The sequence below is a fragment of the Acromyrmex echinatior genome, chromosome 13 (assembly GCF_024713525.1).
Source record: "Acromyrmex echinatior isolate Ae372 chromosome 13, ASM2471352v2, whole genome shotgun sequence".
Taxonomy (NCBI): domain Eukaryota; kingdom Metazoa; phylum Arthropoda; class Insecta; order Hymenoptera; family Formicidae; genus Acromyrmex; species Acromyrmex echinatior.
Genome location: NC_141864.1, coordinates 12,729,996 through 12,782,305, shown reverse-complemented (window position 1 = coordinate 12,782,305; position 52,310 = coordinate 12,729,996). Strand labels below are relative to the sequence as shown.

The window sequence follows — 52,310 nt, the reverse complement described above, 5'->3', positions numbered from 1 at the left end:
GCATATTCTTTAACATTTTGAACAAGACTACGTTAAGCGAGAGAAGAAACGTAAGCGATTTATATGAAAAGAACAATGTGCAAACAGTGCCATTTTCGACAGACTTATGAAAGTAATAAAGTTGCGTTCTGTGCGAGAAGTAAATGTAATCTGTTAATGTTTCTAATTTCTATAGCTAATTCCGCATTCTTAGGCCGATCATAGGAGAAAATCGCAATTTCGCCAAAATTCCGGATCGTCAAACCGCTGTGATAGCACGCAGCAAAATAATTGTATATTACCTTCAACTTTCGGGACTTGAATTTAATTGAGAGTCGATGCTGCCCACGTAATTCTTGATAGTGCGGAATTACTTATAGAAATAACGCCCCTTTAAAAATTTTTTTACTATTTTTGCAATATCACGGTAAACGCCGTCTTCCGATACAGTATAATGTTTAGGCAAAACGTTTGAGGCCACTGAAAGCAGTGGAGGCAGCGTAAATTAATAAACGCGTTTAAACAAATCTTAATATTTTTAAGCTTAAAACTTGTACATATGATATATGTATGTATATATATGTGTGTGTATATATATATATATATATATGTGTATATATATATATATATATATATATATTATATATATATAGGCATTGCTCTCTCTCACAGCTCGACTTCGAATACGCTCGGCGTAGAAAAAAAGCAGAATCAAGATATTTATATATTGTGTAATTCTGATATTTAAAAGCAATGTACTTATACGTTAAGCGGTTAAGGTACTAAGGTATTATATATTACTTTGCGGGCTATTGCGTGAATGAATTTGTGATCTATTCTACGTGTCACACAACGGTATCTGTAACAATCGTTAAGAAACGTCGGAGTATCCGAGTTAAGGAACGAGAGTTATAACACGCGAAAGCAGACAACATACCTTTCGTTCGTGCGGTCGCACTTGTTGCTTTCACAGAATAAATCACTAATGCTGTGTCATGTAATAAATTTTCTCGGTGCACACGATAATACGTGTGCGACGAAGGGCTCTCGCTTGCGATGGAATAAAGGGAAAATGAGAAATTTGTGTGGATCAGAAACAAGAACCGCATTCTCGAAGGGGTCATACAAAGTGCTTGACAGTAAAACGATATCAAGACTGTTGTAATTTACTATTGCGCAAACTTAATTCCATAAAATCAGGCAACAAAATTATTGGTGTAAAGAAGGAAGGAAGAAAGAAAAGAGAAAAAAAGAAAAGATTGTTCATTACTTCTTATTACTGCTGTTTGCTTCTACATATATGTAAAACGTTTTTCTCATCTGGTACTCCGCAGGAATCGAGAATTCTTTTTTAGCGATTATTTTTACGTTCTGTAGTTTCTAAGGCGTTAGATAGCGCTTACGGCAAATAAATTGAAAAATTATGTGTACCATTTTCTTAATATATATAATTTAATATATTTGGATGTTTTTTTTTTTTAATCTATGACAAGGCCGAACTTGGTGCGAGACGCTGCTCGGCTGTATTTTTAGTGAATAAGAAATTTCATGTGATGAAAATAATGAGAATGCGAGCTTTTACAAACTGTCGCAAACACGATCGCTCGTAGGACGCACATGAGCGTTCGCGCGTTTGTGGAAGGAAATAATAGGTACCTACATTTAGTAGTAATCACATAATTAACCGAGCTGGGATATTTAGAGAAAATTATTGTTACAATAACGTACCATGCAAAGGACACTTAAGGACCTTCATGATGGCTGTCGTTTTGCTCGGGCTGCTTCTAATACGTATACGTGTATTTATATACAAGTATAATACCTTTCGTTCCTCTTTTCCCTCCCTGCCGGACACACACACACACACACACACACACACACACACACACACACACACACACACACACACACACAGAGTGGCCTACCTAACTCGACCATCTGAAATATCTTGCTTGATTTTTATGATAGGGAAAAATGTTTCAGATGAATGGTTCAGTGGAATGGTTTCATGGCGGACGTATAATATTTCGGTCAAGTTGTTTTCTATTAGATGGAGGCGTCAAAAAGATATGAAGGTCACCTCCACTTTTCTAAATAGAATTGTATAATTTTTTTTACACGATATGATTCCTTTATTCTGCATAAAATGTTAAATAATTCATAAACTATTAATTTTTTGATAATTGTATTTTAATACTTTTATGGAGAGAATAACGAACTGAATCAAAATTGGTGGAAAAAAAACATAGTTGCTTATTTAAAAAATTATCCATTTTGCATACATATTTTTTTAAAGCAACTGTTTTTTTTCACCAAATGATTCATTTCATTATTCTTTTTATAAAAGTATCGAGTACGATTATCAAAAAATGGTTTACGAGTTATTTAACATTTTATGTCAATATGTGCCACAATAAAATATAAAATATCTCGTAAACTATTAGTTTTTTTAATATTTCTATCTTAATACTTTTATATGCAGAATAATTAGAGGAATTAATATTGTGTAAAAAAAATTATACAATTCCATTTAAAAAAGTAGAGGTGTTCTATCTTTTTGACGCCTAGAAGAAAAACATGACCAAAATATATTTCCCTTGAAACTGTTTCACTTCTTTCATCTAAAACATTTTTTCCTATCATAAAAACTAAATGAAACATTTCAAATGGTCAAATTAGGTAGGACATCCTATATATATATATATATATATATATATATATATATATATCCCACACGACTTTTTGCGTGATGCAGATTTTGTAATTTTGTAACTTCTAAAATCCTGTCTCCCGTGCGTAGCCGACTAAGGACTGTCGACGCTCGCGCTTCTCATCTCCGAGATAGCGATTTCCCTCGAGGAATACAAATCAGCGAACGAATAATGCGGAGAGAGCAATTTCAATCGATCGGCCGAAATGGCATTCGAATTTGACATCAAGATGATGAAATTTTAATGTTATCATCGACGGACGGAAGGTTTCGCAGCTATGTGTACGTGTATGTGTATATATATATATATATATATGTGTATATATATATATATATATATATATATATATATATATATATATGTACACAATCCTTGACGTAACTTCGACTAAATGCTAATTAATTTAAGGGGATCCTAAAATCATTTGTATTACCGATTAAATGCAATAATTTTTGTACAATTACTTTTTTCCTCATTTATAAATTTGAAAATTATTTTTTAGAATTAAAAAGCATATACATTAATATGTGTTTATAAGGTGGAATTTATGTCGAGAATGAAAACAAAATTGTTTAAATTGAGATCTTTACCATTTCTTAGTCCAATATGGCAATATTAGAGCTGTCAATATCGTAACATTTACTTGATAAAAGCTTTACAATCTGTACTTACGAAATTGTGGTCCACAGACGTAGTTCGCATGAATAAACAACGTCGAGTTCTTGGAATTAGACTTGCAAGTAACCTTACCTTTCCGTCATTTGCCGAATTTAATGAAACTTCATATATTTGTAGAGCAGACAAAAATAACAGACATATATTTTTTTATATCAACAATGATGCAAGTTTGAGGGTGAAAATTATCTTTATAGTGATAACGAGCATCCCAACAAATAAGAATGAATTATTAGGTGTTGGAATTAATTCGTAGCGTTTTACAAGTGATGGGAAGTACTTTCATTAATGTATTTTTTAATGCTCATGTGAAATAAATAACATTCTTTCACTAAAAACGCTACGAATTAATTCCAACACCTAATAAAATAGATCGAAATTTTTTTCTATTCGAATGCATATTTTAAATAGAGAATACTTTTTTTTTATTTAATTGGATTCAATTGGATGCAATTGGATTGAAAAGGTCCTATTCAAAATTTTGAATTGAACATTATTCACAATTGCATAGAAAAAGCTAATATTATTTTTAGATTGAAAGCCATAGAGATATGCTCCATGCAATTCCTATAAATGAATAAAAATGCATTCAGGATTGAAAAGCATTCATTTTAACATTCGTGAATCAATATTTTTGAAAATCTGAATTCATTTCAATTCATTTCAATCCATTCTCATTTGTTGGGATATAATTTCTTGCATTTTAGCTTACTCTATTAGAGCTACTGCTAAATTCTAGTTGATAAGAGACTATCATATTTCCTGGAAGTAAATCCAGTGTAAAAAATGTAGAATTCAAAATGGCAGACTCAATATGGCGACCTATTGAAAGAGAAACAATCTTATCTCGCTCTCTGCCGAATCCAGGAATAACCGACGAAGAGATGAAATGAAGAATGTATCTCCATTTCATCTTTTTTTTTTTGCTTTTGTTCTTTATTATTCTTTTTATATTTTTTGTTTCTATATATTTTTTATATTTTTACTTTTTTACAATTTTTATATATAATTTTGTTATGTGATTTTAATTCTACGTATTCTTTACAGAAATGATATTTAAAAGAAAAAAATTCGTATGCAAAGATTTTGTACAAGCATATTTTATGACTACACACATTAAAGCTTTCACAATTTTTTAAACAGTAATCTACAAATTACAAATATTAAAGAAATTGTAAAAATTAAAAAAAATAGAAACAAAAAATATTTAAAAAATAATAAAAAACAAGAGCAAAAAAAAGATAAAATGGGGTAGATTGTCGCCACTTCCTCGTCGGTTATTCCTTTGGCAAAGAGCGAGATAAGATTGTTTCTCTTTCAGCAGATCGCCATATTGAATTTTACATTTTTTACACTGGATTTGCTTTCAGGAAACATGATAGCCTTTTATCACCTCTAAAATTTAGCAGTAGCAGATCTAATAGAGTAAGTTAAAATGCAAGAAATTAGATGCTCGTGCTTATTACTGTAAGGATAATTTCGCCCTCGTACCTGCACCATTACTGATATAAAAAAATACATGTCTATTATTCTTGTCTGCTCTACAAATATAAAAAAAAAAATTCCATTAAATTCGGCGAGTGATGGGAAGATAAATTTATTAGACACTTTATCACGACGAATTTATTATACGAAAATTGAATGTGCGACTGCGTTGTATCATAGTTGCGTGAGATATTGGTGTGGTAATATATAAAAGATATGTTGATGTACTGTAAAACAGTGATGTTAATCTTATTAGAGTTCGGGCTTCACTTTAGGATCCCCTTGATCGATGATCGAGCAACTATTTTGTTAACGTGGATAGAATTGTTTGTCGTTTAATGTGTATGATAAAAAATTAAAAAATTAAATCAAGGATGACGAATTGTACAATTGAAAATTTTGCTTTAAAAAATTATGCTGGTTTGATCAATCGTCAATATTAATTAAATCAATTATTAATTTTTTATATGATGTTTTATTATCTTATTAACGAGGATTAGTTGATTTGCATGCGTTTTTCAAAAATAAATGAATTCTTACCAGGATTCTACAATGAATCGGTAGTCAGAAGTCTTGAGCCCAGTTCCACAATTCATAATTAATTCTTAATCAAGGTTCAACTTATTCTTCATCTCTTTCCAATTCTAGAATTCGCTTGTACATTAATAATAAAAAATCTTTTACATCATAATATAAATATTTTTATACAAAAAATATTTAAATTTTTAATAGCTATATATTGTGCATATTTATATTACGAATTTGCATAAGAAATTTAGAATTTTTTAAAAAGCATATCTTTTCAGTGTAAAAAGTCATACCAGAAATAGTTATTACTTGTTGAGAATCAAAATGTTGATCAAAATATGGTGTTTAGTACTATTTATTGCTTAACATATGAAAAAAAAGAAGATGATATTAGAGACGATGAATTGTACAAAAATCTTGTATCAAACGATTCTGTCAATTCAATTGCTGATTAACTTAGGCTCACTTCTACCAATGTAAATTAACTTTAATCTAATTCTTAGAGCTAGAAAAAGATGAAGAGTAAATTGAACCGAGATTAAAGTTAATCTACATTGGTAGAAACGAGCTTTAGGCTAATTTTTCATTTTCTAATTAACTGTAGTTAAGCTTAACTTGATATTTAATACTCAATGGGTTTTGATCTATGATTATATCATGAGTGAAGCCCATTGGAGCGAAACTTCAGATTCAGCTTAACCACAAGTTAACAAGATAATGAAAAATTGGATCTTAATCAAAATTAAGTTTAGTCGAAGTTACAAAAGAATCAAGAGGCACTTGCAAAATTAAATTCTTATAATTTTTATAGAAACATAAATCGGCTTGTCTTGATTCACTTGTTTCTAGCAAAGGATATCTGACTCTTCCCGTACGTTGATTGAGATCTTCGTCTTGCATCTGAGAACCATGATTTATTTTAATCCTATTGAATGTCTCTCCCCCCCCCCCTCCTCTCCCTTCCTCTCTGTTTTTCTCCCTTTTTTGATGTAGCATATTCTAACAGATATCAGTACAAATCTACAACCTGAATAAGAAAACGAGAGATACACATCTCTCGGATGAACAAAAAGAATTACGATATCGGCGAGACACGTATTTTTGGCAATACACAGATTTAAAGGAATTATCAAGTAGCGCATAGTAATTATAGAGAGAACCAAGGAAGTGAATTTCGTTTAAATGCATTATTTTTGACAACAGAAAGTTTATACGCTAAAAAGGATTAATAATGATAATACGAAAAAAATATAAGAATATAATATATATATATAGTAACGACTGTATACGTAATAATTCGTAGGTCGGTCGTTCGTTATCGCTTCTTATGCTATTTTACCATAAGTTATGTCTTATAAAAATAAACATTGTAAATCAATAAAAATTGAATCCGTTTTATTTTGTGTTGTGCGGTTATTGCGTTCTATTATACGTTGCATGGTGATTCACTGGAACAAAAATGAATAGCATTTGAGTATCTCGATATTCGAATCGCAAGTCTTTCTCTCACGCTGCACGGATGATTGCCAGCAGTGAAGGTAAATACATTAAATAAAATTATCGCATATACCAAAATTTACATAATTTCAAGTAAGCATGACATCATGAAAAGTGGTCGTATTTAAAATTTTTTCTTTTCATTCTTTGAAAAGAATAAAGTTTGTAAAAGATTTTAATAAATTTAAATTCATCTTTACTTTCGCTTAGTATATTTTCTAAAGTAAGGACTAGTCTAGGAAAACTAGAGTTTAAAAGGGAAAAAATTGCTGCAAAGCTGAATCTTTGCATAGATCTTTGCATATCTATAATGTTCTTTTTAACATATTAAAACGTGTGGCCGACTGCGTCACTTCCATCTTGAAAAAAAGGCGCATAAGATCGGTTTTTTGCAACGTCTCAGAAACTATTCGTTGTACGGAAATTAATGTTCAGTTCGAAAATAAAGTTGATAAAATTTCATTTCCGCAATTTCATTTTTTAATAAAGTACGACTTACGAAGCTTGTACGATCAAGTTTTCGAGATAAATTTTTTAAAGGATCTCTTATTTTCAAATATTATGTAAATTTGTTCTGTGTTTGCAAATATTTCAAATTTGGCTATACCTACGTACAAAACACATGATAAAAATCGAAAAAGTATTTAATTATCTACAAAATAATGTTTTATTGAATGTTATATGACCGATAATTCCGAAGATATTTTTTTTAAAGGCCAGCTATACATACACACATCTATCGTAATGCTACGATCATAAGCATGATCGTAAGAGTGAAATCATAAAAGCAACCAATCAGCATTATTCCGAATAGCGCTAATTGGCTGTTTCAATGACGCATTTTCTATTCCGCAGTCGTTTTCCGCACCATGTGATTTCACCCTAAGGGTCATTCCATATAACTTGTATAGCCGCATAAACATATGCATAAAAAAAATCATCCAATTATGGCTGTGGTCAAAGTCTCGCTACAAAAGCTTTGATGGACCAATTAGAAGAAAGAATTTTACAAACTGGCCAATTAAAAAACGCTTCAAAGCATTTGCAGTATCGCATTATACTCTATATTTACATTTGTCTTTATGACAGAAATGTGATTGGATAATTTTCTTTATGCATATGGTTAGTGACTATGCAAGTTGTGTGGAATAGTTCTAATGATCGCAGCACAGACTCTTGCATAACGCATAATGCATAGTGCCTAAGAGAATCAACCAATCGAAATTCTTCTTTTCCATGGAATGGTTGGAATGAAAAGATTCTGATTAGTTGATTCGCTTATATGCACTATGCGTTATGCAAAAGTCTATGCTGCGCCCCTAAGGAAAGAGGCTATCATAAGCTGCGTTACGATCTTATGTAGACATTGACTGCGTTTAATAGAACGTTTATTTTGCAACTGTTGGAAGTTTTCTTCGCGCTGATTGGATTATACTTTTAGATCAAGAGGAATGGTCCAATCTCAGAGAATCATAAAATGATTGCAAAACTGTGTGTTCTGCTGAACGTCCATTGTCTACATAAGATCGTAACGCAGCTATTAGCGAAATAGAATATTAGGACCAAATAACGTAAGTATCTCTTTTTTATTATAGAGATAATAAAAAAAACCGAAGATGATAAATTCAGCAGCTATCAATTGAAATGCTCGCGGATTTCACCTAACCATTCTCAATGAGCGAGTTCAAGACGGCAAAGCGACTAGGCATGCTTAGGCCTTACGCACAATAGAAGGAATAAAAAATTAGGAATAAGGAATAAACAATTTCAACCTATCAGAAATCGGATATATCGAAATACACGATTTCTGATCGATTGAAATCGTTTATTCTTTATTCCTAATTCCTTATTCCTAATTCCTAATTCCTTCTATTGTGCGCAGAGCCTTACCGAGAAATTGAATATGATTGGTTGGATCTATAAGTAACAATCAATTATGCTCATTTGCTCGGTGAGCAGGCTAACCACTTTGTCAACTTGAACACGTTCATTGTCTATCATGTCGCCAAACAAACATCATAATCATTAGGACCCGAATACTACATTGGGTGCTTTCCATTTGATGACACAAGTCGACACAAGTGTCATTCTATCCTTCTTGATATTCAAAGAGTGACAAAGATAGATTGTGTCGCCAAATGGAAAGCTCTCCATAGGTCGCATATCGCATATCAAACGCATGCGCATTGGATTGTCGGCTGTCGAATGAAATTGTCGCGAATCGGTATCGAAATAAAAGATGGTCAACTCCCATCTTTTCGATTCTTACGACGAAACGAATGGAATATTCCTTATTTTATGAATACATCTATATAAAATAGTTTAATTAAATAGTATAATTAAATAAAATAGTTCCATTAAATTGTTGCTCTGACATTCTTGTAAGTTTGAAAAATTCTTTGTAATTATTTATTTGAAAATATGTAAATACTATATGATGAGCACCAAAATTTTGTCTTATATTTGTAATAATATTTTACCCACCATCTTTTTATAATTCTTTTTTTTATGTTTTCTTAAAAGTAATCTCATTCTTATAATTTTCGTACAAATTAATAATAAATTTGAACAACTCAATGTTTCAATATTTATTGTTCCGACTTACGACACAATTGTAGACTGACAAGTCGTATTCATACTCAACATACAACACGCGATAAGCGACATTCAACTCCGACATATTGGCGACCTATTGGCTGCGTTCAGCAGAATATAACAGTTTTACAACCGTTTTATAATTCTCTGAGATAAGATCATTCCTATTGATCTAAAAGCATAGCCCAATCAGTGCGAAGAAAATTTCCAACAGTTGCAAAATAAACGTTCTGCTGAACGCAGCCATTGTAGAACGAATCTAAGGTCTCGTTTATAATCAAATCGGCTGACGCTTGTCGGATGTCGTTAATCATAAAAGATGGGACCTGACCAATTCAAACGACGCCCGGCAGCCAATACGAAAAATAAAGGTTATACGCACGCACACAATATACAACACATCTCCCGACTGATTGTAGACCAGACCTTAAGCCTTGTTTATACAGTCGCACAAGCTGTGTATAATTCCATCATCGTGATCGGACGTGTTATTGTATCATAATTTTTGAAAAGTGAGACCGGCTTCAAACGTGCAACTGAATTTGTATTACTATTTTAGACTTTCGTATTCTTCATATTGTTTTTTGTTACTCACATAAGTGCAGATACTCAATGACTCAGTTCTAACCTGCTGGTTGCGGAGCCAATAAAAAGAAGAAGAAGAGAGGAGATTGGTCACGTGTTTATATTGTTACAGTCGTTGCGTTTGTGTAACGCCATGTAACGCTTTTGAAATATAGAGAGAAAACACGGATATTTTCACGAAAATTACGGTTTATAAGAATTTTTAAAGTTAAGAAAAGTGCCCGCGACGTTACTTAGCGACAATGTCAATCGGAGTTCCTATTAAAGTGCTTCACGAGGCTGAGGGCCATATCATAACCTGTGAGACGAATACCGGCGAGGTGTATCGGGGCAAATTGATAGAAGCCGAGGATAATATGAATTGTCAAATGCAAAATATTACAGTGACGTATCGAGATGGCCAAGTGGGACAGCTGGAGAATGTATATATTCGCGGCTCGAAAATTAGGTTTCTCATATTACCAGATATGTTGAAAAACGCACCGATGTTCAAACGACCTGGTGGCAAAGGATCGGGCACAGCCGGTAGAGGAAAGTCCGCAATATTACGAGCTCAAGGTTTGTATTCCTACAAACATTGTTCGAATTAATAGATGAATTTAAGGTGATGGCCCTACATGATTAAATAATAATGATCAGTAATATTGAATTAGTATTACTGATAGTATGCATCAATATTTTCAGTATTCTTACAATCTTACATGATCAGTATTATTGACAATATATTTCTCTTTAGTTTTGTATACATTATTTATTGCATTCTGACATACTGTGACATGGATTTTAATACAGCAATACTGATGCTCGAGAATCGGAATTTAGATCACTTCTCAGTCTTCTATGTCAATTCATCAATATTATACACATAATCAATAATATTGTTGGTATTTGTTAATGTTGACAGTTTTATTGACCGTGCAGAATATTCACTTTTATACTATATTCTGAAAAACATAGATATTTGTAAAAGAAAGCAGAAGAAGGTTTGTTTCTATCAATGCAGATTAATTTTAATCGATTCGAGTTTCTCTTCATCTTTTTCTAAATTCATCTTCATCTTTTAAAATTACAATAAAGTGAAGAAGTACATTGAATCGAGATTAAAGTTACTTTATATTAGTAGAAACTTGGGTATTCTGATATATGCTGCTAATATTGAAAATCTGTAATATACGTGAAGCCTATTTTACAATTGTGTTAATCCTGTGTCAAAAATTGAGATTGAATTGGAATCAATCAATCAAAAGAAAGAGAACTCAATTTCTAGTCTGATAAATATAATATTTATTAATTTTTTCAATTAGAGCTACTTACAACAACTTACTATGCTTACACAATTGTAGAATGGACTTAACTTTTTTTTAAACAAATCTTATTAGAGTAATATATGCGTAAACAATTTAAATGACTTACCATCATGGTACATGAAGCATTGCACTGAAGCTTTGTTAAACATGTTAAAACTTAAAAAGTACAAATGTTAAAATCAAATATAAAGATCACACATTTTTAAAACACGTCCATGTACAACGACGATATGAACTATTCTCGAAGTAAGAGGTCACACATTACAGTAAACGTTAAGGCAAATTTGCAATTAAACAAAGATGAAATTTTTGAACAAAAGATTGATTTCGGAAATGACATTCATACACATGCAAAAGAATGGCCTTAATTTACTTTCAAATACAGAAGGACTGAATCATACCTATGCAACGATGCTTGAGAATTTCTCTTGACTTACGTAGTAACTTGTTTAAATTTGTAGCTTATTAATTTAATTTGATAAAAGTTTTATTAATTGACGAAAATAATTTTAACAAAATATGTTTTGTATTGAATTTTTTCTTTTTTTTCTTTTTATTATGTAATTCTTTATTTTACAATTCTAATAATTTTGACAGTGTTTAATTATTATATAATAATTTATTGCGGTTTTTATATGCGATTTAACTTAATAACAATATACACGTTTTGTTCTTCATAATTGCAAATTTGCCTTAACGTTTACTGTATGACCTCTTACTTCGAGAATAGTTCATATCTGAGTAACACGTCGTCGTACACGGACGTGTGTTCTAAAAATGATATTTATATTTGATTTTAACATTTCTACTTTTTAAGTTTTAACATGTTCAACAAAACTTCAGTATAATGTTTCATGTTCCGTGATGATAAGTCATTTAAATTGTTTACGCATATATTACTCTAATAAGATTTGTTTTTTCAAAAAAATGTCAGATTAACAACGCTGCATCTTTGTCAATTTGCGAGTGATTTAAACATTATGGACATGTGAGCTAATTATACTTGTATCATTCTTGCTGAAGAGGATTCCAAAGAGAGTCGAAACATTCAAAATAAAGAAGACATCAATCTAACATCTGATTATTGATTGTTCACTAAATAATTGCGCCGTTTATCGTTGCTGACTATCATTAGCCTACTATATTTATCTTTTTATATTGTTTAAAATTCGAGAGTCCTAATATAATTATTGTTATTGAATATTAATGGTTTTATGTACAATATTTAATAATATAAGATATTTAAGCATGTGTATACAAAATAAATATTTCTTGTTAGTTTAAATCCTTTTTAAGATAAAATTCGCGTTTGTTACACTTATACACATTTGACAATTCTATATAATAAAATGTTTCCAGCTCGTGGCAGAGGGAGAGGACAAAATCAAAGAGGCAAAGGTACTGGGTCAGCACCTTGGCTGAATCAACAGAATCAACCAGGTGGATCTCAACCTGGAAGAGGCAGGGGATAAATCTTGTGATAATAAACTTTATTTAGATTAACAAGTGCAAAATTTCATTCCTGTATTTTTACATCATTTCTAACAGTATATTTCTGCATTCAAAATTGTAATCTATATTTTCAATGAGTATGTGAAATTTATTATTAATCACATACACATTCGATAAATATATGAAGCGTTTTGTTAAATGTGTAATCATAAGGTTTATCAAGTTTTTTTATGTGTATTTCTTTCTTCAGCTTCGAGTAAGCGAATGCTCTGTATTAGTTATCCCGTATTAAGCTACCAAATATATTTCACGTGTCGCCGCCGAAAATACTCCAGCCGCGAACGATTTTCTCCTCGGACACGTCAGCGTTGCAGCTGAAAGTTTCCAGAAAATTTTTGACTTAACGACTTAACGATACTTAGAAATTAAGGCAATCGAAAAAGACTATACTTTCGATATAATCATCAATGGATAATTTAGGCACGATTTCTCCGCGATCTTTATGGGACGACTTGTATGCGCCGATTTCACATAGACAATATATATACATACATATAAATACATATATATACACACACACACACACACACACACACACACACACACACACACATATATATTTTATCTTGTATCAAGATATTATTGTTTGTCGATGAATCTGTTCTTTTTCCTTTTTGGCGCATCTTTTTAAGAACGCTGATGAGAGAAATCAGAATCGTGTATAGAAAAAAACCATGTTAATACATAACATATATACATTTACATTTACACGTACACATACATATATTATATACACAGACACCGATTATCAGTAATATCGACGGAATGGTTGTCTTCAGACCTTTATCCTATTTTATAGGCATAGCATATTTTTCTAACGTATTGCAATATCAGAATAATCTTACCTAGTGAGAGCGATAGAATGATCGAGAGGAAGAGAAAGAGGAAGAGAGTGATTGAAGGAATGCGTATGGAAATATAAATGATTTATAGGAGAGGCGAGAGAAAGAGAGAGATTGAGAGAAAAAAAGAGCGAGAGAGAGGAAAAAAAGTTTATCAACGATGATCGCACGGCTGACTATATAAGGACGTAACATGATGCTTGTAATTATGATTGATATTAGTACGTTTAAGTTATTAAAAAAGTAATATCAACTTTAATATATATTATATGATAACAATTATCATTCTCTTTGAAATGCTTTAGACATTTAGATTTCACGTACGTAAAGAAAGTTACGCTTTTTCTCTCTTTTCCTCCTTATTCCTCAATTACGTCTCATCCTCTTTCTTCCCAGGTCTTTACGGACCCTTTTGACAGTTCTTGAAACATTTATAATTATAGCAGACTATTTATGTATATTTAAAAACAAAATATATATATAAATGCATCGCCCCTAAACGAAAGACGAAAATCGTTTTTTGTGTGTTCTCGACTATTTTATATAAGGTTCTTTAATTAGCACCTCATCGAATTATATTGTAGCCGTAATGTACAAAGAAAAAAAAGAGAGAAGAGAACCCCGAACATATTTGAACGAGATGCGACTTTATTTTCTCTGTAATGAAAATTTTTGCTGCCATAAACGGTTTATTTTTTATCATGTTGGATATTCGATGTTATCTTGACCGAAATTTGTACTGTTATGCGTATAATGATGTCTTTAAAAAATTTAATAATAAACGTGAATCGCATTATTTTTTTATGTTTTTTATACATTCTGTATGTAATGCAACATCCTGACTTTAACAATTTTATTAAGATACATTATTAAAAAGTTGCTATTAATGAGTAAGTTTATCGAAAAATATAATACAGTTAAAATAATAATACATAGAATAGAAATATATTTCTAAAATAGATATTTTACAATTATTATAAGAAAAAAGTGCCATGATGAGAAGGAAATAAAACGTGGAAAGAAGCAAACGCGATTTCTACATTAATAAAAATGTGGGAAATTAGATATTCGAAGAAAATGAATATTTTTATTTTTTTTTTTACTTGTTCTACATGTAAAATCGCATAAAATCGACTCTCGTAAACGCCTCTTTGATTGTATTTACAATTATTGTATGAAAATTAACACTCGCAGTGAACGGAAAGAATTTAAAGTAAAGTAAATAATAAGGCATTATGTGATAATGATTGTATATTTCAATGAGCAAAATGTGATGATGAATGGGCTTTTAAGCTTAATAAATGTAAATACATTCGTTTTTTTTTTATTCATAAAATTCGCATGAAGCATTCTCTATCAGAAATCGAGATATTTTAATGAATTTACATAACGATGTAATGTATTGTAACTTAATATTTGTAAGCATTCAGCGTAGATCGCCATTTTATTTTACAAGCTTAGCATCGCGATTGATCGAAGCATCGTGTTTCCATCATGCAAGTCAGTATTTCATAATCTTAAAAGCATATCCAAAAGACACAATCATTGCATGAAAACGCAAATGATATATGAAATGTTTAGCAGTGTTCAGCAAAGCCAATCATATTAAAGAACTTTACAACAATTGCAAAATTGCTTTTCCGCAACCATTCACGTTATATACATAATTGGTATACCATTGGGTCTTTTTTATTCCTGCAATTTAGAACTATTTTCTCACTTTTTTCACAAAAACAGATTTATTATTCCATTTCTAAGAACTTCTTGAATTTATATTGCATACGAAAATGTAAATAATATACACATATTAAGCTGGTTCTACATTAATTACTTTATTATTAGTTATTATTAATTATTATTAGTTTTATTATTAGTTACAAGTTTGTTGTGACAACATGAAACGTTGATTTCAAAATGCAAGCTTCAGATTGGTTGTCGCAACAATTTGTAAACGACTCGCAACTAAGTAGAACCGGCTTTCCAGTACTACATGTGCGATATTTTTTTCAACAATAAAGATGTGAGGAAATAATCAAGCCAAATAAAAAATAATTATATATTAATATTTATCCAGCAATAAAGATGCTTAAAAGGATGTTTACATACAAAATTAATTTATTTTAAGATTTTAAAAGACAATCAAATAAAAACGTAGAATTTGACATCGATCTTTTTCGATATAGCGATCGATACACTTATTGACTTGTATCTCATAATGTAAGAATATCAAGTGTTCCGTTGCGCATAATGGCGATAGCATATTGGAAACAACCAATCAAATTTTTGCTCAAATTGACTTTCTTGCGTATAAAGTCGGTTCTACAGTAATTGCAAGCTGATCGCAAGTTTATTACGCTGGCATATTGAAATAGCCAATTAAAATTTTGCTTAAATTTACGTTGCTACTACGCAACCACTGAAACGGAACATCTAGTATTCTTACATCATGTATCTCATTACTTCATATAGTTCATATTCAGGGCCACCAAACTGCCATGGTTTTTCCGTTATCACATTTGTGGCATCTGGCCCTCATGACACAGGAAATGAGGAACTAATATATGGCTGTCATCGTTTCCAGCACCTTCCGATCGGAATTTTTAGCGCCATATTTATTACATGTTGCTTGATGTCTGCTAGTGTAGTAGTATCACTATTGAAATACAGTAGTGTCACTGCTGATGTGCTGATATGAGCTAATACTATTCGACCCGTATTCAGAACGCGCTTTTATTAATAAAATCGCGCTTTTATATCTAAAATTCTATAATATACGTAACGTAAATTATATCATGTTATCGCGTTAACATCATTTGTAGTTCAATTCATTTCAATCTATTCTCGTTTGCTGGACAATGCTACTATTCGTTCCAGCAATAACACTTGTACATTGCACTACTACGTTATTGTACTAGTAGTGTCACAACTCATCCTAGTAGTGATACTACTAGTAACACTAAGGGGCTCCGCACAATAAAAGGAACAGAGAATAAAGAACAGAGAATAAGAATTTCAAATCATGCATTGTGGAATACACAGTTTCTGATAGGTTGAAATTCTTATTCTCTATTCTCTGTTCTCTGTTCCTTTTATTGTGCGGAGCCTCTGACGCGAATTTATATTACACTTCTACACTATTAGTCACAAGGGCCCGTATTTATTACAGAATGCACTTTATCTCTAAAATTCTATGGTATGCGTGACGTAAATTATAGCATATTAGCGCGCTGAATACAGGCCAGAATGATAATTACAAGCATTTAAAGCGCGTGAGTGTCCATGAACGCAGTCATATGCTTATATAGTGCCGGAAACGATGATTTCCATATGACAGCCATATTAAATTATATTAGTTCTTCATTTCCTGTGTAGCTATGAAGTCGCCACAAATGCTGATAACGCTCGGAACACGAGAGATTGGAATTCCATCATTATCTACCGACGTGAGCGGACGTGTTATTGAATCATTATTTTTGGAAAGTGAGACCGGCTTCAAACGCGCAACTGAGTTTGTATTACTATTTTAGACTTTCGTATTCTTCATATTGTTTTTTGTTACTCACATAAGTGCCGCGGATACTCAATGGCTCAGTTGCAACCTATCTGGTTGCGGAGCCAATAAAAAGAAGAAGAAGAAGTACAAGCTGCGTCGCATGTTGTATGAAATGTCGCAAAAGTATCGCATATAGGGTATGGTCAACGTGATGTTGCAAATGCTTTGAAGCGTTTTTTAATTGATCAGTTTAAAAACTCGTTTTTTTCGATTTTGCAAAAAATACAAAGGTTGTTTGTTTTATTCGTCTACAGAAATGAAATCATGCGATGAATTCCGCTCAAAATTTGACAGTAATCAGCTGAAAGATGCTACTTGTTAAAAAGTAATATGATATGATACTACGAGTGCCCTCTGACAGATTTTTCTAAGAACTTATTGACTTGCCCTCGTAGCATTCGAGATATACTGTAGGAAAGTAATCATTGACTCGTATATAATGATCGTACATATATTGGGTCATCTAAAAAGTATCCGCAGTTTTTTGTCACTAGATGGTGTTGATGGTCAACCCATTGTGGCTATTGGATCGCGTGCTACGCAATATGGCGCCGGTGGTTACCAACCACGGCGAAGGACGTATGGCGGGAAAAAGTTAGGTTGAGAATGAGAGCTACGCACTGCTTCTGATTTTATGCCATGAGGCGTTTTAATACACACTTAATGCCTAATTAACTAAATACTGAATACAAATGTTGATTAGAAAGTAGAGACGTGATTGCGCGTGTAAGTCGGCTCGGATACCGGCATCGTGTCGCGGAGTTACAATACTAGAACTATGAAAATACACTCTAAGAATGTCGGCGCCCGTGTCCATCAGGAAATTGGTGCCGGTGACACGGTCACGCACCATTAAACGGCGATTCACCGCCGCCGAACTTCCTGCCGTCGGGGATAGTTCGGCTGTTAGTTTTCCTTCTCTGTCGACGCCGTCGGCTTCCAGCTGCACGGTGCGTACATTTGAGTGCTCTGCCGCCGAAGCGTTGGTGATACCAGCACGGCTTGCTCGTGGGCTGAGACTTGGAGCGGCTTCTACGACGCGAATTATGCGAGGGCCGCGACCTGTCGCGCGATAAATGAGCTACTAGTTTAGTTACTTGTTCAGTAAGCGCGGATATTTGTGAGTCTTTAGTGTTACTGTTCGTCGGCGCAACCATTGCGACGGCCATGGCGCTGGAGCTAAGCACGTCCGTGATTCGATCCGCTAATTGCGCTAGTTCCTCCAGCTCGTGCTTGCTGGACGCTAATATCGCCTGTACCTGTTGCGGCAAGCGCTGCAGCCACAACGATTTCAATACTTCTTCCGATGCGCCATTTTGCGCGAGATCCCGCATGCGGCGGAGCAATTGAGACAGGCGACAGTCGCCTAGATCGACTTCGTTTAACAATTTGCGCAATTTTTTATCGGCGCTGTCCGCAAAGCTTCTCAATAACCTGTCTTTTAGCACGGCGTATCTGTCCATCGCGGGCGGATTAAGTATGTTGTCACTAGCTTCGGTCAAGGAATCGTCGTCGAGACATTGTATTACGTAATTATACCGCGTGTCGTCTACCGTTATGCCTGCGGTGAGGAATTGAGCTTCCATTTGCACGAACCAAAGATCTGTTTTTTTTTTCCAGAACGGTATGGACCTAATGCCGACTCGCGAAAGCGCGAGTATCTCGATAATACGCGATGGTGCGCCGCCGTCCGGATTGCGCGCCGGGGAATCGCTAGAGCCACCAGGCATGTCGGCGGTTTATTTAGATGCGCGCGTAAGGTCGAACACACGAAGTCACACACGCGCAAACAACAGCAAAAACACCGCGCGATCACGTCGGGGTCACCAGTTTGTGGCTATTGGATCGCGTGCTACGCAATATGGCGCCGGTGGTTACCAACCACGGCGAAGGACGTATGGCGGGAAAAAGTTAGGTTGAGAATGAGAGCTACGCACTGCTTCTGATTTTATGCCATGAGGCGTTTTAATACACACTTAATGCCTAATTAACTAAATACTGAATACAAATGTTGATTAGAAAGTAGAGACGTGATTGCGCGTGTAAGTCGGCTCGGATACCATCGTGTCGCGGAGTTACAATACTAGAACTATGAAAATACACTCTAAGAATTTATCTGACGACGCTAATAATTATCGCGGACATGAATAATGATCGGTATCGGCCTCGCGGAATACACAAAGTAATTCGGAGCTTTAACGTCCGAGTTCTAACTTACTGACTATCGCAGAGACTTACACGAGGTCTGCACGCGGCACGCCATGACGCCGGAGAGAGAATGGGAAGAGTCATGGAAAGAACGACCGTATCAGCGTCGCGACGGACGCATGCAGCGCCGCCACTGACGCGCGCAGCGCCGCAACTAACGCTCGCAACGCCACACCATTTCTAAGGGATTATGCGACATCGCCAAACATGTGCTCGGAGTAAATTTCATTGAATCTTCGGACATAGTACAATCATTATAGAATTTGACCTCGGAAAAATTACCATCAGTAATAAATCTGTGCACAGATCTTCATTTTTGCATAAGACTAAAGAAGAAAAAAGTTTACCGTTGTACAAGTGATCGTTAAAAAAAACAAACAAATAGAGGCCCAAATTTTGGTTTTTTGCAAATATCTCGATAAATTTTACTAAGAAAATATAACAGAGGAAAATTAAAAAGCGAAAAATTTTACACAGAAAAGATAAGTTTTTGTTGTATGAGCAATAGTTTTCACGTAAGAATTATGCAAGTGTTTTGCGCAGTGAAGTTGCGGAGCGCGCCAACGTCAAGCGAAATGGAGCATCGCACTCGCGCAAAACAAAAAATATCATAACTTTAGAACGAATTATTGTACAGAAATTATCGTACAGTCAAAATGCATTGAAAAGCTGAAATCTTCAATTTTTTAATAAAATTGGTTTCATTATTCTACAACAATTTTTAACAATATGACAATTTAACATTTTAACAATTGAACAATATGTTACATGCAACTTTTGACTTTTTTCATAAAATCAGCTATAAGTCGATATCAAATTGTTTAAAAAAAAAATCTGCAAGATATTACAGTATATACTTTATGATTCCACCGAGAGGACAAAATTTTTTAAAATTTTCTTTTTCAAAATCGAGCTATTGACATTTTCAGTAATTTTCAAAATTCTTGAGTAAATGTAAAACTTGAAATTGTCATAGCTTTGCGAAAAATTACACTAAAATAGTTTTTAAACGAGCTATTGAAAATTTGGAATGTCTATTTTTAGACTTCGTATCGAAATTTTCCGTCATACTTTGAATTTTCATTTATTACATAAATATGTGAGTTATTGCGAAAAATTTGTTTAAACTTGTGCTAATTTTGATCATCATTGATATAATGTTTTTAAAAGCATAAACAAATGAATATAGTGAAGTCGGATATTATATTTAAAAGCATCTTAAGATATCATAAGTCGTATTAGCATCTTAAAATTTTACTTAAAGTGGTCTTGAAATATAAACGGACTATGAATATCGATTTATGAATCCAATCGTAAAACACATACGACAAACGAGTTATCAGTTCTATCATTTTGTCTTTGTTTTATGTTCAACAAACGGTAAGCAAATGGAATACTGATGGTCAGCGTATTGACCATCTTTAACACCTTGGCATATAAAAAAAATAGTAGCATTAAGCAAAACAACATGTTGGATTCGCTACTGCTTATGTTAGTCTAAGATTATATTTTAAAATTTACTGTAAGTACTAAAAATCTGTAGTTTACATCACATGCACTATAGATTCTCAGTACTGTCAGTAAATTTTGAAACACAAAATCTAGCTTTACGAGATCTTCAACCATAAGCTAAAAGAGGTTTAATGACATTTATTTCTGTTTTTAAACTGCACAATCTTTAGTCTTTAATCGTCAAACTTAAGTGAATTGAGCAAAATCCAATTTTTACGGCCTACGATTTACGTTTTACGTCTAATCATATACAATGAATTTGTATACTAAAACAAGGTTGGTTAGATTACATAATAAAGATTAAAATCTAAGTAAGTACCTACATAAGTTGTAGGCCGTTAGTTGTAAGTAATATATCGACCAGAGAGCTTTTAGGTAAGAATAGAGTTTTGATCAATTCACTTAAATCTAACGATTAAAGACTGTGCAGTTTAAAGACAGAAATAAATGTCATTAAACGTCTTCCGGCTTACGGCTGAAGATCTTGTAAAACTAGATTGTGGACTTAGATTGTGTTTCAAAATGTACTATCAGTGCTGAAAATCTATAGTGTATGTATTGTAAACTAATAGACTTTTAGTACTAACAGTAAATTTTGAACATATTTTAGACTAGTGTAAGAAGTAGCGAATCCAACATGTTAATTTCCTTATTACTTAAATTTTTTTATATGCCACTGTGCGAGAGCGCACCGCGCGGAACGATTCGAGTGAGAGAACGGCACAAGGTTGATATGATGCACGACAATAAAGAGAACTCCGTTTCTTTGTAATTTAACAAAAGAATTTTCTTTAACATGCTCAGTTATAAAGTCAAAAAATATAATTAATTAAATATTAGATTAACAGAATATTAAATGCGGTCACCTTTTCCAAATGATATTTTGGAATCGCGGTAATGAAAAATCTCGGCGATTTTCTCGGCACTTCTCGAAAAGATTCGTTTTATAGCGGTTTTCACTAAGCGGTTAGCACGGCGATTTTACGAAGCGATATAGTAGCGAGATTATGACTCTAAGAACTCTAAGAACTTTTAGACTCTAAGAACTTTTACAAGTAAGAAGGAGGACGACGAGATCGAAGCATTTATTGCTTTCGGCCTGAGCTTTCTTTTTTGGGAAAAATCCAATAAAAATTTGCCACAATCGTAATTATTACGTGGCATTAGGTGTACAAAATTGATTGGCGCTTTGAATTCTTTTCTAACGACGTTCAACGTAACAGTCATGCGCGACAGAAAATCCGTGCGTGGGATTGGTGACAGCGCGTGACGTATTCGTCGGAGCGCGTGCGCGAATTGAATCGTTCTAGAACTTTCGATTGTCCGTTGTCGGTAACGACAACTTGTTTGCGTGTAACGAATTGTTTTTAAAAAGAACAAAGAACGACGAATCGATGATTTTAATGAGGATTAAGATCATACTTGAGATGAAATCACGAGCTCAATTTATGCATGCGTTCAATGACAATTAATGTCGGTCGACTGAAAGAATTCTTGCTTTTCTTTCGAATTACCGATCTCAAACATTCCCGCCCGCCTCGTCATCTCCGTGACGATATATGTATAGAAGTTACCTCGAGCACAGTGAGATTACAAAAAACCGTAAACGCGTAAATAAGACAAGCGATACAATACAATGAATTCGTGGAAGAACTTGAACCGTAAACGAGAGTTATATGACAAATAACATTGAAAAAATGATTCACGAAAATACACGCGATCAATTCAAGCTCTCCTTTACATTTGATGCATTAGCGTGCGAGATAAACGCGGTAGCCTCTTCTGGCAATAAAACTAATTTGACCAAAGGACGAGTTAATTCGGATGAGGCGGTTTTGACTGTGACCACTCGCACTACGCCGTCGTCTCCAGGATGTAGCTGCGTGATCCGCGCCAGAGGCCACTTATTTGGTGGTGAGAGCTCGGAGCGAATGATGCATAGCGATCCAAGGTGTGGCGGCAAAGCGTCCTTGGTCCATTTCGGTCTGGTAGCCAGAGTGTGTAAGTACCCGCGTGACCATCTCTGCCAGAAGTGGTCTCGCATTCGCTGAATAAGTTGCCACCTGGAAAGCAAATTCTCCTTTTCTTCCGACAAGGACGGCTCAGGAATGGCCAGCAGTGGTGCCCCGATGAGCAGGTGACCTGGTGTCAGAGCCGTGAGGTCGTCGGAGTCGTCTGAGAGGGCATGCATGGGCCGGGAGTTCAGGCATGCCTCCACTTGTGCGAGCAGGGTGCTCATTTCCTCGAAGGTGAGCCTGGTTTCGCCGATGGTGCGGCGCAGGTGATACTTAGCCGATTTCACGGCCGCCTCCCAGAGTCCACCAAAATGAGGTGCCGAAGGAGGATTGAAATGCCAATGGATCCCCTCCGATGTAGCTACGTGTGCGATCTTTCGTCCTTCTGCCGAGGAGGCTCGAAGCATCTCTCGAAGTTGCCGGTCGGCGCCCAAAAAATTGGTGCCGCAATCAGAGTATATGTCCGAGCACAGTCCTCGGCGAGATGTGAATCGACGGAGAGCAGCCAGGAAGGCGTCGGTGGTGTAAGCTGAAACAGCCTCAAGGTGAACGGCCTTGGAGTTAAAACAAACAAAAACTGCGATGAATGCTTTGTGAGCGCTGTGCCCCCGCCCTTTCCTTGTCCTGATGAAAATAGGCCCGACGTAGTCGATGCCCACGTGAAGAAATGGGCGTGCAGGAGTCACTCTCCCTGGAGGAAGGTTCCCCATTTTCGGTTGCGGAGTGGCAGCCCTCCACCGAGTGCACGTCACGCATTGATGCAGCTATTGCTTGACTACTGCTCGACCTTGTGGAATCCAGAATCGGAGGCGAAGCAATCCCAGGGTCATCTGGACTCCTCCGTGGAGAGTATGGCGATGGTAGGCTTCCACCAGCAGGCGAGTGAGCCATGACCTTGGAGGCACGATGATCGGATGTCGCTCGTCGAACGACAGCGCTGCGTGCTTGAGGCGCCCTCCAACTCGCAGAACTCCGTGTTCGTCCATGTACGGGCTGAGGGTTCGCAGATGACTCGCGATCTGGCAAGATCGCGTTTGTTTTCGAGAGCTGCCCTCTCCTCTTGATAATGCCGTGACTGCACTATGCGTATCAACTGGAGGAGCGCCGCGTCGAGTTCGGCTGGGAGAAGCGCCGACCCGTGGTGCTGAGCGTCCACAGAACCGACTGAGCGACCGCGGTGACGCCAACGCAAGCACCAGGAAGTCACTCTGAGCAACTGGTGAAGCGACGAGAATCTGCGGAGCTCCTCCGGCTCGCGGCTGCTCCCGATGACTGTCGCGAGTGCTGCGGCGCGCCGCTCTGGTACGTCCTTGATGGGCTCCAGGTTGACGCTTGGCCATTGCATCGGATTCCCGCACAACCAGGCGGGACCCGTCCACAAGGGATGGCTGAGGAGCTCGCGTGGTGTTAGCCCCCGGGAGGCACAGTCGGCAGGGTTGTCCTTGCCCGGGACGCGACGCCATTGAACCTCTGGAAGTTGCTGCTGGATTCGTGATACTCTGTTGGCCACGTAAGTTTTCCAGCGAGAGGCGTGACCTCGAATCCAGTGGAGCATGACCTTGGAGTCTGACCACAAGATTACTGGCGTTGTCGCTAGGTTCAGCACAGAGCGCGCGTGCACGAGTACACTTGAAAGCAAGGAGGCGGCGCAGAGTTCGAGTCGCGGGAGAGAAACGAGTTTGATCGGCGCGACCTTGCTTTTGGCTGTCAACAATAGAGTCTTTGTTTGGTTTTTTGCGGTGATGCGGAGGTACACCACGGCGGCGTAACCTCTTTCGGACGCGTCTGCGAAGCCGTGCAGTTCGAGTTGAGAGCTCGTGTCGCCGGTGCCGAGCCAGCGGCCGACTCTGAGCTTCTCAAGCAGTGGAAGTTCTTCCCAGAGCCGCTTCCACTTTCCAGCGATGGTTGACGGCAATGGTGTGTCCCACTCTAGCTGCTGCAGCCAGGCCGACTGTATAAGAATTTTAGCTCGAATGGTTACTGGAGCCAGCCATCCGAGCGGGTCGAAGAGTCGAGCGGTCTCCGACAGCAGACTTCTCTTGGTGAACGCGACGACGGTGCGAGGAGGAACAGAGAAGGCGAATTCGTCCCTGGTTGGATACCAGCGCAATCCCAGCGTTGAGTGGTTCTCTTGTTCCCACGACCGCGAGTCTCTGGTGAGGCAGAACTCAGGCGGAATGTCGCGAAGAAGTTCCTGACAGTTGGCGGCCCACTTTCGTAGAGAGAACCCGCCCGCCATGCAGAGATTGCGGAGCTCGACTTGGAGAGCGATAGCGTCGTCTAGAAAATGCGCTCCGATTATGACATCGTCGACGTAACAGTCGTGTCGTAACGCAGCTGCGCCTCGAAGGAAACGCGATCCGTCGTCATAGGCGAGTTGACCATCGGTGTGATCGGCGGTTGAGCGGTGCACAAGGTCGGCTAGCTCATGATCTGCGGTGCACTGAAGCGAGTGGCGCTGTGCTGAGTTGGTTACTTGGTCGCAACCTCCCGATAAGATCCAGCCGAGCAGTGTCTTTTGAGCGATAGGCGCTTGGAGGCCTCCCTTGCGGAGACCATCCTGGAGAATGATTGAGCATACTTCCGCTCCAAAAGGTAGCTCAATAGAGTCGTTTGCTGCGTAGCCCGGATCAGCCAATTGAAGCCCCTTTAAGTGTGGCCACTTCATTCTGATCCTTGCGTGATAGCCTTGGTCAAGCGAAAGACGTGGCAGAATAAAGGTTCCGACGGTGAAGTCGATCCCTGTGGTTAACGAGGTCACCTTGGGCGTCACCCTTCCCCTGCTGGGCTCGGAGCTTTTGCCGCTGATGCCGATGACTTCGATTGCGGATCGAGAGCGTGGCAGGTGTAGGCGCTGGACCAAATCAGAGAAATTTCCGATCCTTGGTCGATGAGCACGCGTGCGGTATGCCGATTGCCGTGACGATCAGCGATGGAAACTCGCGCAGTTGCGAACAAAATAGCTTGTCGTTGTCGCGGCGCACTGCCGACAGTGAGCTGACCTCTTGAGGTTTCGATAAAGCGTACGCGTCGTGTAACATTGAGTGGTGACGAGACTTGCACGTGGCACACGTCTCCGTCGACTGGCACTTCGCGAATGTATGAGAGCCGAGGCAGTTGAAGCACAGCTTGTGAGTTTCGGCGACGGCCTTGCGGTCGACCGCGCATTTTTTCTTGAATTCTTCACACACCATCATGTGGTGCTTACCCTTGCATAGGACGCATTGAGAAGACTCGGTGTGTTTCTTGACGTGATGCGACTTGGTAGATTGCGACGGGTTGTCGGAGACTTTGAGCGATTTTGGTTTGGCGGCTTTGAGAGTACGTGCCCTTTGGTTTATGAAGTTCATCAGCTCTTTGAGAGTGGGCATGTCGCTCGAGGCGCTTGAGAGTGACTCCCACTCCAGGCGAGTTCTTGGATCGAAGAGCTCGACGACAAGATGATTTAGTAGATCGAAGCCATGAGAGTCGATAGGCCTGTCAATGTTCTCCTGGCCATTGACCTACCCTGGTCACGGCGTTGAAGACGCGGTTGAGCTCCTCCTCAGTTTCGTTCTTCATCTTAGCCACGGCGGTAAACTTGGAGAAGTTGGAGCGTGATAACTCTCTCTTATTTTCGTACTGCTCGCTCAGCAGCTCCCATACGCGTGGATAGTTGTCTTCGGTCATTGCTAACGGTCGAATCAGTTCCTCAGCAGGACCCGCCAGACAAGTTTTCAGGTAATGAAATTTCTCGATTGCTGAGATTGATGAATTGTTTCCGACAATGGATTGGAAGAGGTCTCGGAATGTAGGCCAGTCTTCGAATGCGCCCGAGAAAGAACTAATCTTGAGGCGAGGCAGCGACGGTTTTCCGGAAGACACATTGCCTTCTGTTTTGGAAGCTGAACTCGGTTCCTTCGCCATGAGTTTCGTCCGGTAATCGTTCAGCAGGCCGCGCTGCAGCACGTACGTGTTTTCGGCGGAATCGGCAAATTGAGAAGTGTTGTACTCACTCTGATCGAAGGCGCCCTTGTAATGTACTAGAATAAGATCGTGTTGCTTTTCGAATTTCGTCCACATCTGGTCGAGGAGCGCCAAGCGGGTTTCGACATTGTGGAGGGTGATGTTGACCGTCCCCAATTTCTTCAAATTGACCTGGCCATGCGACCATGGAGTTCACTCTGGGCGCTCAGCAAGACGTCTATTTCGTCACTCATGATTTCACCTGCGAATTCTTCTTTCTCTGATTTTCTTGATAATGCGCGCACTGGACGCGATGCACTCGACACTGCGGATGCCGGCTAGAATCCGGCTCGAAGGACCAAAAAATGTGCGAGAGCGCACCGCGCGGAACGAGTGAGAGAACGGCACAAGGTTGATATGATGCACGACAGTAAAGAGAACTCCGTTTCTTTGTAATTTAACAAAAGAATTTTCTTTAATATGCTCAGTTACAAAGTCAGAAAATATAATTAATTAAATATTAGATTAACAGAATATTAAATGCGGTCACCTTTTCCAAATGATATTTTGGAATCGCGGTAATGGAAAATCTTGGCGATTTTCTCGGCACTTCTCGAAAAGATTCGTTTTATAGCGGTTTTCACTAAGCGGTTAGCATGGCGATTTTACGAAGCGATATAGTAGCGAGATTATGACTCTAAGAACTCTAAGAACTTTTAGACTCTAAGAACTTTTACAAGTAAGAAGGAGGACGACGAGATCGAAGCATTTATTGCTTTCGGCCTGAGCTTTCTTTTTTGGGAAAAATCCAATAAAAATTTGCCACAATCGTAATTATTATGTGGCATTAGGTGTACAAAATTGATTGGCGCTTTGAATTCTTTTCTAACGACGTTCAACGTAACAGTCATGCGCGACAGAAAATCCGTGCGTGGGATTGGTGACAGCGCGTGACGTATTCATCGGAGCGCAGCGCTCGCGTGCGCGAATTGAATCGTTCTAGAACTTTCGATTGTCCGTTGCCGGTAACGACAACTTGTTTGCGTGTAACGAATTGTTTTTAAAAAGAATAAAGAACGACGAATCGATTATTTTAACGAGGATTAAGATCATACTTGAGATGAAATCACGAGCTCAATTTATGCATGCGTTCAATGACAATTAATGTCGGTCGACTGAAAGAATTCTTGCTTTTCTTTCGAATTATCGATCTCAAACAGCCACGGTCTTAATGATGGCTAACATACTGACCATCAGTATTCCGTTTGTTAAACGTAAAACAAAGACAAAATGACATAATAGAACTGATAATTCGTTTGTCGAATGTGTCTTACAACTGGATTCATTAATCGATATTCATAATCCATTTTTATTTCAAGACCACTTTAAGAAAAATTTTAAGACTAATACGACTTATGACATCTTAAGATGCTTTTAAATATAATATCCGACTTCACTACATTCATTTATTTATGTTTTTAAAATATTACGTCAATGATGATCAAAATCAGCACAAGTTATACAAATTTTTCGCAATAATTCACATATTTATATAAACAAATAAAAATTCGAAGTATGACGGAAAATTTTGACACGGGGTCTAAAAATAAATATTCCAAACTTCCAATTACTTTTTTAAAAACTATTCTAGTGTAATTTTTCGCAAAGCTACGTCAATTTTAAGTTCACATATACTCAAGAATTTTGAAAATGTCAATAGCTCGATTTTGAAGAAAATTTTAAAAAATTTTTTCTTCTCATGGAATCAAAGTATGAAGTATATATTGCAATATCCTGCAGGCGATTTTTTTTAAACAATTCGATACCGACTTATAGCTTTTTATAGATTTTATGAAAAAAGTCAAAAATTGCATGTATTGGGAGTATAAATTAATTCGGTCTGTTTTCCAAAAGATGACTCCGGTTTTGTGAATAGTTCATAGATGACAGCTGATTTTGGCGTTTTCAGAGAGGTTAGATGCTAATGATAATTAGATTATCTGCTAATAATATTCAGTTTATATTGCTTTGAGTTTCATATAAAAACCTTGATTTTTACTGTGTTTGAAATGTCGAATTTTGTGTTAACCAAGCAGCATTTGCGGGAGGTTCTAATTTTCTGCTTTAATTGAAAGAAAAGCTGAAGTCCATCGAATGCTTGTCGAAGTTTATGGTGACACTGCTCCAACTGATAAATCATGTAGGGAATTTCAACGTTTCAAGGTAGAAATTTCAGCGTTGAAGACAAGCCTCGCTCTGGACAGCCAAAAATTCGAAGACAAAGAATTAGAGGTATTACTCGAAGAAGATCAGAGTCAAACGCAAGAGGAGCTTGCAGAATCATTGGGAGTAACTCAACAAGCCGTTTCTGCACGATTGAGACCTATGGGAATAATTTAAAAACAAGGAAATTGGGTGTCTTATGAACTGAAACCGAGAGACGTTGAAAGGCGATTTTTCACTTGCGAACAGCTGATTCAAAGACAACAAAGAAAAGATTTTTTGCATCGGATTGTAACTGGAGATGAGAAGTGGATATTATACAACAACTCCAAGAAGAAAAAAATACTACGCTAAGCTCGGTCAATCGCCATCGACCTCAACATCAAAGCCGAACATTCATGGTTCGAAGATCATGCTCTGTATCTGGTGGAATCAAAAGGGTATTGTTTACTATGAGCTGAAACCTGGCGATTCCATTACGGGCGATCAGTATCGGCTACAATTGATTCGTTTGAGCCGTGCATTGCGAGAAAAACGGCCGGAATAGGAGCAAAGACATGATAAAGTTATTTTTCTTCATGACAACGCTCGGCCTCATATCGCAAAAGTCGTAAAAAAATATTTAGAAACGCTCAAATGGGATGTTTTATCGCACCCGCCGTATTCTCCGGACATTGCTCCTTCTGATTACTGGTTGTTCCGAAAGATTTGGCAAGTCACCGGTTCACTTCTTTCGCAGAAATCGAAAATTGGCTCCAAAATTGGATCGCCTCCAAAGACGAATCATTTTTTCAAGATAGAATTCGAAAATTGCCTGAGAGATGGGAAAAAATAGTAGTCAGCGATGGACAATACTTTAATTAATCTGTTCATTCATTTGTTTTGAAATTTTGAACACGGAAAAAAACAGACCGAACTAATTTGTACTCCCAATAACATATTGTTCAATCCATTGTCGAATTATTAAAAATTGTCGTAATAACGAAACCAATTCTGTTAAAAAACTGAAGATTTCAGCGTTTCAACGCGTTTTGGCCGATTTCTATGATAATTCGTTCAAAAGTTGTAATATGTTTTATGCGCGCATTTCGCTTGATGTCTTATCGGGGCGCTCCGCAACTTTCCTGAGCAAAATACATTTTGCATAATTTTTTACGTCAAAACTATTGCTCGTACGACAAAAACATACAGAAACTTTTCTATGTAAAATTTTTCGCTTCTTTAATTTTCCTCTCTTATATTTTCTTGGTAAAATTGATATTTATCAAGATATTTGCAAAAAAACCAAAATCCTAAATTTGGATCCTATTTGTTTAATTATTTTTCTTAGCCATTGCAGAATAGTAAAGTTTGTTTTCTTTTAATATGCAAAAATAAAGGTCTGTGCAAAAAATTACCCTAATGGTAATTTTTTCGAGGTCCTGCTCAATTTTCGTCTAAATTGACTATACTAACAGCGAACTCAATTCACAGTTTAGAAGTTAATGAAAAAAACTTATCATTTATATTTATTATTAATAAATATTTAACTTAAAATATTTATATTTATTAATTAATATTAATATTTAATATTTTTGTAAACAATGAACTTATTTTTGTTCAATTGTCCCTTTCCAAGTTATTTTTTTACCTTTTATATAAAATTGTAAAGAATACACTATTAAATTCACAATGTCAAATTATACCTAATTTGAATTATTTTTAATCATTTCTATAGATTGCAACTGTAATTCTTACTTAATACGTTATTAATTTAACTAAAATCACATGTACACTTCACAAAATATACCTATATACAACAATATAATTATGAATAACAGTAAATATACCAATAAATGGATCTTTTTTCATAATTGTCGTAATGTCCACAAATCAAAATGATTTAAAAAGATATCTCCGAAACTATCAGTTATAAATTAGTTTTATTTAATTAAAAAAAATCATTCTGTAGATAATTTGTTGGTAGTACTGCAAATTACCCACCGTTCGCTAGGGATATCCAGATATGGCAGTGTATCGACTCATCGAGTCGCCCTTCTATACTATCTGAATCGCGCATGTGATATTCTTTTTACTTCTCCTGACAACCATCTTGTCTTCTCCATACTAAGCGCGCCTTTTTATCTCTTACACATACCTTCTTGTGACGCATATGAATAAAGAGCGAGCATTTCCAATTATCCGAATTGTGTTCTTTCCGACGTCTCTATTCTTCTGTGCGACTTAACATAATTAAATAATCGTGCGTAGAAGATGGTCAATTCCCATCTTTTCCGACTACGTCTAGATGAAATATAACTGTCGAACACATTTGTGTATGGATAAACAGATATTTTCATACGAATGTATGGATATATAATATTTATGTTATATTATGGAATCACTGAATGTAGATGAAATAATTATTGATTTTGTTCGCGAAAATCATTGTTTGTATGATAAATGTGATGTGAATTTTAAAAATGTTAGCAAAAAAAGAGATATGTGACAACAAATGTTCACAAATTTGAGAAACTGTTATGATATAAATATGTTAAGTAATTTTTTATTTGTTAAATTATTATTATTTAATATAAAAATATTTTGTAATTTAATTCTTTTACACCAAACTTAAAAAGTGCTTAAAAGAGCTAACACTGGATGAATTTGTGTATATAAATTTATTCAAGTTTAATAACTTGAATAATATATGTTTCGATCACCGTTTTGATCCTTTTTAATATTATAAAACTAATTAAGTCAATGCATAGTAGTTATCAAGCAAATGGAGTCGCATTATTCTGCAATCACATAATTTGCGTCCAAATTAATAACAAATTTGAATATGTATTCAACGTTTCAATTTCATTCTTTACATTTGTTCCGACCTTCCGACATCGGTCAACGACTCAATTGTAGAATAGCAAGTCGTATTCATATGCGACATACAATATACAATAAACGACTAGCGATAGTTGACATCAACATACGATTGATTGTAGAATAGGCCTAAGACATCCTTTAAAATAATTCTATCTTGGGAATTATTAGTCATACGAGGTTCACTAAAAAATAAAATTGTGGGAAATTTTATTAGCTTTATTCTCGAACTGAAATGTAATTTCGAACTGAACGTAAATTTCCGTACAGCGAATAATTCCTGAGATATTTGCAAAAAATCGATTTTGTTCGACATTTTTTTTAAGATGGCGTAGTCGGCCATGCCTGCACACATGGGGAGTTTTGATATGTTAAAAAGAGCACTATACATATTATGCAAAAATTCAGCTTTCCAGCAATTTTTTTTATATCGCCAAAAATTGTCTAGTCTTCCTGTTGCGGGATTCCCTAAACGTTTTATCGGCAATTGTCGCTGTCGTTAACTAGTAATAGTCAATGAGCGCTTTCTTCCAGGATAGTCCTGCCATTGATTGTCACTAGTTAATCATCAATAAAACGTTTAGAAAATCCCGCTACTTGATTAGACTTTATCTTACTTGTCACGTCTCCCAAAAAATTGCAAAAATTTGACGCGCTCTATATAATGAATTTTTTTATAAACATCATGACAATCATCGTATGGACTTTTTCTTGCAAATTGAAGAAAAATAAAGCTTTGTATGATTTTTTGCAGAGATACGGAGTATCAAAGCTACCTGTGCCTTTTTGTTCAGTTACCTTTAATGTAAGCATTCACCGATGTGCATAATTAAGAAGATATTGCTGCTCGAATTTTGCACATCATATCCATACGTGCACATGTTTATGTGTGTGTGCGTGTATATTTACATTTCAAAATCTCATACTTGCGCCTCGTCTTCGAATGCTTTCTTGCAAACGTTCATGTACAGTAAGTCAAATAAGAGCGTGGTCGAACAGCGTGGTGTTGCACCATTTCATGTGATTAGCCTTGAGATAGGTTCGAATAGTTTCGTACGATATATCTAAACCTTTCTGCTTCAATTTTGCTTGTCCTTGACGTGTTAAGCCAGGATTCCGCGAAAACAGATTCACTATTTTATTATCGTCTTTTTTGTCCACTTTGCATATCGAACCACGTTCCGGTAAATCATCGACATTTTTTGCCACATTATATCGTTGCACTCACTTCTGTACGAATGATTTCGACTTTTTCATATATTTAGCAGGCGTTAATTGTGACATTTTTGAGTGAGTGCAGAGGAACACAGCTTCATAGCATGATGCGTATTTGGTACTCATGGCGCTTAATGTGATTCTCTTAAGAAAGTTTAATGACGACTGAATCTTTCTTGATAGTGCATCAAGAAAAAAGGTGCCCTCTATGGATTCATGATAGATTTAGGGCGATATCTTTAATTAGCTTCCAATAAGGCCGACTACGATCTTACTTGACTTACTGTATATTGATGCATGCTGTAATTGTAATCTGAGGAATTTTTTCATATTCGGTATGATTACTTTTACTCCCTAAAAAATTTTGTTGGTAGTCTTTCCAAACTATACAGCCTTTTTTCATTCCACAGCTTTTCTTCTTATCATCTCACACACACGAACGATAATTCGAGTAAATTAATAAAAAAGAACCTGAGAGCCAATTTAATATATCTGTTACAATATTCAAGACAATGTCCTTGTTATATTTTGCTATTAAGTTTTGACAGTATTTTTTCTACTTTTGTTTACAATTTTTATCTTGAATATTGTAACACATATATTATATTGGCTCTTAACCCTTTTCTTATATGTATAGAATTTTAATCATTTGATCAATCATCGTTTTCTTATAGTTTTAATTATAAAACTTGTGTTCTGCTGAACTCAGCCACTGTATGGTTCGACACGATTGGGGCGCCTTTATTACGACATAACAAGACAGCAAAAACATTAGGTCTATTCGACTTGCTTACACTGTCTACACTCAGCATCTCCACTTTCTCTCTTTTCAGCGTCAAATATATATCTATCTCATTTTAAGTGTAAAAAGTGTAAAAAAGTGTAAGCAAGTCGAACAGATCAATTGAGAATTTCTAACGGGTGAACAGTGGATACATTGAACCCTGCAGAGCGGCCGGTGACCATCGATGTTATAATCGCAATTTGAATCTTACCAACTCGGAAATCCCATAGGTATTGCACACGATTTTGTGATTCTCTTCCATACTATTAGATAAGTTATACGACATTCGATTGCTCATCTTTGTTTCATGTCTGAACAGGACCGACAACTTAATTTGTCCGTGGGTGTGGAATATTTGACTGAAAGGGGGGAGTTCAAAATGATGATCTTATTCTTATTTTTTATTTATTTTGTGCTCTTTATTGTCGTTCTTTTTTTAAATTTGCGAATTGCGTCGCTTTGTTTAACAGTCGGTAACGTATCATTTATGTTGGCTGTAATTTGTAATAATTGATCAATCACATTCGAGTACTCCCCTCTCATTCAATTGTAAAACAATAATGCTCGACTGTGATCAGTATGCCAGACAACAGCATACGACACACGAAAGAAGAATAAGGGGGGCTCCGCACAATAAAAGGAATAGGGAACAGAGAATAAGAATTTCGACCTATCAGAAACTGTGTATTCTTCTCAGTTCTCTGTTTCCTGTTCCTTATATTGTACGTAGTTCCTAATGATTTTAACCTTTCAAAAATCGGATACATCAAAATTCACGGTTTCTGATAGGTTGAAATCATTATTCCTTATTCCTAATTCCTTATTTCTGCTATTGTGCGCAGCCTCTTACGGCCAGTGTAAATGATTCCTAAAAGTTAAATTTCTGTTTTGCGGGCAGTTGTACTGCCATTCTAAATATCGATCAATATCCGCGCATAACATTTTAGGAAGTTCACAGTTGATTATTAATCAATTCTTGGATTCCTTTGGGATGGATTTCCATAGTGAGAAAAATTTTGATTGCGGAGTGCTCCATGATTCCACACTATAGCTGCCGGGCCCGTGTCTGAACTATTAGAGTAGAACGGGAAAGAGCCGCGAGACCGATTATCTGCAGGATTTGACTAACTCGCGATTATGACCGCTCTCAGATTACTCTCTGATAAAAAAAAATATTATATTATATAATGTAATTATATAATGTTAAATATTATATAATGATAAAATCAAACTTTTCATAATATCAGTTTTACATTTAAATGAACACCAGTTAATTACAATGCTAGAAAATAATAAAGGAAAAGTCTCTAGAGACACAATTTTCGCTGTGATTGTCATTGGACAATATCAACAATGTATCGCGTGTTACATCAACATATAGGTCAGACTATTGGTTAGATTATTTTATAAATGTATCGATATATTGGGTATAGGAATAAGTTTCCGCCCATTGCAGAAAGATGTCGTTAGTAGCATTGCTTGTGTGTTGATAGAACGGCAAGACATGTTTTTGAAAGATGTGTATCCAAACTTTTGAGCCTAATAGATGGCATTCGTTCGAAGCGTAACAAAGAGTAACTTTTTTTGCGTTGAAGATGTCGGAATTTATTCCAAAAAAGCAACATTTGCGGGAAGTTTTACTCCATTATTTTATTTTAAAGAAAAGTGCTGCGGAAACGCATCGTTTGCTCGTAGATATTTACGGTGAGCATGCTCCATCGAAAACTAGTTGTAAAGAATGGTTTCGGCGATTCAACAGTGGTGATTTTGACGTGCGTAACAAAGAACGCAAAGGTGCACCGAAAAAATTTGAAGATGCAGAATTGCAAGCATTACTCGAAGAAGATTCGTATTTATCGCTCGATAGGTTGGCAAAAGAGTTAAATGTTGATAGATCCACTGTTGGAAAACGTCTACACGCAATGGAAAGAAGAACGAAAATGTGCAAAGAGAAGGAAATTGGGTGCCATAAAAATTGAAAGAGAGAGACATGGAAAAACGTTTGGTCATCTGCGAGATGCTTCATCAATGACAACAAAGGAAAGGTTTTCTACATCGTATCGTAACTGGCGATGAAAAATGGATCTACTACGATAACCCTAAACGCTTGAAGGCATGGGTGATGCCAGGTGAACCAGGTCCATCAACGCCAAAACGAAATATCCATGCTTCGAAGATTATGTTGTGCATCTGATAGGATCAAAAAGGTATTATATATTATGAGCTGTTCAAACCGTCCGAAACCATCACTGGCGATCGTTATCGGCTACAACTGATACGTTTAAACCAAGCTTTAAAAGAAAAACGACCGGAATGGGACAATAGACACAACAAGCTGATTCTGTTACATGACAACGCTAGGCCACACATTGCAAAACCAGTCAAGAAATACTTGGAAGGAGTAAAGTAGGAAATTCTGCCTCACCCGCCGTATTCACCGGACATTGCCCCTTCAGATTTCCATTTGTTCCGATCCATGCAGTCGGCCCTTTCTGGAGAACGATTCAATTCTTATGAAGCTATCAAAAAATGGCTTGATGAATGGATCGCTTCAAAAGAACCAGATTTTTTTATTTGAGGAATCCGTTTATTACCGGAAAGGTGGGAGAAAGTTGTCACTTCCGAAGGAGCATACTTTGAATAAATTCACTTACATAGATTTGTTTAAATAAACACATCTTTTTCATTTAAAAAGAGCGGAAACTTATTCTCACCCAATATTTATCGATTGATTAACCCAGTGAGAAATGATTCAAATGATGGAATCTCGACATCGAATCGACATCGATTCTACATTTTTATTACATTGTTTGTATTATATTTGATACAAAAGACGAATAATATCACACATGTTAACTTTGATGTACAAATACCCGTTCAGTTAAATAAAAAAATATATTTTTTTACTTAAACCGTCCATACTATATATATGTAACGTTCCCTCACATTCTTCCTTTAGTTTTCGCCACGGTCGGTGTTGAGAAGACGCTGCAAGAAGTCACATGAAGAAGGATGGAATTTCAGCGAGAGATCCGTACACGCAATTTCTCACAAACTCGCATTAAATAAAATCGTCTTCCAGGCTTGTGAGTGGATTATTACATCGTATTGAATGTAAATCTCAGGTTAAGAAACGTGTTACTTGTTATATGTTACCATTACTTCGTCGGTTATAAAATTATAATAGCGCTAATTTTGGTATTTTATAATTTTTGTGGTAACGTATTTTTTCAGTATGATAATGAATTCAACAATTACTTTAATCGCTATTTGCATTTGGAATTTATTTGTGACATAATTTATAATGTCTTCGATTTTCATTCTTCGACTAATATTTATAGTTCTGTTGTTATATTTAAGATCATTAATTAATCCATTTAATCCATATTCCAAAACATATTTGTGTGCATTTTCATTTTAAATCCACACGACTCGTAATCAAAATTATTAAACTATAATTGTATTTAAAGTAAAAAAAAGTTGTTCTTTTCAAAATTAAAAAATGAAATATCTGAAGAAAAAGATTAACAATGAAGATAAAATAAAAGAAATAACTGAACCTTACCTTCATAACGACACACACAAATATTTAATACACAATAATAAATTATTTTGTCTATTTATTTAGAAGAATAATGCAATCTCATTATTATTTTAGTGATTTACAAGTATAATAAAAATTATGGATTCAAGAGATCTGATATGTAAAAGGAAACACAAACAATATACATTAGAAACGAGATCGAATATAGGCTTTCTCTCATTTAATTAGAAACATTTGAAAGTAAGAGCATAAAGAATGTATTGTACATATAATAATAAGAAAAAAATATTTCTTGCATATGAACATTCTTATTCTTCATCTGTATCTAAGTTTGAATAAACTGGTTTGCTACAGTCTTTTAATCCTAGTCAAGTATCACAAAACGATTTTGTCATATTATCTGACTTTCCTTGAAACTGACTTGATTTCCCTAACCTGATAAATCATAGTTTTTTACAAAATTTTTAAAATTGTGCGAAGATAAGTAGTGCTGATAATATTAAAATTGTGCAATAGAAATTAGAGTTTTAGCTACCAATATCTGATGAATGTTAATAACATATAAAAATAATTACAATGGAGAACGTAATTGGTAGGTAAAAATTATCTCTAAATTTTTTGGAATGGAATCTAACTCTAAAGAATGAAAATTGAGTCAGTCTTAAAAAAAAGTGGCACAATTTTTAATCTTTAAAAGTGAGATTTCATTCTTCACATTAAGCTTTTACTCTAAACGTTTTATAGAATATGTAAACGGATGAGAAATATACTACGTAATACAATAAAAAATGCAATACATTGAAATGATAAAATATTAATTTTGGTTATGTATAAAACGATTTCATCCAAACTTAATTAAATTTAAAGACATTATATTAAAAATTTTAAAGATAATTGATTATCTGATAAGTTTCTAAACATATAACAATCTATCCAAAAGTAATTTGTTGTTCTACTGTCAATCAAAGATTTTTATTTTATTAGTGGCTGCATCTGTCGTAATATTGCTTAATTAATGGCTGCATTTGTCGTAATATTTCTTATATAAAACTGCATCATATTACATTATTTTTATTTTTTTCTCCAATACTTTAATTCCTTTCAGTACTAAACAGCCATCTTGTCTATTTTGTATATATATCTTAGTGCCTTTATTTTATATTATTCGCAGAAGGTAAATAACATACGTAAAATTTATAGCGATACATATTGGATCATCTAAAAAGTATCCGCGGTACTTTGTCACTAGATATATGTCAACACACATCTAGTGACAAAAAACCGCGGATACTTTTCAGATGATCCAATAAAATGTCATTGTTCAAATTTATTCACGGAATATCTTATTTTTTTCAGTATATTGAAAAAGATAAATTTCTTATCTTAATTAAATAAATGCAAAAGAATTTCTGAAAATTGCTTATTTTGCTAATATGAAAATGAAGATATAATTATATATTAATGATACTGAATGGAAATTAAGTCGAAATCAATCGAAGAAAAAAATTATTCCTTTACCAGAGTAACTGACTGGAAATGACATTTGGCCCCCAAACAAATCATTTACTTAATATCAATACAATTGGCGAAATTGTTTTATATTCAGTGAATAATGTGATCATAAAAAAGTTAACTAAATTAATAAATTTATTTAAGAAACATTATATAAAAGCTCTACTACTTATAGAGTATTCATAGATATTAAATAATGTGTGTGTGTGTGTGTGTGTGTGTGTATATGTGCGTGCGTGCGTGCGTGTGTGTGTAAATATTTATATATATATATATATATATATATATATATATATATATGTCTATAATAATTTACACACAAATACATCTACATGTATATATGTATATTTAAAATGTATGATGTTAGTAGAAAATGATGTAAAATAAATTTTTATGTAACATAAAGTTATATAAAAATTTAGACAAATAATAATTATATACTTAACGTACAACATAATTAATAGAGCTTTAAGTATGTATATATCTGGACATATTTGTCTTATATTTGCATTACAAAGAAGGTTAACAATTTACTTAAATTTAATTATCATTTGGTAATCGATTCAGGCGTAGTGGTTCATTTAACGTATGCGTTTTTAGTTGTGATTTTGATAATTTTTTTCTTAAACTTAAACTTTTATTTTGTTTTTGTTGGATAGACCAAAAATATATTTTATACGTTATACATTCTATGCTTTTTAAACGGATTCTAAAAACGTAGTCGTAGTGTAAGTTGGATTTATACATAAACAATTTACGTATCATCGACGCATCTCTACGTTCAGAATAGTATATGATACATCAATATCTTATGCACATGTAAACATAATTTTCGTATAAGAATAATTTCAATTATACTTATAAATCCAATTTTAAAAACTTCACATTGTATCTTTGCAACAACTGGTAGTCTGCAGATCACTGATTTGTAAGTACAAATGGCATAGCTTTTATATGAAGCAAATGTTGGCACGATGTAGCAATTCTAGAACGCCATACTGAAATAAGAAATTGTAAAGACAATTTTTTCATGTTCTCGACGTAAACTCCACCTCACAGACACATATTAATATGTATAGATTAATTGTGATAAAAAATTCTCGAATCTATAAAAAAGAAAAAAGTAATTGTCATACGAGAATTATATGGTTTAGTCGGTTAGAAGAACAACATCGTTGTTGGAATTAGACTAACATGTTATTAAAACGATATCGTTTTATAAAAATTTATGTATATATGCGTATATATATATGACATCGAATTGCAGTATGTAAGAATGTGTCAACGTGTCACATTTTATCAGTAAAATAGCAATTCCCTTCAGAGTTTTCATTTTTTGAAGTTAGGATCTCATTAAGAAATAGATTTGTATAATGTATAGTATCAATTATTCTTTTTTTTAAAAGATCATAGGTTATTTCGCATTCACGATCAGGAGAGTAGAAATTATGAAAACTATCTGATGATTGACCAGGTATTATGTTCTTTCATTTCGGGAAGTTCTTCTCTATCAGGAAGTTCTTCTCTACCAGGAACTTCTTTTTCTGTATCGCATAACTCTAATTCGGCGGGAAGTTCTTTTCCTATATTTTCTATATCTTCAAGAGGACTATCCATAACATGTTCTGTTGATTCTGAAGTCTTCGTTGCGGATCTGTATTTATATGTATCGTGATAAAAAGATTAAAGTTATAAAATATACTATTTAATGTTATAATTATATTACTTGATAATTATAAGAAAAGTCGCATCTCTTCAATCTAAATATACGGTTAGAATAGAAAGAATCTGTAGTTACTTATGAATTATTAAATTAAATATTCATATTTGCGGTTTTATACATAAAACTATAAAACTGTTTCAAATTTAGTGTTAGGATATATGATATTATCCTATATGCAAAATAAAAGGTACAATGATTCATGAAGAGAATTTTTTTGGAAATTTATCTTAGAGATATATTATAGCCATGGAGCAACTTTATATTTCGAAAAGTTTTATGTTAATGTCTCTCATCACTAATAAAACTACCAATAAAATATAAAATAAATTTCACTGAAGTGCATGGTCTTTGAAACATCAATCTTTGAAACATTGCATTGTATCATAAATATTTAAAACAATGTATTGTACTACAACTACCATATTTTCAGGGTTAATTTTAAGATTAAATTCGTTCTTTGTAGACACTGATTTAATCACAAAATATGTGTGTGTATTCATAAATATAAACTTCATTTCCTAAAATATTATAAATAAGAAAAGGAAAACAAGTTAAATATAAATATATATGTCTATTCCTCAAAAATTAAACGATATCTGGATTAATAGCATAAAATAATAAAAGTAAGCTTAACAAAAGCAATTTACCAAAGCAAGTGCATTACATTGCATGCACTAAACAAAATGTAATTGCATTATTTATGAATATATACTAAATGAAGGAACAAATTTGATCACAGATTAATATTTAGCATATCTTTTTACCCAGTTAATACAAATAAATACAGATAAACTAATGATGAAAAATGTTTGTAAATTGTATAATTATAAACGATGTACCTGTTTTTATACTATTGTATTTATATACAATGTACCTGTTCTTTTGTTATTTACTTGTTCTTCATGCAATTAACATAAATTTTTTTAGTTATTGATTATGCAAACAAGAGTTAAAAATAAAATTGTCTTTATACATTTAACATTTCCGACATTTTTTTAAGTTAATCACTATTTATTGCACATGATCGGTGTAACGAATACAAACAACGGATTTTTTACACTTGACTTATCCTAATACAGAATACCAGCGAAAATATAGCTACAAAAGCTGTAATGACATTTTATATATATAGTATCATATAAAATTGTATACCATAAAATAGTATAACAAAATTGAAATAACAATTTGCGATTGATTTGTTACTATACAAATATTAATAAAACGCTTAATAAATAAGGTTATACATAACATGATGTAGATTATATTTGGAAAGGAAAAGAAATATAAATTGATTCGTAAGATCTGTTAGCAGGCATTTAAATAAATTTAAAGTGAATAATTACTCGTTAGGAACAACTGATCTAACCGTGTTATCAGTCAAATTAGAAGAATTGGTATTGAAGCTTCCTGATGTTACGCATCCTTTACAGTCATACTGCCGGTTGGACTGCTGCTTGCGTCATCCATATCAATGTTTGGCTTCGGATTGAAAATTGTATAACTATATAAGGAGTGATAAGAAGAATAATAAACGCGATAATGATATCGGATACAATTGTGCACAGAACTCCGTGATAAAGCTTCCTTATATTATTTCTCTTAATTGTTGAAAATATATATATTGTATACTTACTCGTTCCTGTGTGTATCAAGATGTTTCGATAAATTATTCATTGTAGAATTTATTATTTTACAACATATGCACATTGCCCTAATGCATGTTATTGGAGTATAATAATCCCATTCCCAATAAATGTTATAATCACTGTACTGTTTTTCTGTTAATACTTCTGAATGTTTATTTCTCAAGTGAACGAATAAATTCATAAATTTGTGTTCATAAAATATTACTGACGAACATTGTCTGCAAATTGCATTATATATTTCTGGTTGTATGTAATGTTTACGCAGGTATTCACGAACTGGGATCTTGTAGTTTTCTAATTGCTGGTCCGTCATTATAACGCGCGTTTTGTATTACAGAATTAAAGCGTTTAATTGGACTTAATCACTGAAGATATAGAAACGATATGAAGAAGTAGAAACTACTTACAGAAGGTCAAAAGATGGAGGTATTATTCTTAGACGGAATATAAATATTGATATATGTATAGTTTGAATATGTCTCATAAGTGTCTGCTGCAGTGTTTTTTTCACGTCTCGAATTTTAAAGTATCGTGGAGCGAGAGACGTGGAGCATCTGGCTCCACGTTGCGCGAATATTTCTGTTACACGCGCGTGAGGTGAGAGGGGATATGGAAATCAGGGCCAAGCGATAAACCGAGATTTCTATGAAGAAAATCTCCTTTGTGCGACAGGGAATTCTCGCCGAAAAATAAGAGGACTTGGAAATAAACACATCGCACGAGTTCAAGACGATAAAGCGGCTAGGCATGCTTACCGAGCAATTGTACATGATTGGATCTATAAGTAACAATCAATTATGTTCATTTGTTCGACGAGCAGGCTAACCGGTTTGTCAACGCGCCTAATGACTGCGTTTAGCAAAACTTTTATTTTGCAATTGTTCGAAGTTTTCTTCGCGCTGATTGTATTATATTTTTAGATCTAAAAGAATAATCCTATTTCAAGAAACAGTCATAAAACTCAATACATATCTCATGCAGCACAGAAAGAATGCAGAAACATTGCAGAATAATTTCATCGAAACATTGTAATTTTGCATGGTTGTTATGAAATATTGCTGAATCATTATTGCAAGATTCCAACGGTGTTAAGATGTTCACTTTTTGTTATAATATATTGCAACGAAAATTTCCAGCAATATTGCAATGTAATGTATTTGGATAAATTTCTTACGAAGATTCTAAAATAAAAGCTATTTTCTGTACATATATTGGGTCATCTAAAAAGTATCCGCGGTTTTTTGTCACTAGATGATGTTAATGGTCAACCCATCTAGTGACAAAAAACCGCGGATACTTTTTAGATGACCCAATATCTCATTAACTTTAATTTTTTTACAAATCGCATTTCTAGTGATATGTGCTTTCTGTAAAGCAATTTTTTTATGATAAAACCATAAAATATTCCAATAAATGCAGTATTAATTTTGAAGGATAAATTTATTTGTAACGATAAAGGATGTATGTATATGCTTCGAACAAACTACAAATATTATCCACATTAAAATAATAATACAGTCGCTTGGTAAGTTTATCATGGATTAAGTTAATCGCAGTGATTCTTTTTAATTCAAAGGCACTCCGAGTCAATTGAAATCGATTAAGAAATGACGGTATGAAATTTATCAATAAAGTTCGGGCGCTGCTTTATTCTGACGTTCACATCAGGCATACAAATACTTAATACATCATCGATCACATAATTATTAGGTGTACAAATAAGTTTCCGCCGTTTGACAAAAGACGGCGCCACTAGCAAGCTATGGTTAAAATTGTCTGATGTAAAATAAATTATATCGTAAGGTTGGATCTGTCAACAACATAATCTTGAAATACTAGCGATTTTGTATTAGCATCATATATTTTTTTTTGTGCGAAAATGCCGAGTTTTGAGTCGAATAAGCGTCATTTGCGGGAACTTTTGATTTACTTCTTTAATTTGAAGAAATCTGCAGCTGAGGCTCATCGATTGCTCGTAGAAGCATATGGTGAGGCTGCCTTAAGTGAGAGAAGTTGTCGTGAATGGTTTCAAAAATTTAAGAACGGTGAATTTGACGTCGAAGACAAAGAATGTAGCGAAAGGCCGAAAATGTACGAAGACGCGGAATTGGAAGCATTATTGAATGAAGATTCGTGCCAAACGCAAAAAGTAGTGGCTAGCGATGGACAATACTTTCAATAAAACATTATGTATCGTTCTTTCACAATAAATGCTTAATTTTTGATTAAAAACGGCGGAAACTTATTTGTACACCTAATAATATTTCGATAAATCGTTTTTAGCAGCTTAATTACTTCGTCTTATCCGATAATGAAGCATTGATTGTACCAAATTCGATATTATACAAAATCTTTTGATTTCGTATTTAAAATAAATATAAAACTTAGTTAATGAAATGACCGTCAAATAATAGATTAATAAATTTATTATTTAAATGTAAAAATGGATTATATTAATTATTATATTTATTATTATATATCATAACAATGGCTGTTAAAATTAAAATTAAAAGACTGCACTACATAAATATTAGAAAAAATTATATTTTTATATTATTATTATTGTAATAAATAAAGAATTACAATTTTGCAACGTTTCTGAAACATTACAGGCATATTACTGACATTTTGCAGACACATTGTTAATTTACATTTCTGTAATGTTACAATACAATCTGCAATATTGTAATATTGCTGCAATATTCAATCTTTTGTGCATGGAATTTCAACAAAGTAAGTTTAAACTCAGGTAAACACTGTATCGCAAATGCTGTTAGTATTGTACTTCTAATTACAGCACACACACACTCGTCAACAAAATTAACGGAACACCTGTTCCACCTTGCAAAAATAGACAAATTTTGTGATAGAATAACTTCGTAAAAAATGATTGTATCGAAATCGATAAAAAAGTATTTTAAACTTGAAATCTCTACTTTTCAGACCGGTATTTCAGAAAATAAATTAGTGAATTTAGGGAAGACCAGGGACAATAGACTCATTTTTCAGTTTCGAATTTTTACAGACGAAATTAAGAGACTTATGACTAAAAAATGAATTCTACATCAATTACTACATACATTTGACTATCTAATAGTATTTTAATAATAAGAAAGAACTGATAACTAATATGAAAAGAAATGTATTTTCTAATGTATTCATCTGATTGAACTAGCCTCGGGATAAGGTGACTAATGGTATTGGATAATTTGATTAACATTATTAAAATGAAGGTTAATCTTTATATATCAACAAATCTTTTATAAAAATGTATTTTAAACATAAACCTGTTTATAAAATTTTTATAAAAATGCATTTTCAACACAAACATATTTATAAAATAAAAAAAGTATAACAAGATACCTTGTTATTAGATAGTAACAATTTATCCGAATAATCCGAATTTATCGTTATCCGAATTACAATTATAATAAATGTAATAAGATACCCTTCATTTAGAAGGTGTCTATACATGTTCACAAAATTATCCTTTTAATTATTCTTAAAGTTTTCACATTATTACTTCTATTACACTTAAAAGTAATTTTACAAAAGAAAGAAGGATATATGAACATATATGGTCATATTTCATATACAATTATACATGTTTATGAATATTTATACATGTTTATGTATAAATGATCATAAACATATATAATTTATTATATTATGAATGTTTATACATATTTATACATATTCATGCATGAAAAAATTCTTATACATGTAATTTAACTATTATTGCATATTTTTATTATTAAAATTCATTAAAACTACAAAAATTATTGCGTTATAAATGCATTTAAAATAAAAAATATTCTCTAAATTCTTTTGAGTGAAATTTCAAAGAGAGTGAAAATACAACTATGTATGGAATAGAGTGAGATCGTCCTGGTAAAAAATTTGATAGAGAATGATTGAGAACTATAGGATTTTTATCAATTTTATCATTTTTCTGTAAAGTATCATTTTCTCTTGTTAACCTAACGAGAGCATCATGATTGATTGGATATGAATCCTATTATATTTTATTGGATTTTATAAGATTTATACAAGATTCCTATAAGATCTGATTCAAATTAGTGAATTTAGAAATCATATTCAAAACAATAGGATTTTTCTCTATCAATGTTTTTACCAGGGCGTAGCGAATGACAGGTTTTCTCATTTAAAAAACTTTAACGATTAATATTTCGATTCGCAAGATAGAACAATGCTTTTTTTTACTAAATTTGTTTGTTTCGAGTAAAAACACGAATGAGCCTAGTTTTATCGAGATTAGACGTGAGGGAACAAATTTATAACATTTTCAATACCACTGAGATAAATCTCTTTGAGAGGAATGAAATATTGTCATTCTTTTTCAAGAAGTAAAACATTTTCACTCTTTTTCAAAATTGACTGTATTTTCACTCTTTTATAGTGAGATTTCATTCCAAGAACTTTAAGAGTAGGCACTATCAGAATTGTCACTAAATTAATCATTATAGCTCCGTGTTGTGGTTAGCTTACTAGCCCCATCCATTCATTTTTAAAAAACATTAACATTATATAATAACAAAGACAGATAAACAAAAAAAATCTGTTGAACTTTATTAAGTAAGAATTACATTTACTATCTAAATGGAAATAAAATATCTCAGACAATTATGTACGATTGTAAAACAAAAACTTTAAGAAATATTCATAAAAATATTCATTTATGTGTGCGATTTTTTTAAATTATAGCGTAATTTCTAATATAGACGCCAAGATCTCACAGCAGATTGAGCGGTAGTCAGATTGCTGCTGTATGTTCAGACACATTTACATACTATATGTGTCTCGCGCGATTTCATTAATAACGTAGCTTCGATTATTCTACTTACCTCTATAGTTTACTGATCCCGGTTATTACTGATATTTCACATACAAGCTATACAAGTATAAACAAATATGCATCAGATTTCAAAATTTTTTACGAAATTTACGAAGTTCCACAGAGTGAAATAAAAATTGTGCACAAATGTGGTTTACAGCTTTCGAAAGAATCTTTACCTTTAATTTATTTTTTTATAGACTTCTGTATGATTTTTTTTCACCGAGTTATTCAACGTTGAAATAAAAATGACCTTTTTTGGTTCAACTGAATAACTCAGTCAGTGAAAAAAAATTGTACAGAGATCGAAAAAAGGCAAATTAAAGGTAAAGGTTAAAAGCAAAATCATTTAAAATCAGCGTTAGAAAAGATTAAATTCAAATTTCACATATCTCCGCGAAGAATAGTCGCGACGCGGACAACTTTTTCTTTTAAATTCGTATAATAGTATAACTTAAATTAGTTGTTCAGAAACAATTTATATTGTATAGGAAACTTTATCAAAAGGAAATTAAGATACGAATTTCAAATTTTGACTCTTCTTAATTTTATGTAAGTGCATGTACAATGTATGCGTGTATCCTGCCACGTCCACGTCGTTGATCCTAGATAATGCCAAGAGCATGATACATTATTAGGATAATTATTAAAAAAAAAAATAAAATTAGAGAGACTATTTTTGCTATATAAAAAACGTATGAGGAAATATATTTATCCTCCCCCCCTCTTTCTCTCCTTTTCCTCCATCTATCCTCGGAAACTCTATACACTGAAAAATTTTACTTCATCGTCCCTGTTCTTTCTATCTTTTTGGTTTTCCTCGTTTAATTTTTGGTTTTTCTGTTTTAGCCCATTTGCTATAGCTTTTCAGGTTCTATATAGTCTGCTATGATCTCTCCATTCACGTTTTGCCTATTTTATCATTTCCTACTATATTTTGCACTCTTTTCTAATAGACTGCGCTTTTTACTTGGTCGCGTAAGTTGATTCCTCATTGTACACAGTGTTCTCATCTCAGTTGACCTTAGGATTTTTTTTGTTTTTATGATATTCGAACGTGTTTCTATTATCTATGTAAGTATTAGTCTTATACGTGTCTTACAGATCCGCATTTTACTCTCGATGATCATATGCTCATTTCTCCATACGACATCCCTCAGATCCCGAGATCAGATTCGATTTATTTGAGCCCCTTAGGACCAGTTCCATAACTCACGGTTAACTCTTAATTGAAGTTCAATTAATTTCTCATCTCTTTTCCAATTCTAGTATTAGAAAGAGATAATGAATAAGTTGAACCTCGGTTAAGAATCGTGAATTGTGAAATTGGCCCTTAATTGACAAGTGGCATAAGTCCAAAATTAGGAAAAATTTATTAAAATTTAAATTATTTAGCGTTTATTATAGAAATAGAAAGTAATAAGAACGTTCGTTTTATCTATCAATTTAATTTTATTTTGTTCTACCAGCAATATAAGTATATATTTATGATAAAATAACATATACAGGTTGACAAAATTTAGTGAGAGGGAGTGGGGGAGGTCTTGTGCTTCGAACTTTAAAAGATGTTCTCGTAGAATTTTGAAAGCGACTACGTTGTCCGTTTTTTTCCATTACTTTCCATTTTTTAAATAATCGCAAAAACATTTTTATCTGGGAGTAACTTTTTTATTAATTTCTTCCGGTTAAACAAAAAATAATATCGAGGTTCGTTTTGCGGCATTTAACTTAAGAAATATTCCAATAATATACTAAAAATATTAATATTTTTTCAATGCTTTTAAAAATGTTTTACAAACCATAAACAAATAAATTTGGAAAAATCGTAAAAAACCAAAAAAAATTGACAAATTTTGAAATATAAAACCAAATAATTCTGAAAAAAATAACCGTAAAAAATATCTAACAATTTATACTTATAGCTGTATGTTTCTAGTTTAAATTCTTTTTTGAAAAACTAATTTCCGATCACGTGTTCAGAAGTTATTAAATTTATGCCCATTTCCACTAATGTAGATCAACTTTAATCTCGATTCAACTCACTCTTCAGCTTTTTCTAATCTTTAGAACTAGAAAAAGGCGAAGAGTAAGCTAAACTGAGATTAAAGTTAATCTACATTGGTGGAAACGAGCATTAAAGTGCCAAAGCAGCCCGCGCGTTACTTACAGTGCGCGATATCCTGTCGAGTTACATAGTCAATGAATACAGAAGCATGTTGTGTAGTCTTTTTGGTCACTGATTTCAAATCTAAAGTAAAAAATATGCAATTTAAAATGATCCAATATGGAGGATAAGAATTTAAAAAAATCCGTATATGAAAATCGATATCTGGTAGTTTTGTAAATAGAGATTTACAAGTAGTAGGGACAAGTAGTAGTAACTTTACAAGAAGGACGAATTTAAAATTTATTGAAAGTTTCTTAAAGTACAAACTTCACCTTTGTAAGAATGAAAACAAATTTTAAATACGATCATTTTTCACAGTGTTATGTTCACTTGAAGTTATATATAAAATTTCGATATAAATTTATGTTACAATAATTTTGTTGACGAGTGTATATTAACTTCAAGGACGAATTATTCAGATTGATAAAAAGTTATTTATTTTTTCGTTTGATAATATTTCATTTAATTTAAGAATTAATAAGTACTCATGCTCAAACAAGGGACGAGAAAGTGCGTCATTAGGAGAGAAGACCTGATCAAGAATCCGCGAGGAAGGGATCGTGTGACGTCTTAGGATAAAATATCCACTGTGACGATATCGGCTGCGTTCAAGCTACTATTTTACTGAACACAGCCATTTACTTTTTCTTTCTGCAGTTACAGTTCTTTTTCTATTTCTTTCTCCTACCTAGAGTGGTAACATTCTTTCTCTCTCTCTCTCTCTCTCTCTCTCTCTCTCTCTCTCTCTCTCTCTCTCTCTCTTTCTCTAAAAACAAATACAATTTTCATAAATCAATTTTTTTTATAATTAGTTTCATTATTGATTTTATTTTATTGCTTTTATAATCAAGGAAATACATTTGATATAATAATCTTATAAATGAGTTAATAATAATAATAATATTATATATATTGTCTGCTGCGATATGGGAATGGAATTAGATGGAGGAAAAGGATAGTAAATAAAGGAAAAATAATTTTTTAAATTGAATAATATATTTTTAATGTACATTTATTTTTTATGTAATGCATCATTTACAATATTGTCTAAAGCGTATATCAACAATTCGCACTCGATAAGCGAAGTTTTATCATGAATTTCATACAAGATTCTGGCTGCATTGCATTTATCAGTGATACAACTTTGACGTAAAATAGTTACAAATTTGTTAAATTTCTTATTAACATCGTGTATATTCTGACATAGTCCGATATACACGTGCTCAATGCAATGTTCAAGTTTGAACATAAAGGCTACAGTTAGCGGCTTCATGTACAAACAAGTATCGCGTGATTTCAATTTTACAATATTTACATGACATTTTTCAAGTTCCAGATCTCCAATCATTAGAGATGAAGTCACAGTTGACTGCAGGAGTCGCTCAATGTTCATACGTCTCTCAATGAATATCTTCCACGTTGTATAAGATAAGATTATCCGATTACCTCGATTATCGCCAATAAGTAATTCCACAAAGGACATAGATCCCACGTTGATTCCAATATCCAAATATTTATATGCTGTGAGTGTTAAGGCAAATCTCCTTCCCAAGATATGAGACGTATAATGAGGTTTCGAAGATGAATTATTAAAAGATATACTACAGAAAAAAGAATACAGATGAGAAAGTTAAAGTGCATACAAAAATTGTTATGCAATTGAACTTACTCTTTCTCCCACGCTTTATTCTGTTGAAACGGAACATAAGAGTTCATATTCTTATGTATTTTCAAAAGCTATCTCATTAAACCTGACCTTTACAAAGCAACTAATGCAATAACGAATGTATGTACATACGTTGCTGAGCAGTGATGAGAATTCTAGGCCGCTTGCAGCACGCGATCAGCGCTATCAGTCGGCGGCTTGGCGTAACCGGTAGCAACACAAGCATGAGCTCGTATTCGTGTGACTTGGTTAGAAATGACTATATCGTTCTGTCCTTTTTGCACTACATTCTTATTTCTTGCTTTGTCGACACACAGAGAACGTGAGAGAACCTTATTATTTCAATCAAGCAAGCGAACCGGTCGAACGACCGAAATATGTTTTCTCGGTCTCTTGGCTCTCGATGTCAGACATAGGCCTGATATCAAAAGGCCTGGGAGCATGGGGACGTTCTAGATAACATATAAGTTTTAATAAATTGTAATAATCATATACCTCTTAATTCAGAACTTTATAAATCGTGTCAAAACATGATAATTGACGAGAGATTAATTGTTTATGATTTTTCATTCGTGTTATGTACCGCAGTCATAAATTCTACAAGAAACTGGCGTGTTCGAGCGCGAAAGATGTGAGATCGGAAATAAGTACTCTAATTAGTAGTAAACTTATATATTAAGTCAAATATATTTTCATATAATTTTTGAAATTATTCGTATATGTAATTTTCAAGCAATAGTTGTAGGAATAAAATCAATTCGCTTTTCAATAAGCAAATAGAAAATTATTTCAAAATTACACAACATATGAAGGCTTTCAATTGTGTATTACAAAATTTTATTGGTATCATCTTTATTTATTATATATTATTAGTAATCTTGTTTTCCAAATTTTCATTAACAAAATTTTAAATGCGGATGTGATAATTAGTAAGAAACATTTTATACAAAATATTGATCGACAAAAAGCGTATTTGTCATAAACACAACATCATTAAACATGTTTTTTTTATGTGAATCTTTCATCGATTAAGTCGAATACATATCACACATGTCGAATCATTATTTTTCCTACAGTTTTTGATTTTAAGGTACATGAATAATTGCAATTGTTATAGCGAAAATATATTATTCTTATACAGATAATTAATTGAACTACTTATATCAA

The 52,310-nt window shown here is 33.9% G+C and overlaps 5 protein-coding genes and 1 long non-coding RNA gene across 6 annotated transcripts; 1 reads left to right on the top strand and 5 right to left on the bottom strand.

Moving 5' to 3' along the window:
- The first annotated feature begins 9,898 nt into the window (after nucleotides 1-9,898).
- LOC105155017 (small nuclear ribonucleoprotein Sm D3) lies at nucleotides 9,899-14,512 on the top strand. Its single transcript, XM_011070884.2, has 2 exons — nucleotides 9,899-10,613; nucleotides 12,722-14,512. Exons 1-2 carry the CDS (start codon nucleotides 10,298-10,300, stop codon nucleotides 12,832-12,834), a joined length of 429 nt encoding a protein of 142 aa, XP_011069186.1. The 5' UTR covers nucleotides 9,899-10,297; the 3' UTR covers nucleotides 12,835-14,512.
- Nucleotides 14,513-18,111: 3,599 nt separating this feature from the next.
- On the bottom strand, nucleotides 18,112-18,999 carry LOC147907668 (uncharacterized). The gene has a single exon (XM_087412376.1). The coding sequence runs from the start codon at nucleotides 18,997-18,999 to the stop codon at nucleotides 18,112-18,114; it is 888 nt and encodes a 295-aa protein (XP_087268502.1).
- Nucleotides 19,000-22,709: 3,710 nt separating this feature from the next.
- LOC147907667 (uncharacterized) lies at nucleotides 22,710-23,714 on the bottom strand. The gene has a single exon (XM_087412375.1). It carries the CDS (start codon nucleotides 23,712-23,714, stop codon nucleotides 22,710-22,712), a length of 1,005 nt encoding a protein of 334 aa, XP_087268501.1.
- A 116-nt stretch (nucleotides 23,715-23,830) lies between these two features.
- Nucleotides 23,831-25,672, bottom strand: LOC147907666 (uncharacterized). The gene has a single exon (XM_087412374.1). It carries the CDS (start codon nucleotides 25,670-25,672, stop codon nucleotides 23,831-23,833), a length of 1,842 nt encoding a protein of 613 aa, XP_087268500.1.
- Nucleotides 25,673-39,564: 13,892 nt separating this feature from the next.
- LOC105155016 (uncharacterized) lies at nucleotides 39,565-43,048 on the bottom strand. Its single transcript, XR_847265.2, has 3 exons — nucleotides 42,863-43,048; nucleotides 42,443-42,673; nucleotides 39,565-42,310 (listed from the first exon to the last, which is right to left on the bottom strand). It is a non-coding gene; the product is annotated as an uncharacterized LOC105155016 (long non-coding RNA).
- Nucleotides 43,049-50,471: 7,423 nt separating this feature from the next.
- Nucleotides 50,472-51,571, bottom strand: LOC105155030 (uncharacterized). Its single transcript, XM_011070900.2, has 2 exons — nucleotides 51,147-51,571; nucleotides 50,472-51,078 (listed from the first exon to the last, which is right to left on the bottom strand). Exons 1-2 carry the CDS (start codon nucleotides 51,191-51,193, stop codon nucleotides 50,490-50,492), a joined length of 636 nt encoding a protein of 211 aa, XP_011069202.1. The 5' UTR covers nucleotides 51,194-51,571; the 3' UTR covers nucleotides 50,472-50,489.
- Between the last annotated feature and the right edge of the window lie 739 nt (nucleotides 51,572-52,310).

What these genes read in the sequence shown, in the direction of transcription:
- LOC105155030 (XM_011070900.2), bottom strand. Translation starts at nt 51,193, where the DNA reads ATGAACTCTTATGTTCCGTTTCAACAGAATAAAGCGTGGGAGAAAGA. An exon ending in AATAAAGCGTGGGAGAAAGA is followed by an intron (nt 51,079 to 51,146) that starts GTAAGTTCAATT and finishes TTTTTTCTGTAG; the next exon opens with TATATCTTTTAATAATTCAT.
- LOC147907667 (XM_087412375.1), bottom strand. Translation starts at nt 23,714, where the DNA reads ATGGGGAACCTTCCTCCAGGGAGAGTGACTCCTGCACGCCCATTTCTT.
- LOC147907668 (XM_087412376.1), bottom strand. Translation starts at nt 18,999, where the DNA reads ATGCCTGGTGGCTCTAGCGATTCCCCGGCGCGCAATCCGGACGGCGGC.
- LOC105155017 (XM_011070884.2), top strand. Translation starts at nt 10,298, where the DNA reads ATGTCAATCGGAGTTCCTATTAAAGTGCTTCACGAGGCTGAGGGCCAT. An exon ending in CGCAATATTACGAGCTCAAG is followed by an intron (nt 10,614 to 12,721) that starts GTTTGTATTCCT and finishes AAATGTTTCCAG; the next exon opens with CTCGTGGCAGAGGGAGAGGA.
- LOC147907666 (XM_087412374.1), bottom strand. Translation starts at nt 25,672, where the DNA reads ATGAAGTGGCCACACTTAAAGGGGCTTCAATTGGCTGATCCGGGCTAC.